This window comes from Cupressus sempervirens, chromosome 6, assembly GCF_028749045.1.
Source record: "Cupressus sempervirens isolate cs-2001-9-10 chromosome 6, ASM2874904v1, whole genome shotgun sequence".
NCBI classification, from domain to species: domain Eukaryota; kingdom Viridiplantae; phylum Streptophyta; class Pinopsida; order Cupressales; family Cupressaceae; genus Cupressus; species Cupressus sempervirens.
In genome coordinates, this window is record NC_143123.1 from 556,612,354 (window position 1) to 556,684,442 (window position 72,089).

The window sequence follows — 72,089 nt, forward strand, 5'->3', positions numbered from 1 at the left end:
TACAATATCACTATGGAAGGAGAATTGACCCAAGCTAAGCAACAATTAGAGAAGCTATATTCCAATAGTGTGAAAATTTATGAACAATTATTCTATTAGAGATCTTCTAACAATAAGATAGGTCTTGGATATTTTATTGGAGAAAAATACACAAATAAATTTGAAGCTAGAAAAGAACCAAATCTAGTTGTTGAAACTCCTAAACCTAAGAAAAATGATTAGAATAAAATTGAGTCAAGTAAATCTAAAGAAGTTTCTAAAGAAGTTGAGCAAGTAATTCAACTTGAGAAATGTGATGAACCCAAACAAACAGAGCAAGTTAAACCACCTAAAGAAGTAAGATATGGATTTAAAGGTAGATGCTTTATATGTGATGAAATTGATCACATGAAAAAGATTGTGTAGGTAAGTCTTTCAAACCTATTACTAATTTATATTGTTATTATTTTCATGGTTTTGGACATAAAATACTTGATTGTAGGAAACCTAAGTTTGATAGTAATAATGGAAATAGTAGAATTTTTAGGGATATCAACCCTGTAGGTAATGAAAGAAGGAGATCCTCAAGAAGATCTAATGAAGGAGAAAGAGATAATGAAACAAGGAGAAACATTGTGTTACAAGTATAACAACTTTGGACACATTGTTAGGAATTGCAAAGCACCAGTCAATCAGAATGGACCTAATCAAAGAATGAGTACACCTGTATGTCAACTATATAATAACTTTGGACACAACAAGGTTTTGCAAAATATGTATGAGGAACATAGATAGGAACCCAACTTTAGAAGGAGCAACATTAGAAATGACAAAAGGAATGAAAATAGCAATAGTAGTCAGAAAGAAGCACTCAAAGAGCATGTTGAAGAATTCAAGGAAGTATTTATGAAGGAAATTGATCCATCAAGTTCATATGTAGTATTAGAAGAACGGTATTTTGATGCACCTGATGAAAGATTAAATATTATGTTTAATTCATCTTATTTGAATTAAGCAAGTTTTCATTGAAGACATGGTACCATAAAATTACAACATAAGATAGAGATAGAATTAGAGATTGCACGATTGGGAGAAGAAACAACATATCATAAGAAATATTTGGTTAAGAGCCCAAGTCATTTGAAGATCAAATGAGGCCATATGAATTAAAATAAGTTAACCGAGTAATAAAGAGCAATTTTTACGGATTGAGTAGTTGTACAATTAATGTAGAGATCATTACAAAAAGATATAAGTCATGTGAGCATGATTGTGGGTGTCATTCAATCATATGAAGAGTTAAGGAGAAATCAAAAGTGATTTGAAAGTGAATTGAAGGAGGTTTATAGAGTTTACAAGTGCAAAGAATAGAAATCCCTAGTTACACATTTTGTCGAGGTATTTCTCTTTTAAATCTAATATTTGTGTCAAGAATTTAGTTGAAAAGATGGATAAATCTTTGATTCACAATGTGGAAGATGAAGCAAGACCCAAATTGAAGGTTAACCATGTTAAAAATGTAAGTGATGACCCTAGTTTCGTGTTGTCAAGAACACTAGAAAATGTCACATTTAGAGGATGTTAGTAGCTATTTGAAAAGAAATTTTGAGAATGTAGGTGAGTAATTCAACTTGAAAAATGTGATGAACCCAAACAAACAAAGCAAGCTAAAGCACCTAAAGAAGTAAGATATGGATTTAAAGGTAGATGCTTTATATGTGATGAAATTGGTCACATGAAAAGAGATTGTACAAGTAAGTCTTTCAAACCTATTACTAATTTATATTGTAATAATTGTCATGGTTTTGGAGATAAAACACTTGATTGTAGGAAACCTAAGTTTGATAGTAATAATGGAAATAGTAGAATTTTTAGGGATACTAACCCTATAGGTAATGAAAGAAGGAGATCCTCAAGAAGATCTAATGAAGGAGAAAGAGATAATGAAACAAGGAGAAATATTGTGTGTTACAAGCGTAACAACTTTGGACACATTGCAAGGAATCACAAAACACCAGTCAATCAAAATGGACTTAATCAAAGAAGGAGTACACCTACATGTCAGTTATGTAATAACTTTAGAAACATCAAGGTTTTACAAAATAGGTATGAGGTACTTAGATAGGAACCCAAACTTTAGAAGGAACAACAACAAAAATGACAGAAGGAATGACAATAGCAATAGCAGTCAGAAAGAAGCACTCAAAGAGCATGTTGAAGAATTCAAAGAAGTATTTGTGATGGAAATTGATCCATCAAGTTCACCTATGGTATTAGAAGAACAAGATTTTGATGCACCTGATGAAACATTAAAATCAACCATTATGTTTAATTCATCTTATTTGAATTAAGCACTTTTTCAATGAAGACAGAGTTTCATAAAATTACAACATAAGGTAGAGATCAAATCAGAAGTTGCACAGTTGGGAGAAGGAACAACATATCATAAGAAATCTTTGATTAAGAGCCCAAGTCATTTAGAGATCAAATGAGGCCATATGAATGAAACTAAGTTAACTGGTTAACAGAGAGTAGTTTTTATGGATTGAGTAGTTGCACAATTAATGGAGAGATCATTACAGAAAGATATAAGTCATGTGAGCATGATTGTGGGTATCAATCAACCATGTGAAGAGTTAAGGATAAATCAAAAGTGATTTTTAAAAAAAATTGAAGGAGATTTGTAGAGTTTACAAGTGTGAAGAACAAAAATCCCTAGTTACACATTTTAGCAAGGTATTTCTCTTTTAAATCTAATATTTGTATCAAGAATTTAGTTGAAAAGATCAATAAATATTTGATTCACAATATGGAAGATGAAGCAAGACCCAAATTGAAGGTTAACCATGTTAAAAAATAAGTGATGACCCTAGTTTTGTATTGTCAAGAATGTCAGAAAATGTCATACATTTAGAGGATGTTAGTAGCTATTTGAGAAGAAAGTTTGAGAATGTAGGTGAGGATCACATATCTAAGGAATTTGATAATATCTAAAATTAGCATATGAGCTACAAACAAGGATTTGAGTATTTAAGTGATAATGACCTAGTCAAGTTTCTTTTCTATTGTGAGTTTGATAATGAGGAATGGACAAGGATAATTTTAAGTAGAATTCATGATGGAAATTTTTTGTTAGGAGATAATGTGACAAAAGTATATGCTAACCTGATTCATGAGGTAACTAGATTGTGTAATGAGGGAAGCATACTATCTAATGAGAAGAATGTCAAGAAGTTAGTGATGGATAACACCATGTCAGTTTATAATGGCAAAGGAACTGACATAAGAAAAATTAAGCAAGATGATGTTAGATTCTTGAGCAGAATCATTTCCACAAGAATTTTTTATAGTTCTAGAGAGGATGACATGGAAGCTGGCTTTATACAAGTAGCCTATAAGATTTTTCTTAACAAGGAGAAGGTCAACTTGTGTGAAATTTTGAGAGCACAACTAGTAGAAAACTTGGAGAAACTAAAGTAAGTAAAGAACAATTAGTTTAGATTCCAATATTTAATCACACATATGTTCTTCCATTTGATCAAAAGATTTCTTTTTATAAAAAAGTGTATAATAGACACCTTATTGAGAAGATGAATGAGAGTGTGAATCTAATAATGAAAACCTATCAGACAGAGATGAGAGAAGGATTCATAATCCCACCTTCTATGTCAATAAAGTACAATTAGAACATTTGTTTTATGGTAGACACAGACTTCACATACATAGAAGCAATTGAACCAAGGATGTTGTATGTTGAACTCTTGGGATATGAAATAACAGAAATCGAAATAGAAGGATATGCCCAAGCTATCCTTGAAGTGGACAAAGATGAAGAATTTGATAGACTTGGAATGTATGAGGAGCTGATATAATCAGCTAGTCAAACACAATTGGAGAATTTTGACAAGAGGGTAGAAGCAGTCATGAAGAAGTCACTAGAGCAAGCTAGAATGATAGCTGAGGAAGCAAGCACAATGAGGCAGAATCTCACTGGAATGTAGCAAATTTTTCAACAAGGCATGATTTAAATTCCACCCTTGGTATCAGCAGGACCAAATGATGGAGTGATAGTGGTCCCACCTCCATTTGCAGCACCTAGTGCCCCCTATGAAACAATTTCACAACAACAAGCACCTATCAAACTTGTCATTCCACTCACCAAGGAGACAAAGGAGAAAGAGGTAGAATTTGTTGAGGTGAAGAGGAAATTAGTCAAATTTGTAGATGTGAATCAAGAATCAATTGACTCACCAAGGAAAAAAGAGGATGTAGGCTATGGCTATAGGACCAAGCAAGAGACAGAAGGAAATCATGCCAGTCCTACCAAGCAAGAAGATTTAAGGTTAGATAGAGCCTTAGAAGTCTACTGAGAAGGAACTAGAAAGTGTGCAAATAGGAAGGAAGGCTTGGAAGCCTAAAATAGAAAAGGTAAATTACACAATCATAAATTATGGAAGTTTTGTTCAATGAAACAAGTTTTATCATTTGTATAATGGTATTAATCGACTACAATTTGAAAATGCTATCATAAGACCCATCATTTTTTCAAATAAGAAACTTGAGGATGTGAAGGATGATATTCCTAAAGACCTCTATAGGAGGCTGACAAATAGGAGAAAGAGAGTTGTTGAAGAAGGAAAAAAATCAAACAAAATCAACTCAAAAAATTGTGTCAAATCAATAGTGATGAGCATATGGCTAGTATAATGAAAATTCTAGGGTCATATCTAAGGAAAAAGAAGAGAGCCATAGTGATAATGGGAGGCAATTATCAGGAAGTCAATGAGGAAGTAGAGAAGGGAATTGTGCAGATGATGGGAGATTTGAATAAAGCAGTAGCAACAACACCTTGGATCACAATTGGAACTAACACCATGCAGATTGGTGCCACCAAGGTTATAGTTGACACCACTGGAGATCCTTTCAAGGATCATGGGCCAAAAATTGTTGGCAATATGTCCAATGACTCCAACTTAGAAGAAGAAATAGACCAAGAGGAAGAGAAAAGAATAGAAAGAAAAGGAGGAAAAGAAGAAAAATGAAGAGAAAGATGACAAGAAAAAGAAAGAGGAAGAAGTGAGGAAGAGAAAAGAAGAGAAAGAAAAGGAGGAAGAGAAGAGAAATAAAAAGGAAGATGAGAAGAAGAAGGAAGAAGAAGAGAGAAAGTTGAAAGAAGCATAGGAACAAAAGAGTGAAGAGGATGAAGAAAATAAAAGGAAGAAGAAGAAAGGAAAAAAGAGGAAGAGGATAACAAGGCAAGTACACCTAGCACATCTCTCACCCTTGTAGCACTAATAGGTTTAGATGATAATGATCAAACATAATTGATATCATCTCTCAACAAGATAATCAGCAAGAACAAACAAGTAAAGAGTTTACAAAAGACTCTTATGGATGTAACTGATAAGTTATAGGGTATATTGATAGTGAAATCACCATATCTTGATCTAGAGGATAGATCTAAGGTTGTGATTCATGAATTTTATGTTGAATTCACAAACTTGTCAGAATTAACAACAACTTAGGTGCAAGGAAAGCATGATGCTCAAATGAATGACATTGTATGTCAGAACATTAGGAATGACTTGGGAGCTCTTGATGCTTGCATCAAGAATTTGAGAAGATACAATCTTGAAGGAAATAAATTATATGATAAATGCACCATGTCCTTCAATTTCACCAAGGAAATTAATGAGGAGCTAAAGAAAAAGCATGATGAAGTCAAGGCATTGGCAAATCAGCTCAGTCAACCTGATGTTAAGCTTGAAGAGATTGAAACATGGGGCAGAATGACTTATGATGAAATAAGCCTATTAGAAATTAGAAAAGAAAGGATTAATAAAATGTTCTCACTTTTGAGAGAGCACCTATCAATGAAAGTAAGCACAAATGAGCAACAGGTAGAGGAATGTCTAGCAGCAAAGACATCCTTTGATAAGTTCATCTACTCAGACTTGCAAGAAGTTGAAATTGCATCTTATGGGTTATCTGCTCTCCTTGGCATATCTGAGGGAGTGAAAGACACATGGAAAAAGAACTAGAAGACTCTAACAATAACTTTTTCAAAATGTATCTCTTGTTTAAGAACCTAGTGTAGAGGCATAGAACCAAATTTTGACATGACACCTTTGGCTTTGATGTCAAAGAGGGAGAATAATACATGAAAATTTTATAGAGTATAATTTAAGGGGGACTAAAAATAATATACTAATGCAGAGTAGTATTATATAGTATAAGGAGATATATGGAAAGATGGTTATAATTATATGATCCACAAATTTTGAATTTTGAAATTTTATAAAGGCCAATTTTGAAGAATGTTTTTTAACAACATTTTGGGACTTAGCCAAGTTTCTCATATGTTGCAATCAATGCCAAAGGGAAAGATTGTTGGCAATGTGACTAAGAGAAGTTCGAGTTGTCATTTATGGAAACATATATCTTCGAATGAGGAGGCATAATGTACAGATAAAGATCTCACAGTCAGATATAGAAAATTGTGTAAGTGTTTCATAGTTTAACTAGAAGCACAGGAACAATTTTGGTAATGTGCAATCTATAGAGATATTTGGCATGTGCACTGTTAAGGATGAGTAGTATAGAGTGTCCTGATGACTTGGCTTAGTGCTCAATATAGTATAGACAGTATGACATTAGATATACTAGTTTTATTAGTAAAGGTAGTGAATAGAGCATAGCATAGTGCAACAGTAAAAGGTAAATTTGTTGGTGTAAATAATTATTCACTATTTACACTTTACTTAAGTTTACTTAGGTCAATGCATTATTTTATTATTTCTCAGGTGAGACACTTAGGATTTTGCATACTCTTATGAGTTGTCACGTTGATAACACTAGAGTAAGAAACTCTAATTTAGCACATGTTGTCTACAACACTAGAGTTTGCATAATTAAATGAGTTGTCATGTAGGCAACATAGTTATTTGCACTCTTAATTCAGCACATGATGTCTACAACATAATTTTACATGCTACACCTTTGTAGGCTTATCCTCTCATCATTGCACTTACTTCTATGCTTAATAGAGGATAATCCACACTTGGTGGACATGTGCTTGGTTGTAAGACTTATCAATAGGTTGATTCCTAGGAATTCTAGAAGCATTCCAGAGGCCTTTATATACATGCACTCCTAGTGTACTTGTACATAGAACATTGAATGACAATAAATCAATTTTGAATATTGTTATTCTGATCATACTCTTTTGGTCTATTCTTGTGCTTGTGCTTGAGTTCCTTAATCTTGGGTGATTCTACCCTAAGGCAAATTCTTACAAAATTGAAGTTAAAGAATTATTTTGGGTACGAAATAATTACGTAACTAATTAAGGACAATATCGTAGATGTTAACCCTAAGAGGGAAAGAGTTATTTTTGTATTATGCTAAGTGTGTGAAAGCTTGAAGGTCAATAGGACAGATTTTTGTTAAAATATAAGATATAAAGGAAGATTATGATTTGTAAAGTAAGTTGTGTTGTTGCGAACTAAGTATGTGATATGAGAACTTATGTGAAGGATATGTGGTGTGAATTCTGATGTAAGATCAGAGATATGTGAAGTACAATAGACATTAGTAAAGAAGATTTTGTATTTGTCTCTTTTGTATAAAGGCATTACATTGTATAATTGCATGTTTGAGCATTGGGCTCTTCTTGCATACATTTGTATTTGTTTTACCAACTCCTAATAGGGTTAAGGCTTTTAATAGGGCCTAGTCCTCTAACAAAGATTGAGACACTATATGTAATTCATAGACTCCTAACAGGATCAATATCCTTAATAGGATTCTTTTGTTAAGTGGATCATTTTGTGGGTACCATCCTCACTAAGGTTTTCCCTTGGCCAAAGTTTCTCTAGTTAACAAAATATGGTGTTATGAGTTCTCTTGGTGTATGGATTTATTTACTATTCAGTATTGTTGGTTTAATTTCATATGCATGTTGTAAAGTAATTAACAATATTCAATTATGGGCAAAAGTTTGTAGAATACTGATTCACCCCACCCCCCATCCTTCTCAGTATAATCTATTTCTAACAATCATGATATAGAGAATTTTTGAAAACAACTAAAGACATTTGGGGCAAATAAAGTCCTTCAATGAAAGGCTCCCAAACTCAAGAAAGTTAGATAGAAAAACTCCACCAACCTTTCAATCTTAATTAAAATGAATAAGGTTTGGGTGAGATTATAGGGCACTCCTAACTAAAATACACATGTATGGCTAATTCAAAGTCCTTAGTACAAATATTATTCACATTGCACTACCATACTTAATAAGTAGTGGAGGTGACTAATTTTGACTCAATTATAGATAATGCTAAAGCATTTTGGATTTAAAAGATGCATAGGCAATGTCCAAATACAATAAGCATGGATAGCTCTCTATATGGTTGATTTTCTTATTATTGGATGTCTACAAATATAAGAGGATTTCCAATATTATTAGCAAAGACTTTATTTGCACAATTTATCATAACAAATACAAAAAAATTGTATTAACAAAACATTGGAACAGGAAAATAAGATATTATTCACAACTTAATGAATACAACTGCAACAAAAAAAAAATTACAAATCTATAAATTTGTCAATAAGCAAAGGGAAAGAGTTTAAAACACTAAATTTCTTAAGGTTTTCTTATTGCATTACATATAAAAGTAATGATTGAGCTTTTATTGTTCTTAGTAGATTTCCTAAAATATCACAATACATTGTGTATGTGAGAATTCATGATACCACCATTGTAAACTCTTTTTTTCAAATATTAGTATAATCTTGTGGACTAGCTCATTGTACAAAATCATATAGTAATTAAAACAATTACAAATTTGTGAGTAATTTTTGGATGATTTTTTGAAAGCTGGGCTTCATGTTATGTTTCAATTCAACATGCCAAATATGGTAAATGTAATCATTGACAAATTGTTTAAATGCTTAGTTATACACATATTCAAACAATGGGATTCCATGCTAGATCATGTTAACTTAAAATTCAATTAATTGAAGCAAAGAAATGATTCCTTTCTCAAATCTCAGACATGAATGTTTTCTATGGGATATATTTATGCTAAAAAATCTACAATGCCCTACTAGGGAACCCAAGAAAAACTGACCTATAATGTTACTTAGTTTCCTAAACAAATTTTCTTGAAAGATTAAAACATTATAGATAACAAAGTGGAATCAATAACTCAAATACTCATCACATACATACATAAGAAATACAATAATAGTTACATCTCTCAAGGTTTCCATAACATTGAATCAAATACATAATTTTTTATTAAGTTAATTTTGGTAAATAAACAAAGTCCATGACATAGAATAACCACATGTACAAAATCATGTGAAAGAATATACAAGGTACATAAGATGCCACAAGGCATAACCATATTGCATAATCATCCAGTGCACATGTTGTGGGGTATGAAATGCTAAAAGAATATACATTATGATATGATACAGCATCCCATAGGATCTCCATGTAACTCAAGTAAAAAATACAAGAATATGACCACATAACATAATCACAAGTCTCCACAAGATAAGAATAATAGAACATCAACAACAAGGTGCATCCAACATCAGTGTCCAACTGTCAGATCTCAATGGAAAAAGAATCACTATCACCCAACTTCGTGGAACCTAAATGGTCCACTCCCACCATGCTAAGGAGATAATCTCAAGTCCCAAACAGATAACAATTCACAAGTTACAACAAGAATCTAGGTAAAGGAATCCTAGTAGCAATATATCTCAAAGGTACCAAGTACAACAAAGTAAACATCTAATCCTAGAGGAAACCACCAAGATGTAGGAGCCTAGTATGCATATGGAAGAGTGTCATCACATGAGTTGGCTCTAAGGTTACCCTTGCAATCTCTCTGGACTCTAGCCCTCTAGTGATTGTATGCAGTATCAAAATCCCTTCCATACCTAGACAAGGAAAATCTAACAATGCAGGGCTACTACCAAGCATCTTCTTCTACTCCCATCCTAGTTTGTACTAGCACTCAAGGCATGGGAAAGGAACACTGTCTCTTTTTAATTCATTTTAACCCCCATTAATCTAAATGCTTGCACTTGTTAAGATATCTTACAATGAGTTACCTTAGCAGTGACTTTAGGGAACCATCCCCGAAGCCTTTTCCCAAAATACACATAGATAACCTATCCTAGGCTTATAAATAAAGTGCATCAAAAAGCCACAATAATGACACTTAGTCCTATACAAGAAACTAGAAATCACCAATGGTCAATATACATGAGCGGAACAATAACCATCTCTTCATCATGCCTTTTGAAATAGACATAATTATTAGCATTGCATCTATTAAAACCCAAAGTCATCATGAAGGAATCAATACCTCTTCTACCACCACCTTGGCACTTGTTTCACAACATACACTTCCAACATATAAACAAGATTATTCATGTCTCTTTACTTAAAACCCTTCTTTTCTACATAAATATCCTCAAAGATATCAGTGTATAGGAGGGTTATTTTAACATCTAAATGTTCTAACTTCAAATCAAGATTAACAACATGAGCTAAAAACAACTCTAATAGTAATTAATTGTAGAAGTGAAACTTATTCATAAAAATCAATACCAGAATTTTTTGTGTGCTCCTTGACCACCAACCAAGGTTTATATATCTCCAAATTATCATTTATATTCATCTTCAATTCGATCAATTTGTTCCAATTGATTTTCCTTACTAAAGGTTAGTCATAGGTGTTGCTTTGAGTGAATAATGAGAACTTGTAGCTTCTTTCAACAAGTTGAATGAGGCCAAGAGGTAGTAATCAATTTATTATCAAGAGATCTATGAAAATTATCCAAGCTTAAACGAATTGGAAATATCGATTTCTTTCAAAGGGCAATATTTTATGTATAGATCAATAGACATTAGAGGCTAAAAATCATCAAGGTTGAATCATTACCAAATGAAAAGAATTCAATTTATTCAGAGAAACTCAAGAATTTTGAAACATGGAAGTGTGAAATGTGTTACCTAGTTGTAGATGCATTTAGTAGAACAAATGTTGAGTTCTTCCATCCCTAATAAACTATATGAGGATAGACAACCTCGTTGTAGTACTATAGATTTGTCAAGGGGTTGAACATGTGAGAAGTGTTCTTGTAAAATATTGTAAAAGTGGTACCTTTAATAGATTGATCTATATCACATAAGCTAAAGAGTATGAGACTCATGTAGTTGCCTTATATTGTTTAGTCCACTTTTGTACTATGCTTTAACAATTACTTGATGTTGTCTTCCTAGATAATGATATAGAGAAAATTTGAAAATAACTAAAGCAATTTGGAAAAATAAAGTCCTTCAATGAAAGGCTCCCAAACTCAAGAAAGTTAGACAAAAGAGCTCCACCAACCTTTCAACCTTGGTTAAAAGAAATAAGGTTTGGATGTCATTATAGTGCACTCCTAACTAAAATTCATCTGTATGGTTGATTGAGAGTTTGTAAAAATATTATTCACATTGCACTGCCATAATTAATTAGTGGAGGTGACTAATTTTGATTCAATTATAGACAATGCTAAAACATTATGGATTTCAAATATGCATAGACAATGTCCAAATCCAATGAGCATGGATAGATCTCTATATGGTTGATTTTCTTATTATAAAATGGATGTGTACAAATACAAGAGATTTTTCAATATTATTAGCAAAGACTTTATTTGCACACTTTATCATAACACATACAAAATTTTGGTATTAACAAAACATTGGAACAAGGAAATGAGACATTATTAACAACTTAATGAATAAAAATGCAATAAAAAAATTTACAAGGCTGTAAATTTGTCAATAAGCAAAGCGAAAGAGTTAAAAACACTAAATTTTGTAAGGTTTTTTATTGCATTACATATAAATGTAATGATTTAGCTTTTATTGTTCTTAGTAGATTTCTTGAAATGTCACAATACATTGTGTATGTGAAAATTGATGATAGTACCACCATTGTAAACTTGTTTTTCAAATATTAGTCTTGTGGATTAGCTCATTTTACAATCAAATATAGAAATTAATACAATTACAAATTTGTGGGTCATTTTTGGATGATTTTGTGAAAGTTGGGCTCCAAGTCATGTTGCAACTCAACATGCCAAATATGGTAAATGTAATCCTTTGCAAATTGTTTAGATGCTTAGTTATAGACACATTCAAAAAATTGGATTCCATGTTAGGTCGTGTTAACTTACAATTCAATTAATTGAAGTCGAGAAAATATTCATTTCTCAACTCTCAAACATGAATGATTTTAGTGAGATATGTCAAAAAAAATCTATAATGCCCCACTAGGGAACTCAAGAGAAATTTACCTATAGCATTACCTAGTTTGCTAAAAAAATTATTTTTTAAAGATTAAAAGATCATGGAAAATAAAGTGGAAGCAATAACTCAAATATACATCATATTCATACATAAACAATACAATAACAATTACATCTCTCAAGGGTTCCATAATGTTGAATCAAACACATATATTTTGATTAAGTTAAGTTTCGTAAATAAACAAAGTCCCTGACATAAAATAACCACATATACAAAATCATGTGAAAGAATATACAAGGTACATAAGATGCCACAAGCCATAACTATATTGCATAATTATCTACTCCACATGTCGCATGGTATGAAATGCTAAAATAGTATACATCATGATATGATACATCCTGCATAATCTCCAAGTAACTCAAGTACAAAATACCAGAATATGACCATAGAATATAATCATAGGTCTCCATAAGATAAGAATGATAGAACATTTGCAATAAGGTCCATCTAGCATCGATGTCCAACTGTCGGAGCTCAATGGAAAAAAATCACTACTACCCAACCCCATAGAACCAAAAGAGTATCATCACATGAGCCAACTCTAAGGTTACCCTAGTAATCTTTATAGATTTTGAACCCCTAGTGACTATGTCGTATTAGAAATGTGTCAATACAAATAAAAAAAAACTAACTGTGCAAGGCTACTACCAAGCATCTTCTCCCACTCTCATCCTAATATGCACTAGCACTCAAGGCATGGGCAAAGAATGCTATCTCTTTTTAATTCATTTTAATCTTGATTATTGTAAATATTTACACTTGTTAAGATATATTACAATGAATTACCCTAGCAACCACTTTAGGGCTCTGACTCCCATTGCAAGTCACTTCCCAACATACACATAGATAACCTATCCAAAGCTCATAAATCAAGTGCATCAAAAAGCCACAATAATCACACTCAAGTCATATATAAGCAACTAGAAATCACCAATGGTTCATCGACCAAAACATCCACATAATATGTCAAGAGAATGAAAGACATGAGATTCACATAAGAGAACTGGTTTTCATAATAGAAAGCATGAAAAATCAAACATGACATGGATCATTGAAAATAAGCATTCACAATCTTGGCCTCTAGTGTACTTTCATAATTGGCCAACTATGCAGATTTCCCAAATTGAAATAAGATTAAAAAATATACAAACACATCAATTCATTTAAAACATAAGAATAATCAGCCACGAGTTCCAATTGATAGTCTTCTAGCTTCAGTTTGGTCATAATAGTATTTTCCATTTTTATAGCTATTAAAAGAATCCTTTATTTGTATTGTGCTTTAAAAGAATCCACTTCTTTCTTTAATAAATTGTGCTTTTATTAAATCACAATAATCATAATTAATATTTTAATTGATAATATAAAAGACACTCTTTTAAATCAAATATTTAACCTTTTTTTTAAAACCTAAACTTAATATAATTTAACATTTAAAGATGAAAATATTAAGTAATAATTAAATTTAAACAAATTTAATCATATCTATTAAAAGAATACACTATTTTCTTTAATAAAATGTGCTTTTATTAAACCGCAAGAATCAAAATTAATATTTTCTCTAAAATAATAGTATTCTAATTGATAATATAAAAGACACTCTTTTAAAAACAATATTTAATAATTTATTAAAAACCTAAAATTAGTACAGTTTAACATTTAAATATAATAATATTAAATAATAATTAAATTAAATTTATAAGTAGGAGATATTTCCACAACCAGTCAAATTGTGATATTGCTATTAGGATTTAAGTGTGGTTTTCATGTCAAACTCATTGACCCATGTTTCATGAGTAGTGATTCATACATGAATCGGTCTCTCATGAAAATAAATGCAACACTTAGCGCTCATTGAATCTAGGTGATGCTCATAGAGGTGAAGCATCGAGACTTCCCATGAGGTCACCCATCTTAGTACTACTCTAGTTCAAGCACGCTTAACTACAAAGTTCCTCCATGATTAAACCCACTCTACATGTAATCCCATTTGCAAAACCTTCACACCTTATGAACCATTCATTAGAAAGCTCATGAAATAAGGGTCAATGAGTTTGACTTGAAAACTATACAGTTAAACCTTGATAGCAATATCACAATTTGACTAGGTGTCGAAATATCTCCTACTTATAAATTGATGTGCTTTAGGGGCTTCCTAATGAATGGTTCATAAAGCATAACACTTGGTGAATGTTTCGCAAATGGGGTTGCAAGAAGATTGGGTTTAACCGTTGAGGGAACTTTATAGTTAAGTGCGCTCAAGCTGGAGTAGTACTAAGATGGTTGACCTCCCAAGAAGTCACAGTGCTTCACCTTTGTGAGCATCACCTAGATCCAATGACTGCTAAGTGTTCCATTTATTCTAATGAGAGATGGATTCATGCATGAATCACTACTCATGAAACATTGGTCAATGAATTTGACTCGAAAACTACACAATTAAATCCTGATAGAAATATCACAAAATTTAATTTAATTTAATTTACTCAAAAAATTAATTTAATAATATTAAATTTTAATCAAAATCTAAATTAAATTAAATTTTCATTTTTTATTTTTAAAAATTTAAAAATTAATAATAATAAAAATTTCAATGTTTTTTTTTTTTAATTCACAAACACCATGTGGGGGAAGTTGTTGCAATAGCCTTGCTAATCGTAGCAACAAGGTACTACCTACGACGATACTTACCACTACGACAACAAGGTATGGCATTCAACAAACCTTTAAAGGTCACCACCAAGTAAGGAAGAGGGGGTGGGGAGGTGGTGACCCTCGCCCCCATTAAATGTATCACATTTTTTTAAAAATACTTAATTTTTATAAACAACCCAATTAAATAAATACATAATACCAAAATAATGATTTTATATATATATATATATATATCACAATATGAAAATAGGAGAATTATTTTCAACAAATTGAATTCACATTTCATTTTTTAAATTCTCCAAACCCCAATGAGTTTATTTTCTTAAGCTTTTAAAATTCCTTCATTCAATTTCAAAGTTACTCCTCAAATGTGTGTGTAGAAATGTATTGGAATCTCCTAATAAAGACTCTAGCCCTACTTAGGATTTTGGGTTTACTATCATGCAAAAATGTTTTTAGAAAACAAAATTGTTATTTTAACTAATAATAGTATTTAAAACTCATTATTTTAAATGCAATTCTAAATTTATTATTATAATATTAAATAATTATAATTACACCAAATTTAGCCTTTTAAATTAAGTCTTTTAAATTTGACTCTTTTATTTAATTAATTACATATAATATAATTATCATTTCTATCCTAAAATTCTCATTTAATTAATTTTCTTGGCTAAATAATTTACACTCAAATCACAAAAATACACCACATACTTCAATAAGAAACAATTAAGAACGAAGTATGGAAATCTAACTCAAGGGTAAAGTTCTCAAATTCGAGGAGTAGAAAAAACATATACTTGCCCTTTATCTAGAGAACAAATATAAGCCCAGGTTTAGGATTTGGACTTGAAAACTATCTCCCTTTTTTAACTATTGAGATACTATGATAGGGCATGCTCATCTTGACAATTCAGGAAAATCAATGCCTGGTACTTGCAACCTAAACAAAAGAGGTGTGTGCATATGCATAAATATCTAACCTAAATAGGCAATGGGGAGTAGTACATCGTGTAGAGGTGACAACAACTCCATACCTCACCCACATTAGATACGCCAATCATAAAGTAAAACATTCATGTGCACCATACACATAAAAGTATGGGGTAAGTAACTAGAATCTATATAAATCATCATGAATCTGTCTGTTAATTTAAAACAACAACATTAGTTGAATAATCATGAACCACAATAATGCATGAAATATCTCAAGTATGAAGTAGCTCATCAAATATATGAATCCAATATGAAAATAGTATCAACCAACTAGGTAACCAAGTACCACTAAAACAAATCACATAAGCATGAAAACTGGCCTAAAAAAATTTGACAATAATACTAAAAGTAAATTGAGATAGGCACTAGAAAATCCCATTACCATTTTCTAATGTGACAACCAAGAAAAGGTTAGCAAAAAAAATTAAGTACTGGCCTAAAAGAGTTTGAAAATAATATTGAAATCAAATTGAGATAGGCACTACAAAATCCCATTACCATTTTCTAATGTGACAACCAAGAAAAGATTAACAAAAAAAATTAAGTGATTTTACATAAGAAAATTATTGAGTGTGTGTGTGTGTGTGTCTGTGTGTGTGCGCGCGCACGCACGTGCACGTGCACGTGTGCATGTGCATAATTTAAAAATATTCAAATGATTCTAGCCTTTTTATACACTTTGAAAAGCCTTAAAACTCATCCTTTCATTAAAAACTCCTCTATTGAATTAATGTCTAGGTAAGGTTGTATATATATCTTTAAAATAGAAAGATTTTTGAAATTACTTAAGAGTTCATAACAAATTAACAACTTCCTATTTTCAATATGATTTTAAAAATCCTTCCTTAATTAAAAGAAACATTTCTTAGTTGATGTGCACGTAAGTTGAATATATATTTAAAAAGACAATAAAATTTATTTTCAATACAATCATAACCCAATTCATTTATTTTAATTTTGACAATTTTGTTGCTTCTCATTTTTAAATATCCTAAAGTTCCAAACAATTTAACAACTTCCCATTGTGAAAATGATGGTAAACACATCCTTTATTAAAAACTCATGCATTTGAATTAATGTCTAGATAAGGATGTATATATAGCTTTAAAATAGCAAGATTTTTTTAATTACTTTAAAGTTCCTAACAAATTAACAACTTTCTATTTTCAATAAGACTTTAAAACTCTTTCCTTAATAATGAAAAAATCATTTCTCATGTTGATGTCGACGTAAAGTTGAATATATACCTAAACAGCAATAAAATTTGTTTTCGATGCAATCATAACCCAATTCATTTTTCATCTCAAACGAATTTTATTATTAAATTTGGCAATTTTGTTGCTTCTCATTTTCAAATATCCTAAAGTTCCAACCAATTTAACAACTTTTCATTTCTAAAAATAATATTTTCAAACTCCTTGTTGAAGGATAATAGCCGTTGCATAATTACTGTCCATCATTGGATCTTTAATCAGACAATTATAGTTAGCCACCGGCTTGATGAAGTAATTGTTGTCACTAAATTTTAAGGTTGCCAGTTGAAATTAGGAAGGTCATACACGTGTAAAGATTACAGTGTAAAAAGGAAGAAAACCAACATTTTTTTTAGCGCTGGAAAATGTTGTGTTGAAGCATCGATCAAAGTGGATACCATTGAAATTCACTTGATGAGGCGACTGTAGGAGATTGTCATGATAAATCACCCAGTTTGACGCTGCTGAGGTCAAAGGAAATCGAGCGACAAGAAGGAAAGAAGGAACAGATCTGAAGTTGAAGCCGTTGTTGAGTAGAAAGCTCTTTGTTTTTAATTTGTTCTCAGATTTATCATCAGAAAGCAAAGGATTTAAGAGGTAGCGGTGACAAGTTGAAGTTTTCTGTCTGAAGATTCAAAAGCCGAGTAGTCAGCCGCTAATGGTAAAGAATGCATATTCGCTTAAATAATGATTTGTTGTTTTGAATAGATGAGAAAAAGTTAAAAAAATGCATATTCGCTTAATTAATGATTTGTTGTTTAAATAGATGAGAGAAAGTGAAAGATAAAACTGCAGTTGTTAGAGACCCGATTACTGTAGTAAGACAAGAAACCTCAGAAGGTTGAAGGCATGCGAAGTCGTCCAAGTTAAAATTGCTGTTACGAAATTAAGTGAAAAAAGTCAAGATAGAAAATGAAAATTTCATTTGTGAAAGGAAGATTTTAAAAGAAGAATTAAGGGGTGAAAAAGTACAATTCAGAAATAATACAGTTATAAAAAAGAGCCCCAGAAAACTGATGATCTTAAAAGAGAATTAAAAGAGAGAGTTGAAAAAACTAAAGAGAAAAATGAATGTTATTTGATAATGATTTGATGAAATAAGGAAAAATAATAATGAGGTAAGGATGTCCCAGAAGGCGATAAGGTAAGGAAAAAGAACAATGATTTCAAAATAGTCTATACATGGAAGGAAATCTTAAATTTGAAAAAAATGGATATCAAGAGTGCAATGGCTGCTATGGCTGCTAGACGAAGTTAGTGGTGTGTGATGTTCAATGTGACACAAAAGATGTGTATTCTTCACTTGCTCGTATTGTTTGTAAACAAGGTGATAATTGTGCGTACAAATCTTTAAAAATGTGATAATATTGTATTTAATTATGCAAATATAGTCTAAAAATCATGAAAATAATGAGATATTAAAGTCTATTATTGGGAATTCAGAAACAGAGAATGAGAGAACCAATTGGGAAATCAAGAACAGAGAATGAGAGTGAAAGTTCGACATTAGGAATTCAGAAACAGAGAATGAGAGAACCAACAGAGGATGAGAGAGCCAATTAGGCCAAGAATGAGGCCTAAGGTATGTCATAAGAAGTTTCAGAAAATCAATTCAGGACATTCAGCATTCTCATTGTAACGAGAAAAGGCATACAAAGAACAATTTTTAGCTAACATATCTGTATTCATTGTAGATTGACAAATCATTTGTTAAAAGGCATATTGGAATAAGGAATTGAAGAGGGTATCTATGTCAAGTTGTATAGAAATGTATTGTGGATGGAATTATGGATCTACCATGTAGGATAAAAAATAATTTATCTTTTTCTATATGAAAAAGAAATTATCTTACCACATGTTTAAAAAAGTTAAGTTAGAGAAAGCAATTTCTATGATTTGTCTTTTTTAATGATGTTAATGTTGTTATTTGCAAAAGAGGTGTATTGATGTGAATAATTAATTCCAATGAAAATTTCACATAGACGGTCAATAATGGGATTGTTAATCCAAGATTTTGTATAAGTATTTGGTGATAGCTTTGGACATTGTTTATTCTTCGAAATTGCAGATTTATGGGATGCAGAATTTGAGATTAGAGGGAGTTTTGGGAATCACAGATAGAGAAGATGGCCATGAATGATCCTAACTGGAATAAGTACTAGTACTAACAACAGTCAATTGTAGGTTGATCATCTCTGATTGCAGTTATTGCAACAATGAATGGAAAATGCAAATTCACTCTTTTTTTTGAGGTGACAAGAGAGAGGCCCTAAGTCAAGATAATGCCACCTCACATAATTTTGAAGGTTTTCTTCAAATGTTCATCATGGAGAAGAAATGATGGAATAATTTCCATTTTTTAATCAATGTTCATTATCACTGTTCATGGAATAGTAAGCATTGAATTATAATTTCATCAGATATTAATCCAAGTGTTGTATTTGATTGGATATTAGCTGTAAATAGTTTCATAATTCAGTTTATCATCTGTATGTATAAAATTATAAATAAACTCTTCTCATCAATATTAGTGATACCTTTTTCCTGGTGCATTGATAGAATTGATTATCTGTAGATCATCTTAGTAGCACTTCTTGGAACATACCAAAAATGAAGGAACAGCACTAAAGGTTAATAATTGTCGCAAAGGTAGTTTTGGTGTGCTACCACACAAATTCCATTTTTTTTGGACCAGGACTAGACTGTATAATGTTCTCTTTTGTGCGACACTTTGGATGCACTGAATGCTATAAATTAGTAGTGATCATAAAAGGCTGTTGCAATGAAAGTCTAGGATTACACATAAAAGGATTTAACTTAATTTACCAAGAGCCTTAGCAACTGGTTGAAACCAAAAGATGCATGGGGTTCTCTTGTTCCCACAAGTGGGCCAACAGCTTGTGGTGCAGAGGATGTGTTACTTTGCCTTAATATGAAACTAAAGAAATAAAATATAGCATCCACTTGAAGGACTCCGTCAGAAATTGTCCAACCTATTATTGTAATTTACCAATCTTATAATACAGAAGCTTATTCTATCTGAATTTCCACATCACAACCTATGACAAGTTCTTGATCATCCTCAATCATATTAAAATATGTGTACATTAAACAAGTTTTTGATTTAGAACATAACAAAAGAAGTTGAGTGTTATATAAGACTTCAACTCTTCGTTCTACCCATGCCCCATTATATTTCACCGATGCCATTCGACCACCTCACCCATCCCCCACTTCCCTCTTAAATCTAGAGTGCTCTCATTAAAGCAAATGTTGCAATACTTCTACGTAGATTCACCGCCGATGCATTGTTGTTCCCACCATTAAATTATCTCTCTGTAGTGTTTGGCTACCTACTCACTACCTACCAAGGAGCTTTTACTAAGACATAAGCTAAAAGTTTGCGTAGCACATGCATTCCTTTGAACAAAATATTACACATACACTACATACAACTTAACATGTCCAAGAACATTTGGAAGCAGTCTGCCACAACTATGGCATGGAGGCACTGAACATGAACATAAAGATTACCTTGGAGTGCTTGCTCCTGAGCAGCGAACTCCTGAGTCGCCAATTATAGCTACACAAAATTTTAAAAAGACCGCTTAGTCTTTCTATCTATGCTCCTAAATACATCTGGTATTATTTTGAGAACCATTCTTTGAGTTCAAACTTCAAACAATACATTTTCCAACTCCACTGTGCCAATAATGAGAACAATTGAGTACTTGTGAAGAAGAATACAAGATATCAGGCAAAACTTAGTCTTAAGGAATGCTGTTTAGAGTCTTCTGAAAAAAGGAAAAAGTTGCATGGATTTAATAAATGCAGATGCTAATGACATCTGAAGCTAACAAATGCATAACAATCTAATAAGCATAAATTACTGCTGCTGGAATGCAAACGTCAATAAGAATTTTTCCTAGTATAAATATGCTGAAAAGTTCTCGACGAACACTCTTGGAAACCATTTCCTAAATCAACCCATTCTAAGTTCCTCATTTCATCATTTTCTAGTTGTTGGTAGAGAAGTTTGTAAGTAAATGTCCGGTGGGTCGATTACAAAAATGTCCCATACAACAGATTTAGGTGCAAAGAGTAAAAAAATGTCTTGTTACAACAATATCTCTTTCTTGTGGAAAGGTTTAAACTATATATATATATATATATATATATATATATATATTATTGTTTTGATGCACAAGATGCTGAAACCCATTTAACAAACCCAAGGTTCAAAACGGTGAATACATTAGATCACCAAAGGAAGAAACCCACAAACCCAATGGTGGTGATTTTGTAGCTTGAAAGCTGATCATGTTTCTTGAAAGTTGTTAGCATGTTGAATCTTTGTATGCACGAGGAAGTTTGAACTTCAATTCACTTTTCTCTAAGTTTAGGTGGAACCCATAGTTCCTTTCTAGTAGGCATAGTTCATGCAAAACGTTTAAACATAGAATTGCTGTCTAGTTATAGGAGCTAACATGTGTTCTTAGAGTCAAAACTTACAAATGGAGTCCATGGGTTGAGGCTAGGATATAGTTTTTTAGTAGCAGCAGTTGGTGATTAGTGAGAGTGAGTGTTTGGGCAGAAAAAGAGGATTGTGAGGCTGAATTTATCTATGTATAATTTTTATGGCAATCTTGTAATCTTCTGTTATGAATTCTTGCTCCTGAAGTTGCATTAACATGTGTTTGTAGGTTATCCACACACTAAGGTTTCCTTGGTATATCGAATTCATTATTGGTTACATATGAATATGCTTACATTGTTTATTGTTCATTGTTGTTAAATTATCCAAAATATTGGCTGTCACATATTCAATAAATTTAAAATATCTTTCTCTTCTAAGAAATTTGTTGAGTACTTAATCTGCAACTAGGATATAGAAATTAACATGGTATCAAATCTCTAAACTCTAAATACAAACCCAAGTTTTGTGTCACCAATTTCAAAGAAAATAAATCAGGTTTGAGTTTTCAGTTTCTTTTAGGGTTTCATTTGACAATAGTAGCTAGTGTTCGATATAAGGATAGGCTTGAGGGCACCCTCAAACTACTTGTAGTGGAAGGTTTGGGTTACATCAGTTCTCAACAAGACTACATTGTAGGCTTATGCTAGTACTAGTGAATGCACCAATCAATGATCCCATTGCCCTAGATGCACATGAAATCATGGAGGCCAAGGCACAACATGATTTGAGAATGAGTTTTCACTCAATGTCTATCTCTCAAGTTTAGTTGCCAACAATGTATGGTATATTGATAGTGGAGCTTCTCGCCATATGATGGGAGTCGGAGTGTTTCACTAAGTTAGAGGAGTTGGACCTCTCTATTGATCTTGGAGATAATGTCAAATACCATGCTGTCGATGTTGGCATAGTCAATTTTCAAAGGGAATCTGCCGAAATTCTATTGGTGGAGGATGTGTTGTATGTCCCAAGCATGACATAAAATTTGATATTTGCATCTACATTTGAGGACGAGGGTTACACTATGTTCTATGTTCTTTGAGGGGGCCAAAATCTACATCTATCCCAAGGATTCCAAGGTAGCAAAAGTAATTGGTGTCAAGCATGACAACTTATTTCAATTACAATTTGAGTTAGCACATTCATTGGTAAGCAGTGGTACAAGGCTAGGAGACGTGCCATAAGAGGATGGCTCACTTTTACCATGAAGCACCCAACATGCTCAAGGAAATAGTTATGGTGCTACCTAAGATTAAGATCGAGAAGCATAAGGTGTGCAAGGGTTGCCCGCAAGGCAAATATGCCAAGACCAATTTTCCAAGCAATGACACTCGGTCCAAAGGCATTTTGGATCTAGTACACTCTAATGTGTGTGGACCCACGTCAAAAGGTATCTTGAATGGTTATTATGTTACCTTCATTGATGATTTTTCCAAGAAGATGTGGTTATATTTTCTGAAAAATAAACACGAGGTCTTCCATAGGTTCAAAGAGTTTAAGACTCATGCGAAGAACCAAACAAGGAGAAAGATCAAGACAATGAGATCGCACAATGGAGGCAAGTATACCTCAAAAGACTTCCAAGATTATTTTCCTCGAGAAGATATCAAGAAAGAGTTGACAATTCCATACATCCCTTAGCAGAATAGGGCTGCTAAATGGGAAAATCAAGCTATAGTTGGAGCGACCAAGGCCATGCTCCATGATCAAGATCTACCTTGGTTTTTATGGGAAGAGGATTGCAATATTATCATACACTTGCAAAATAGGATCCTGTAAGTTGACACTGGAGGAGGCACATTTGTATATTTGGATGCCTTCTGTATTGTCATGTTTCCATGGAGAAGTAAACCAAGTTAAGACCAACTACAACAAAGGGTAGGTTTGTTGAGTATAGAGAAAATTTTGAGGCCTATCGAGTTTAAAGTCCTACCCCTCAAGAACACAATTGTATGTAGGAATGTGAAGTTCAAGAAGAGGGATCTTCTGAAGTCTAATAGCTTCGATGCAGGAGGGAAAGCACCCAAAGATGAGGCAACTTAGATTCCTTAGAATTTAGTCAAGCAAGCTAGAGAACATAGTAGGTAGGCAGAGAAAGTGGATCAAAAGGAGGAACTAAGGATTCCTCAACTTCAGTCTCCTATCATAGGGAGGAGGGGCATAGCAACTAAGTAGACATTGAACGAGGCCCAAAAGTATGTTTGTGCTCCACAAGATTCAATCCAATAAAAAAAGGCTCTTACACTATACTGAAAATATGACACTTATGAATGAAATGATAGAGGTGGAGCCTTTCATCTTTCAAGAGGTGTCCAAGCACCAAGTATAGAGGGATGTCATGGTAGAAAGTTATTCTTCCATTATGAAGAATAGAATGTGGAAGGTAGTTCCATAGCCTAAAGGCAAATCAACAGTGGGCTCAAGATGGTTGTATAAGATTAAGCATTCAGCAAATGGTGGCATGAAAAGGTTCAAAGCTCAATCGTAGCTAAGGGGTTCTATAGAAGAAATAGATCACCTATAATAAGACCTTTTCTCTAGTAGCCAAATACTCATCCACCAAAGCTATCATTTCTATAGCAGTGCAAATAGGTTAGAGGATTCACCAGATGGATGTAAAAACAACCTTCCTCAATAGAGTAATTGAGGAAAAAATTTATATAGGGAAGCCAAAGGGTTTTGACGTCCATGGGAGGGATTCCCACGTATGTTGGTTGAGAAGAGCATTGTATGGGCTTAGGTAGGCTCCCTAGGAATGGCATGCACATATTAACAATCTCTCGCAGAGCTTGAGCTTCACCAAGAGTGAGGTAGATTTGAACATGTATTACGTCCAAGTGAAGAAAGAGCCTCTCATATTAGTGTTGTATGTTGATGACCTATTTCTCACAGGATTCGAGGAGCTCATAGCACCCTACAAGCAAGATCTTGCAGGAGAGATTCACAATGGACTTTGTCTTGATGCATTACGTTTTAGGGTTGTTAGTTGTGGTAGAAAGATCTTCCTTGGCCAAGAGTGAGGTAGATTTAAACATGTATAAACATCCAAGTGAAGGAAGAGCCTCTCATATTAGTGTTGTATGTTGATGACCTATTTCTCACAGGATCCGAGGAGCTCAAAGCACCCTACAAGCAAGATCTTGCAGGAGAGTTCACGATGGACTTTGTCTTGATGCATTACTTTTTGGGGTTGTTAGTTGTGGTAGAAAGATATTCCTTGGCCTAAGAAAGTACACAGTTGAGATCTTAAACCAATTCAGGATGGAGGATTGTAAGGCCATCTCCACACCACTTGTGACCAAATGGAAGATTGATGCTTCTAATGATGTACTCGACTTTATATAGACAATTGATTGGATCTCTTATATGTCTAGTCAACACCAGACTAGATATTTATTTCGCAATGACCTCACTCAATCAATTGATGGTAGAGCTGTGTTACATCCCAATTATTGACCCAATTTAAAATGTTCATATAATCGTTGAGGTTTCACATGAAGTAGGTTGACAGTTGAAATTTGTTATAATCATGTGAAATGGCAAGATGGTTAATTGTTATAATTTCATACCAAGATGACATGCTAGTTAACCATTATGATGATATTTTAAAGCTATTGCGGATGGTTATTTATCATGAATTCATAGGAATTGAAAAGGCAGTTAGCCGTTATAATCATTTATGATTAATAACTTGTTATGGTAATATGATTTAACTGTGGAGAATTTCCTCGTATGGAGCACATCAAAGGGTGGAAGCATTGTCAAAAAAGAATTGGGCACAAGGGCATCACCATCACTGGGAAAATGGGTATGAATCATGAATCACCATGGTTGAGGACCTAGTCACTGCATAATAGGATATACACATTGGACACGCATGAGCTAGTTGGACAATCAATAAAACATTAAATGTTTAAACATAATCAAAATACATACCTTTAAATGGTTTATGTTGGCATTCTCATCATTTCATTATATATATAAATGCACATAAATTAAAGTATGGTGTCACCATAGTATTAAATTATTCAAGCTCATCTCTATTAACATACGTATATATAAATATGCTCATACATTGAGAGGATATGAAGATAAAATAATCTCCCAAGTATACACGTATTTAGACGTATATCCTAATAGCTATAACCTTGGACACAATAATAATATGATCTCACCATTTGAAAATTATACATACATATATACGTGTGTGTGTGTGTGTGCAAATATATATATAATTATAAATTATTCTTTTGATTAGGAGACGTTTGAATTCTTCCTCATAAATATAAATCTCTATGAGAGACGAGGAATACACTTGGCATCATTCTTTTAAAAACTGGTGAACCAAGAACCCAATTATCCTTTCTATAACTACTACCAAGAGCTATGGCTTCCTTAAGCAGCCTTCATTATTCAGTGTGTTATATATGTTCGAACATACGTTGGAGAGTAGACATCTCGATTTTGGATTTTACTTTCATTTCCTCTTCTTATTTTCTTTCATTTTCCCTGCGATTGATATTGAAGTAGAACTGAGCTTCTATTTCTGATATTTGTATGGTATTCAAACCAAATTTCATATTTAAGGAGCCGATTTTGAGAGATGGCCTTTCAAAGTCAAGCAAGGACCCATTCTCTTCCCTCGATCAGGTTATGTGATCAGTCCTAAACTTAATTTGATATACGTTCTGCATTCGAAAGGATAGATGCAAGAATAACTTCCATGATTTCCAAATAATGGTGCTCGGCCTTGATGTAATTTAAGACTATCAAATAGTACATTCGATCAAGCACACCAAGATATTTCACCATGTTAAGTCTGAACCACATACACATGTCGTGCTATGGTTTCCTCTTTACTTCAGTTGTTCTTTCAGATTTGATTTATATCCTCTTTAAGTTTCTTGAGTTTTAAGGACTGTATTGCATCCATACTGAAATATTATTTCCATCAGTTGAGTTTCAGCAAATGAATTGATATCCTCTATGATTAGACACCCAAGACTCACCCGGCTGGTTGGCCAAGAAAAAGGGTGAAGAGGTGGAAAGAAATTTCTGCAAGAACATGAAAACAGAATCAAATTTGATATGATTATATTATTACTTTTAAATAAACTATTAAATAGGTCACATTGTCCAATTCATACACTATTGTCAAGTCAAGTGGTGGAATTAAGTACCAGGATGCTCAGTGGTTGGACAAGGTGTTCCATGTCTATTTCGGGTAGAGAGGGCCTTTCTAGTTAGAGAAAGTGTGGGGATAAGTTTAAAGTCCGTGGTGGGAGGTTAAGCCCTTAACAATGTTTCCCAACGATTCAGTTATTTCCTTTAATGAAAGTAACTTTTCTCGTCAATGTAATTAGTAACGAGTTAGATCGATTGACCTTCCAAATGAATATGGAATATATCTATATGCAAGAGATAGGTTTATTTGATGGATTGTTATTTTAGGCTTCCCTTTATTTGAATAATGAATATGAGCGTATTTTTCTAACTGAATGTTATTGCCATAGTTAGCAAAGGAAGGAGAAGGGATGATACAGTGGTCTTTGATGCCCTAAATGATACAATGGTATTTGACGCCCTAAATGATACAGTGGTATTTGACGCCTTAAATGATGCAGTGGTATTTGATGTCCTAAATGATACAGTGGCATTTGATGCCCTAATATACAATGGTATTTGATGCCCTAAATGATATAATGGTAGTTGATGGTAATGGTGTTTCAATAAAGTGGTATAGCTATTTGTTCCTAAACAACATATATATTAACTTGGGTCCCTAATTGATACAATGGTATTTGATGCCCTAAATGATATAGTGGTATTTGATGGTAATGGTGTTTCGATAAAGTGGTATAGCTATTTGTTCCTAAGCGGCATATATATATTAACCTGGGTTTTCCAGAAGCATCCCTAGACGGATTTTAGTTTTGAATTCTACGGTATGTAGATTTTTGCCTTGTTAAAATAATTGATGGTGTTTTCAAATTGTTAGTTATAAAATTTTCCATTTAACCATTTTGTAACTATTAATCTCATTCACATGAACATAACTGTTATAACCATCTTCCTATGAATATAAAGTATTAACTATATTTCTTTGATATGACATGATGTTAGTTAAGACCCGAGAAAAATAGTTGTTACATATGGTATCAGAGCTCTAAGTTCAACGCTGAACCTTGTGCCCAACACTATTTTAGAAAAATTAATAATGTAATGTTGAAAAGAGATTTTATTTTACATAACTAAATACTTTACAATCAAGCTGGAAAAATCAAACCGAGGAATCCTCCAGAATAGCCGAGAAGGGCTGACATGATGGTGTGGTCCATATGAAATGGACAAATGGATAAACTGAAAAATCATAAAGATGAATTAGAACTAAGGAAAATGACATGATTGGCAAATCGAACGGTGGTGATCAGGCTGTTCATTTGCCCATTTAAATCCTTGGCCAAGGTAGATTAAAAGCATACTTGCCTAAATGGATCACTAAGAGGTCGGTAGTGCCAGCTGACAGGGAGAAGGTTGTTAGACGTGTATCCTCAACCTTGTTTGTTGTTGAGCAAACACTCTAACACCAAGATGCTCGGATGGCAGGACCAAAATGGTACATGTGCCTTATCCCAAGAGAGAGGGCCATTCTCAATAGAGAATGAGAAGATTAAACTAGGTCTCAATGCCGAGGCTTGCACAATACAAACCAATTGCTATAACCTTGATGCAATGTTATCTAAACCTTGAGGGTTACTAGATATTTTTTTTTAGTTGCGTGTTTCCAGCATTATACTTTATGCAATTATATTCTTGTTCATATGAAATGGTAGTAATATTTTGTAATCAATTTTGGACTTGAACTGAAGGAAAAATAAAATAAAATTGTGAGCTGTGATTTTGAGAACTCTTTTAAATTAACAATGATAATCCTTTCTGATGTTGACTAAATGACAAGAAGGCCTTTTTGTGCGTCAGTATGGAGTAAGCACACTTGCATAACTAAAACTATCAATGCTTATTTATAGATGTAACTTTTGTTTGGCTTAAGTTTTTCCTTGAAACATTACACTGACAAGATGGGCATGAAAGCCTAGGTCACACAAATGGAAAAGATAAACTTCCAAATATTTACAGGCGAATGATGAGCATGCTCAGATGAGCTACTCAATAAGAACCCTATGTGAATTTGTTTCAGATGCTTATGATCATTCCATGACCCAAGGATGGGTTGAACTAAGAAATTTCAGCATGAAAGGTAGAGTTCCAAGGAAATGTAAGAGTTTTGTGGACTCAGAGTTTAAGCCACAATCGGAATATGGTAGACAGAACATACAAGCATCAAGTTGCACGCCATCTCAAGAATTGTGTGTGGGCATGTAGTCCAAGTGCTAAGAAATTGGGATACCTATAGTGTGGTACCATGTTAAACTTAACCTCTATGATTTTGATTGTTTATACCTTTTGACACACTATTATACATGTATAATACACATGCAATATTGATTTTATCTAATGGAATATCAAGACATATTGGGTTGTTTTATAGATGAAGTATATTTCTATCATGAGATGATTATCCTAATGAAAATGTTATTGTGATAAGATGGGCATGAAGGCCGAGGTTACATAAATGGAAAACAGGGACACTAACTTTTTTTCAGGTGATCTGTGAGTTTACAAGGATGATCTAGTCATTAATGAATACCATATGTCAGATGGTATGTATGAGTGATTTAAAATATGTGATGAAGTTATGAACTAGAACATATTAGTTGAGGAATTACAATTTTAAATGTTTTTCATACTCTAAATTATTGAACATTGGAAAATTCTCTTATATGAGATATTAATATGAGAATTGAACTAAAGATATTGTGAGTGTCTACATGAGTATGACAGGAATATAAAATAGAATATCCTACAATATGATAAACTCAAGTGATGCTGAGGTGACCACAAGTATAGTAAAGTAAAACTCAAGTGAGTGTGTGTTTAATTTTATGATATCATGCAAGCATCTTTCTAAAAACATTGAAGTAAAGGTATAATAGACCTTGATTTTTGGTCATGACTTAGAGTTTGACTCAAATTTGAAAAGAAATGATATCATGATGCTATGTATACATCTTGTATTTGGAATATTATTTTTAGTGTCTAAAATTGCAGAGATCTTCGAGGACAATGAGACACAAAGGGAAATGGTACATTACATCCCAAATTTTGGCCCAATTTTAAATGCTCCTTTATAATGTTTGTTACAATTTCAAGTTCATCGAGGATGATGAAACACAAGGGGAATTGTATGTTAAATCCCAATTTTTTACCCAATTTAAAATGTTCATATAACCGTTGAGATTTCACGTGAAGTTAGTTGACAGCTGAAATTTGTTATAATCATGTGAAATGGTAAGATGGTTAATCCTTATAATTTCATATGTAGATGACATGCTAGTTAACCGTTATGATGATATTTTAAAACTATTGCAAATAGTTGGTTATTTATCATGAATTCATGGGAATTGAAAAGGTGGTTAATCGTTATGATCATTTATGATTAATAACTTGTTATGGTAATATGATTTAACTGTGGAGAATATCCTTCTACGGAGCACATCAAAGGGGTGGAAGCATTGTCAGAAAATAATTGGGCATAGGGACATCACCACCACTGGGAAAATGGGTATGAATCTTGAATCACCATAGTTGAGGACCTAGTGACTGAATAACAAGATACACACATTGGACACGCATGAACTAGTTGGACAATCAATAAAACATTAAACATTTAAACATAATCAAAATACGTACCTTTAAATGGTTTATGTTGGCATTCTCATCATTTCATTATATATATATATATACAAATGCACATAAGTATAAAAGTATGCTGCCACCATAGTATTAAATTATTCACGCTCATCTCTATTAACATACGTATATATAAATATGTGTATACATTGAGAGGATATGAAGATAAAATAATCTCCCAAGTATACACGTATTTAGACATGCGTATCCTAATAGGTATAACCTTTGACACAATAATAATATGATGTCACCATTCGAAAATAAAATAAATAAATATATATATATATATATATATATATATATATATATATATATATATATATATATATATATATATATATATATAATTCTTTTGATTAAGAGACCTTCAAATTCTTCCTCGTAAATATAAATCTCTATGAGAGACAAAGAATACACTTGGCATCATTCTTTTAAAAATCGGTGAACCAATAAGCCAATTATCCTTTCTATAACCGCTACCAAGAGCCGTGGCTTCCTTAAGCCTTCTTCATTATTCTGTATGTTATATATGTTTGAACATACGTTGGAGAGCAGACATTCTAATTTTGGATTTTACTTCCATTTCCTCTTCTTATTTTCTTTCCTTTTCCCTACAATTGACACTAAAGTTGAATCGAGCTTTTGTTTCTGAAATTTGTATGGTATTCGAACCAAAATTTCATATTTAAGGAGCCGATTTCAAGAGATGGCCTTTCAAAGTCAAGCAAGGACCCATTCTCTTCCATTGATCAGGTTATGTGATCAGTCCTTCTAAACTTATTTGATATATGTTTTGCATTCGAAAGTATAGATGCAAGTATAACTTCCATTATTTCCAAATAATGATGCTCGGCCTTGATGTAATTTAAGACTATCAAATAGTACATTCGATCAAGCACACCAAGATATTTCACCATGTTAAGTCTGAACCACATACACATGTCGTGCTATGGTTTCCACTTTACTTCAATTGTTCTTTCAGATTTGAGTTATATCCTCTAAAGTTTCTTGAGTGTTAAGGAATGTATTGTACCAGTACTGAAATATTATTTCCATCGGCTAAGTTTCAACAAATGAATTGATATCCTCTATGATTAGACACTTAGGACTCACCCGGCTGATTGGCCAAGAAAAAGGGTGAAGAGGTGGAAAGAAAGTTCTACAAGAACAAGAAAACAGAATCAGATTTGATATGATAATTTTATTACTTTTAAAGAAATTATTCAAGAGCTCGTGTTGTCCAATTCATATACTTTTTTGTCAAGTCGAGTGGTGGAATTAAGTACCAGGATGCTCAGTGGCTAGACAAGGTGTTCCATGTCTATTATGGGTAGGGAGGGTCTTTCTAGTTAGAGGAAGTGTGGGGATAAGCTTAAGATCCGTGGTTGGGAGGTTAAGCCCCTAACAATGTTTCCTCTCTCCACAAGATATTAGGACGTGCATTAAACAAAGATAAGTTAAGCATTCAAACATTTATTAGTAACAGGTATTTTACTTTTATGATGTTTATACAAGTAGAAGGTATGATGGATTGATTTATATCAGCGATTCAATTATTTCCTTTAATGAAAGTAACTTTTTCATCAGTGTAATTAATAACCAGTTAGAGCAATTGATCTTCCAACTGAATATAGAATATATCTATATGCAAGAGATAGGTTTATCTGATGGATTGTTATTTCAGGCTTCCATTTATGTGAATAATGAATATGAGCGTATTTTTCTAATTGAATGTTATTGCCATAGTTAGCAAAGGAAGGAGAAAGGATGATATAGTGATATTTGATGCCCTAAATGATACAATGGTATTTGACTCCCTAAATGATACAGTTGTATTTGATGTCCTAAACGATATAGTAGTATTTGATGCCCTAATTGATACAATGGTATTTGATGCCCTAAATGATATAATGGTATTTGATGGTAATGGTGTTTATATAAAGTAGTATAGCTATTTGTTCCTAAGCGGCATATATATATTAACCAAAGTTTTGCAGAAGCATCCCTAGACGGATTTCAGTTTTGAATTCTACGGTATGTAGATTTTTCCCTTGTTAAAATCATTGATGGTGTTTTCAAATTGTTAGTTATCAAATTTTCCGTTTAACTATTTTGTAACCATTAATCTCATTCACATGAACATAACTATTATAACTATCTTCTTATGAATATTAAGTATTAACTGTATTTCGTTAATATGACATGATGTTAGTTAAGACTCGGGAAAAGTGGATGTTACACTAAGCACGTGCTTTAGGTAGCTCTAAAACATGTTTCTTTGTAGTAGGCATAATTCATGCAAGATTTGTAAATATAAAACTGTTGTCCAAATATAGAACTGTTGTCTAAAAATGGAGTTAAACTAAACAAGTGCTCTTGGATTCTTAACTTATAAATGGAGCCTAGGACATGGTTTTTGATTAGCCGGAGTTGGTCATTCAATAAGCACGAGTTTTTGGGTAAAGAAAAAAGATAGTGAGGCTAAAATCATCTCTGTAAAATTGTTGTGGAGATCTTGTTATCTTCTTTATTAATTCTTGGTCCTAAAGCTTGAGTAAGCATGTGTTTTTATGTTTCCCCACACTAGGGTTTCCAAGGTGTATTTGTGTTTTCATTATTGGCTTGATGTGAATTTTCTGCCATTCTTCTTTTTTGTTAATTAACCCAAGGTAGCTATTACAAATCAGATAGATTAAAATTATTCAAATCTGAGAAATTTGTTGAGCAGTTAATCTACAACTAGGTTATAGAAATTAAGCTGGGGTTTGAACCTTGGCGGGCAGATCAACAACACTGCCACTTAACCAACACACTAAGTGGTGAATCCATAACCCCCACATGTGTTGTTGAAAAGGATATAAATGATTTCTTTTATGAGTTGATGCATGATTCCATTTCTATTGTTAAAAGGTTTGGGTTATGTTGATGTATTTGTTGTATTCCTCCAAGTTTCCTTTAAGAAGCCTCACTCATGATAGTGTAAAATCCTTCCTTTAGCGAGCTTTTTCTCCTTGCCCCAGCTTTGAAACTACCCTTCAAATACTCACCACACTCATGGTAGTACAAAATCTTACCTCTAGGAAGCTATTCTCCTTCAGCATCAACTTTCAAAATAACCCACTTCCTAGAACCTTCATTGAACTTACTTTGCATCAGCCAACTCCCACAGATGTATTTTTCCAGGATTGGCCAACCTTCCAATTCAGAAGTTGTCATGTTTATGTTCAACTTTACCCACAATTTTGACCAAACTATGGCGATTATTGTAACAACTTGTCAATTTGATCAACCAGAGAGGTGTCAACATAGGCATGAGGAAAGTCTTAAAGCAATTCTTGGCTCCACTTGATATTCATTGAGCAGTAAGAAGTCCTTTAATAGGCTTTTCATTTCCACATGAGAAGGATGATATTTTCCCATTTTTGCATCATATGTCACTGGAGATTTATCTGGATCTTTTGCATTTGAGAGAGGCAATAGAGGTGCTTTCAATCCAAATGGCACTTCTATGAGACAATGGCAGTTCTTCCCATTCCTTCTTGAGCCTTGCTTGCAGCTAGAGATGACTATTCGCATTCAAATCATCAGAAGAGATAATTTTCCATTTTCTGTTCTAAAATCTTCCAAAGTCAAAATTGCCTTCAATTTAGTTTTCCCATCAAAGACAAGTTTTTTCAAGTTGTACATGGCTTCCATTCCTTCAGATATGACAGTACTTAAAAATTGTGCCATTTACTTTGATTGTCAAAAATAATGATTTCCTTTGCCTTGTCATACACAAGATTTTCCAAACTTGTCTGCGTCCCGGTTCACCTCTCTGTAATAGTGCTGAATTGAGTAGTTTTCCAATCTGTGTTCCTCAACTTCCAATTCAAAATGGTTTTCCATCATATGGCATTGATACGCATCATTGAGACTCTCTCTATATCTATCCAGTCTGCCAACAAGGAGTGCTTGCAGTTTTACTTAATCAGTACCCTCACCATCATTCCTGATTATGCATCTGGCACCAAAGATCCTCAAATCGCCCTAAGCAGCAGCATTAATATTTAGCTCGAGTCCACCACTATGGAGCAGGAACCATTTAATATTTGCCTTATGACTCCGATGGGCATATTATTATTTAAATAAATATAATATCAGAAATAAGAATGCTAACCTATTTCCTTTTATTTATAATATATATTATGAGAATGACAAAATCCAACAAGCATATTGCTTTACCCGTTTTCAATGCCAAACTTGTTTTTCTCTATATGAGAATGTCAAGAAGAACCAAAGGCAACTATGTGTATTATCATCTACACTACCTAGGATAAGAAGCATTTTGATGAAGACAATATAGAGGATGAAAAGAGTTGGTCTTAATTTTGCCCAACTAATTCTTCATCAAAGACATGGGTCTTCAACACATGGATTTTTCCTTCACAAATTTTCACAAATCCTGGTTCCTCACTCTCAAAGCTCATGGGAAAATATTAAATGGAGGGGCATGTTAAATGACAGAGAGACAGCACAAGTTGAGAAGCCATAATTGTTAGACTAACTTGCCCAAACATGCATATACATATGGTGAATAGTGAACAAAGAATGAGTATAGCTATATGTGCATACCAGCATATATTGTTAGTATGATATTGAAAACCAGTTCATACAGAAATAAGACAGTATACACATTAACATTAATAGAGCTCAGGTTTAGAAAAAAGATTTAAAGAGATTATTTTGGTAAAATGGAATATGACTATATATGTACCATTTTGCATTCATCATTAGCACCTTGATGGAAATAAATGGGATCAAACAGTGGCTTCAATTAACCAACTTGTATTTGTAGATATCACAACCACAATAAGTAAGCTTTAAATCAATTACCTTCCATAAGCCTCAAAAGCAATTGTAACAGTAGATCAAGCATGCATATATTCAGTAGCTTTGAAAACACACATTCCACTTTGCCAACATTAAGGCTAATGATAAAATGGAATACAATATCGTACCAAGCAATTTATTATCATACTCATGAGACAGGGATACCGAACTGTGACATACACAGGTAGTAATTGGTTAGAGATGGAAAAAATGTCAAGTTTAGAGAAAAGGATGATTCTGGAAGATCCAAAGGAAGAAACAAAAATAATTATGGTGGTATCTAATAGAACAATTATGATATTGCTTTAGATGATGCTCAAGTCCAAATCCATCACTGAATAAGAAACCTGTCGAAATGAACTACTAGAAATAAGACATAGAAAACCTGAACTCTTTATGCATAATAATTGTCGTAGCCAACTCTTAAATCTTCAAAACTGAAACAGTGCATGAGCAAGAAGACATTGACAATGACAATAATCATCACCTTAGTTATCCAGAAAAAAATGTATCAGACAATGACCAGCACCAAGAATGTATAAAGCAATATAGCAAAAATCATCAAATACTCGCAAAACTCGCCATACTTGCAAGTAAATCTGCTAGACCAGTTAGTCGCCAAACAATGTGCCAATGAGTTTTTGTTGAACTTGCCGCAACTTTCCCCTGGAAAAACTCACGAGTAAATGCATAAAATCAAGATTTTGTGTTAAAACTTAAAAACTTGTCTGTATTCATATAATTTATTTTTCCTTTCTTGTGTGCTGCCTCTTGACCCACAAGAGCCACTACCCCATGACCCCACTAGAGGCATTTCTCCCAGAACCACATAAAGAGTATTTCCCCTCAATCTCACTAGAGTCCCCACTCCTAATCCCCATTAGTAATTTGGATTTGTTGAATAAGAAACTTGTTTACGATGACGGAGTGATTAGGAGCTATATACACATCTTTTGAGTGTGCTTACTTAGATATTATCACACAACTTGCCAAAAATCTTTTTAGATGAGGCAATTCTACAGATGAAATGGCTCGGGAAAGTGGCATTCTAATTAAAATCTAATTCCAATTTATATAAGATGGAGATTTCAAATTAGTAATATTGCGATGTCCCCTTCCTAATTTGCTTCAAATTTTCCCTAAAATTGCAGCTGTACCAAATCAGGTTTAGTGTTACGTCTTACAAAATAAATCTCTCTTGAAATAGTGCAATCTTGGATTTAAATCCTGCAATCATAACATAAGAAACATACACAAGTATACTATCTAGGTCATCCCAAAGCCATCCCACACTTAGCCCCAAAGCAAAGCTTTGGCCCTCTTCGCTCCAATGGTAGGCAACATGGACATCCACCCAAGGTCTATACCTAGTGGGGTGCTTGTACCTGCTTTCTCTATCCATGCTTGATCTCCTAACAATTAGTAGCCACCTTTATAGAGTTAGAGAGGAGGTTTTAATGGAGGTTCCTTGATTGACTCCCTAGGCCCAAGAGTGTGGCAAGCAACATGGTCCTTATGAATCCTCTTTATTACACCTTCCTTCTACAATGATGGACGTTTATATATATATATATATACACATGACTAACAAATAATGCATAGACAATGATAATATGGCAAATAAGTATTATTAAATCATTAAATGCTGGAATAACAGTACTAAATTATCTGTCATGTTCGATATGATTATTCCTATGATTGCTTTTGTTCTAGCAATGGAATTGGTACTGCTGCTGAAGAATGCCAATAATCTTTTCTCCCCTTTGATATTGCTGGGTGTACTCTGATTATTGTGAAGACAACTCTTATTGATATTTCCTTTTCTTCCTTCTGTTCAAAGAACTTTTGTCTTTTTTGACACTGTAATATATATGTTAGAACATTGTAAGGTAATTGTAAGAATTGCTTTGATGCAATGTAAGAGCTTGCCTAATGCAATGTGACAAGATCTAGAGCCCAATTAATAGCACAAAATAGAGACAGAGTGATATGATAAGAATAAGATGTATTCTCACAGAGAATGCAATACAAAATGATCAATTAACGATGCACTAATTGAATCCAATTAATGAATCAACTGTTATAATTTACAATATAGAAGTGTCTACGTATACAAGCAAGGCAATAAGAGATTATGATGAACCAAAGATAAGCTATCACACACAGAAGGTGGAATTCCATGTTCAACACAGGTGGATCATCCTCCATTGTGCAATGAAGTATGTGCAACATGTGGAGGATGATAATGTGTTAAAGCACTAAAGGTGGGTCTCACACATAAAGTGGAATGTGATAAAATCTATCACTACCTAATGTGTAATTTCTCCTACACCAAGTGTAAATAAAATTGTGAATTCCTAAGTGGCTCATATGCAAACTACTATATATGCATTATCCTAAGTTAACTTAAGTGAAGTGTAATTAAAAATATTTAATTACCACAACACCCCCTTTAAATGCAACTTGGGGGAACGCACTTAAACACACAACGCAAGATGGGTCTTGACTACTAGACCATGTTAACTATCACTACCTAATGTGTAATTTCTCCTACACAAAGTGTAAATAAAATTGTGAACTCCTAAGTGTCTCATATGCAAACTACTGTGTATGCATTATCCTAAGTAAACTTAAGTGAGGTGTAATTAAAAATAATTAATTACCCCAACACCCCCTTTAAATGCAACTTGAGGGAACACACTTAAACACACAATGCAAGATAGGTCTTGACTACTAGGCCATGTTAGGTACCCATGTACAATGTGCAATGCAATCTCTCATAAAGTAGAGGAAGAAAAAAAGCCTCATGGTGTAAAACTCCCTTACAAAAAGAGAAATGAAAACAAACAAGATACATGACTGGAAGGACTCAAGACCCCACAAGGACTACATGCATCATGTATGTACAATCGAGTAACCCCTCATAGGAAGGAAAGGGGACAACTAACCCCACACCCCCCACCCACAACCCCATAATGAACAATCTCCTAAAAATATGGTAAGTGTTTGATGGAAAAACATAGTCCAATTCCTACAAACAACATTTATCCCTTTGGGAAGAAGATAAACCAAGTATAAATGCGGAATGCTTCCCATTCCATTGTAGATGGGAACTAGGAAGTGGAATCCAAATGTAGCATGATGATGATGTGTCTGAAATCTGCTCATGTTCACCATTTCCTTCGATGATAATGTAATGAACCAATGAAAATTGATTGCAAACAAGAGCCAAAGGCAAAGATGAGGTGAAAACATTGTATCTGAAATGTGAGACTCCACAAATAATGAACCAATATCTAACAAGTAGAAATCCCAAGTTGGAAGAAAAATAGAGCTCTTGCAATGACTCATTGAAATCACCAACAAGAGATGAATATATGATCTCAACTAGAGAATTAAGAGCTTCTCTTAGAGGCTCTAGATCATAAATCCACCTAGATATCTTTCCTTAAGGTAGCATCATAAAGGGAATATTATCTACATCATCAGATGGAATAAGAAAACCTACAACAGGATTATTTGGAGATGGAGGAACGTAAGGATCTCCAAAAAACTCCCAAATAATGGTCCAAATTGTGTGTGGGCACTTTCTATGGCTAAACTTGGTATAAATTTCATAGAAGAGAACTGAGTTGATGTTGTCACGAATCAAAAATCTAATATGATCATTCTGATTTGCCCAAATGCCTTGATTCCACTATAACCTTGGCTTGGGAACAAGGCCATAAAGATGAGACAAGATATTAAGTCATCTACAATATGTGATAATTTCCTTTTGTCCATGATGCACAATTACCCCCAGAAAAAGTTATTACAACAAGATGTGTTACAATGCTCATGATTACATCAATGATGCACTTCTTACATTACAAAATGAGATCAACAAATAGTTACACCCCCACAATGCACTCAATCAAAGCACCCTTTCCCCACCCCCTAAAAGGATGATTTTGGTAATTTATATATAATGTGTTTACAATTGCCACCTATCAAATAAGAGCTAAATGGTCTTCTGAGTTTGATGATTATAATTGCCTTATTGAGGCCAAATCAGACTCAAATCAGTATTGCTAAGGATTGGCCTCAAATCCTAGCATTACAATGATCATAAATGTCCCAAAAAACAAATCTCTACTCACAATGGCTACAAATTGATAGCAGGTCTAAAAAGTAGATTAAAATTATGCACTTTCAAAAAAATGATGCCTGAAAAATGTGTTTGTATGTGCTTGAACGAAGCCTCCGATGTTGCAAAGTCAAGGATCTGATATAGGTACAATCACCAAAAATGGAGATTTAAAAAAAAATCTTTCAATCAAAACTATAAAATAACATCACCACTGAAAAGTTTATGAAATTCAACCCAAAATCACAAAAATTGCAATAAAAAAAGAGCAAGTATGACCAAGTTATGAGCCTCCAAAGTCGAACTAAAAATTTGAATACGCAAATGATTAGGGGGAAAAATAATTGATGACATTGAAAAAACATTGCATTAAAAGAGACAATCAAACCATTGTCATGGAAAAGCGATGAACCTGAATTTGATAGCTAAATGGTTGTTGAGGGGAAAAAAAACCCTTGGATTTGATTTGATAATTGAATGGGTGTCAAAATTAATCAAACGAAAAGGTGCTAGAGATGCCATGTGAGCTTTTTATCGGTTCCTAGTGTTGACTTTGTCACCTGTATTATCGCATGTATAGGATGTTTGGCTGGCATTGATGGGGCGTTGGAGGACGGGCAATAACGAGTGGTAAGCAATGATCTTGGGACTATGGGTTAGTTCAACACGTAGAGAAAGAAGATAGTTTCCCCTATTTTATATACCAACACACAATATTCAAACAAAATATGTAGATTATATTGCATGATGACTCTAATGTATCGTTTATTAGTAGAATGCAGTCTAAAGATTCCATTTAGGATGCTAGCCTTCTTCATTATGAAATGCAAGTATTTATCCCACATTCATGGGATATAGATGAACTCTGCTATGTATATTATGCGAGTCACAGAAAGAATGACTAGTGTTGTGGTTATCGTTGGGGCTAATGTTACAAAACTGATAGAAAAGTGCTCTGTCAGGCATGGATGACATTCACCAAGAATTTTCTCTACCAGGCAGGTTGAGTTCACCAAGAATGCCCTCTATGGTTGGCATTCATCAAGAATGCCATTTGCTAAGCATGGCCAACATTCACCAAGGACGATCTCTATCAAGCATGGCAATGTTCACCAAGAATGCCCTATACCAAGCATGGTGGCATTCACCAAGAATGCCCTCTCCCAAGCATGGCAATGTTCACCATGAACACCCTCTACCAAGCACAGTGACATTCACTAAGAATACCCTCTACCAAGCATGGTGACATTCAATAAGAACACCATCTATCAATCCTTTGGGAGAATTCAAATTTGGCTTTCTAGCCCTCTAATTGAACATCCTTTAGGTCCTAAAAGATCGGTAATCCTTGACAATTCTGTCATCTTGTTTATTGAAATCCCTCATGCAACCTTGGATATCATCTCTATCCAACTGTCTTTTCTCTTTCATATGAATTTGTCTATCTACTACCGATATGTACAGTATGTAAAGATTATAATGATTCTTTCTTTGGTTTCAACTATGAAACACTATTTATTCAGAATGCCCTTTGCCAAGCATGGCTTGGACTAGAACTCCTTAGGGACCTTTGTTTTTTCCAAGTTTTGAACAAATCTTTGTAATAAATTCAATCTTAGGATGCTAGCCTTCTTCATCATGCACTTTATATGAAATGCAAGTATTTATCCCACATTCATGGGATATAGATAAACTCTGCTATGTATATTATGTGAGTCACAAAAAGAATGACTAATGTTGTGGTTGTCGTTGGGGCTAATGTTAGAAAATTGATAGAAAAGTGCTCTGTCAGGCATGGATGACATTCACCAAGAATGTCCTCTACCAAGCAGGTTGAGTTCACCAAGAATGCCCTCTATGGCTGGCATTCATCAAGAATGCCATCTGCTAAGCATGGCCAACATTCACCAAGGATGATCTCTACCAAGCATAGCAATGTTCACCAAGAATGCCCTATACCAAGCATGGTGGCATTCACCAAGAATGCCCTCTCCCCAGCATGGTAATGTTCACCATGAACACCCTCTACCAAGCACAATGACATTCACTAAGAATACCCTCTACCGAGCATGGTGACATTCAATAAGAATGCCATCTATCAATCCTTTGGGAGAATTCAAATTTGGCTTTCTAGCCCTCTAATTGAACACCCTTTAGGTCCTAAAAGATCGGTAATCCTTGACAATTCTATCATCTTGTTTATTGAAATCCCTCATGCAACCTTGGATATCATCTCTATCCAAGTTTCTTTTCTCTTTCATATGAATTTGTCTAACCACTACCGATATGTATAGTATGTAAAGATTATAATGATTCTTTCTTTGGTTTCAACTATGAAACACAATATTCATTCAGAATGCCCTTTGCCAAGCATGGCTTGGACTAGAACTCCTTAGGGACCTTTGTTTTTTCCAAGTTTTGAACAAATCTTTGTAATAGTTGTTATTGAAGAGACATCTCCATAATCATTAACAATTCATAATTGTCCTCTATTATACGTAATCATACTCATGTGAGTCTAAGTTTATATTAATCTTGCCTTTAACCATATAGATTAGTAACGTCTTTACTTTCATTATTGATGCCTTTTATTTCAAATTGTATTCTTTTCATTGTTGATTGTTTTAATTGCTTTGATTATCTTTGTTCACTCTTTCTGTGTTGCAATGAGGATCCCTTTTTTACTATTTATGCACACTCTTCTCCATTTGTACCATATATCTCTTGATTCTGAAGAGTGAATGATCTATATTTTTATTTCCAATTTGATGCCCTTATTTCATCCTTTACCCTACTGGATGGCATGATTGTGCTCTGATCATGCTCTAATACCATTGTGATATCACTACTTCCAATATATCACCACTTCTAATGTTGGAGAAATTTCTTGGTCCTTGACAAATAAAACTTGGCTACTAACGACGATTCTGCGTTCGAATTTGTAGAAGGATGATATCACCCTCGGATTGAATAGGCCCCCTGATAGGTTGTTGGCCATGGGGTCTTTCACTTTGATCAAGTTTTAAAGGCGAAAATTGATTCTCGATCAGAACTAGTGTTTACTGCATACTAGCTTAATATACAAATAAGCCTATCTATTTATCATGTCCAAGCACCTACAAGTGACCTTAATCCTTAATATTGACCTACTCCCACACACCAGAGTAAAGGCCGACTTCCACAATTATGATCAAAACTTTCCTCTAGTCTTGAATACATTCAATTACAGCTTAAGCATGTATGCATTTGTACCCTAATGATCTTCATGTATTCAACAATTTCAACTATTCAAGGAATTGTACTAGAAGAAAATGGTTTGATTTGATGATGACTTGTGCAATTACATATAGGGATGTAATGCATGTATATGGAGACCAACTAGAGTTTTTTTGGACTCTCGACAAGGGAGTATTTTATTCTATCTTTTTTTTGGGAACGATTGTATAAGTTTTTTTTATCATCAACGTTTCAAATCACACTACATGATCCATCAGCCGACCATTAATCAAACTACATGATCCATCATAAGGAGTATTTGGCCGACCCAAAAATAGCGACGACTTTGAGCAAAACTTCCACCATGATAATGCTTATTGCCTTGATGATAATTTGTCAATGAATTCACATATGCAAGTGTCAAGCCGGAGTACTGAAGTCACATGAAGAATGCTTGTTTTGGCATAGTGTTAAAGTTTCCTAGTAGCAAATGATCATCCTCTTCATTACAAGTTAAAATTCCTCAAATAGCATCCCAAAACAACTCTCCTAAGATCTTCCCTTTGAACATTTTCCTTTAATGAGATGTCCCACAACTTCACCAAATTCTATGTAAGTTGGTCTTCTTGTTCCTCGTTAGCTTGCACAGGTTCTTCTATAGGCTATCAAATTACATCACCATGATTAATGCTTACGAGTCATACTTTACCACATTTTGAATCAGCAAGAATGCCAAATGTTTACTCAACAATTCTACTTGAATGGTTACCAAAGAGTAAACGAAATTTAAAAAATACAAAATATAACAACAATTACTCACAACAATGGTCCAAGATAATTTCCTTTTATTATACATTCCTATGTTAGATGTGTAAAAGATGCAAGAACTTCATAATACATGCAATTCCCAACTAAGTATGCAATAAGACATATACAGCAAAACTGATGTTGATTGTGAATGTCAATGATCGATAGCTAACAACAACCAAACTGCCAATGACTATATTACAAAGTAATTTATTTTATTCATGAGGATCAAGGAGCATATCTAAAATACAATCAAGAACTTCTGACTGGTTTATTTTAACCATTTCAAATTCGTACGAAACCCTCCTTGAAAATTCTATAGGAAGGACAATCATCTATAAGATCACATTAGATCTCTACATTTGAATTCAAATGACATGTCAAGTTTTTGAAGAAAAAATTATATGGACATCTTGTCTACATGTATGTAGGTACATAGTGAAGCTTCTAAAATATATTGATTCTGTTTTTATGCAATCTTGAATTTGCCAACAATAGCTAAAAACATTTTATAAGTAATGCTAATTTATAAAGGACGATCAGCATACCATGAATTTTCTCGATTTATGATAAATATTATGTTAGAATTTATGGTTTAGACTTTAGAATTGAAAGAAACAAATTATGAAGAGTCAAATAAGCCATATTATAAGTAGTGTGAAGGATGTTGATCCACTATTAATGCATGTTAATTGACAAATATAGATTTTATTTCTTGGAATCATGTTCTCGCTTACGGGACATTTACCATTTACAACTAATGTTAGAACAACAAGACGTTGTATCAAATGCTTCTGACAATCTGAGTTTGCAGATGAATGATGTCCATCTTGGTTTTGTCAGTCAGACACACATGTCTGAGACTTCCACGATGGATTAATTTTTTATTATATTCTCTAATATCTCCAGCTGAGAATCTTTAAAAGACTATGCATCCACTCCTAATTCTGGGCCCATCTTCAGATGACATTTATTCTGATGTTTTCTCTAACACTTGCATGTTCTCTCTAGTCACCAGTTACGTAGACTAGCATGCCATACCTGACTCCGAGTTTAGAATACTATGACATTGGCCAACAATCTATGTAAACCTAGTCCTTTGAGAGAATATGATGAATGCTGAGATTCAATTTTCTTACAATTGGATGAATGATGTACAAACTAGCCCACACAATCAATCACTCTAAAGTATGTCATCCAATTTGAAATAATTCCAAACACTAATGTAATGCACTTGCACACTTTGTGTTTGTCTATTGCAAATCCAAACAACAATAGGTATATGCCATATGGTTTATATAAGCAAAAGTATCTCTAGTCATATTGCCTATAGACGTAAAAATAGATGCAAACAGCATACAAGATGAGAGATGCAAATGACGAAATATAAAAAAGAAAAGAAAAAGATTGCTTCGTACACAAAAGTTTGATTGGATGTAAACAGAAAGCAAGAGCTGTAATATAAATGAACTCTCAAAGGAAGAAACTCATTATGTGCACGTTGATCTGAAGAAAAAATGCAAAGAGGTATTGTAAAGATGATGATTTCAAAGAAAATTAATATAAATAAGTGATGACGATAATTTCAAAGAAAATTAACATAACTTAAATAATTGATGTTAATCAATTGTAAGGATGAAATGGATGTAAAATCTCCATTGGAGTGAAAAAATAAACAAAGCAATTAAAGAGGCATTGTATTGAAGATGATTTCAAAGAAAACTAACATAAATAACTGATGAAGATAATTTTATAGAAAATTAAAATAACTTAAATTAATTGATGTTAATCAATTGTAAGGATGAAATGGAATGGAGTGTTAAAATTAACAAAGCAGTGTGTGTGTGTGTCTGTGTGTGTGTGTGTGACATAACTTAAATAATTGATGTTAATCAATTGTAAGGATGAAATGGATGTAAAATCTCCAATGGAGTGAAAAAATTAATAAAGCAATTAAAGAGGCATTGTATAGATGATTTCAAAGAAAATTAACATAAATAATTGATGATGATAATTTTATAGAAGATTAACATACCTTAAATAATTGATGTTAATCAATTGTAAGGATGAGATGGATGTAAAATCTCCAATGGAGTGTTAAAATTAACAAAGCAAAATATATAGAGAGAGAGAGAATTGAAGAAGAACTTATATAGAGAGAGAGAGAGAGAATTGAAGAAGAAAGTTCTGAAGAGTTACAAGCTTACAACCAGATCTCTTTCTTGCATGTATATGTATAAATAGTATGCATGCTCTTATTGAGAAGGAAAATTACTCCCAAGGAATCCTTCAGTATGTAATGCGAGAACCCGCACATGTAGGGAAATGAAAGCATTTTCTTAAATCACAAGGATTTGAGAAAATTGCTATTAGTTGTCCTTGTAACTGCATTATTATCAGTTGACAAAATTGCTGGTTCAGCTGCAGGTTGGTTATGGTTGTTTAAATTTTTTTTATCAGCTGGGTATTGACAAAACAATATGATAAAGGTTGTGCTAGAAGTTGTTAATACCTACAGCTGATATAATATTCGATATTTTTGACAGCATTGTACCAATAGCAGTGACTTTAAAGCTGTTTTTGCTAATGATGACTACCCATAATTCAATGAAATGTGTCCTACATTCTAAAAAGCACTAGTATAGGGGCCCCGAATGCACTATGATTAGTCTCACTCTTTTTTGGGCTGTTTTTGACAATTTCTTAAAAAACATGCTGATGTTACATCATATTTGATGATGTGGTCTTGAAACCTTAGTTACAAGTAGAAGATTCACCAAGTAAGCTAGTGTAAAAAAATGAGAGTGAGTTGAAATTTTCCCAAGGTACCCTTAGAACACAGCCAATAGCTGATATGTTAATCTAAAATGTAGAGAAATGTCGAAGAGATACAAACTTGGCTTCAAGAAAAACCAAAGCAGCTTCTAAAATTCAAAGTAGAAGCAATAGTCAGCGGTCATATGTGCAACTACACATGCAAACAATATAAATCATCAAATTACTCTTTCATCAAATTACTCTTTCGGCCCTGAGCAAGAGGGGGCAATTGAGTTTTCGGTGAATGACAAATGAAAGGTAAAAAGTTGTTTTCTTTTGTTTTTGTATAGTTTGAACTTTGTGTTAATTAGTGTATTTGAGTAGGTATTTCTAAGGCAAGTTTAGACTATTTTTTTAACTTTTTCCATTATTTTAATTTTTTAAAATGGAAGTACTTGAAAATGTTTTTTACTGGGCCCAAGTATGACCAGGGTACCATCCTGGACTGTGGGTCATGTGCAACATACCTGAGATGTTTCCAGGCAGGACCAACAGCCCAGAACCTCACCCTGATCGTTAACAGGAATGACCAACGGCCTAGAGCCTTACCCTGATTGTCAACAGGCAGGATCTGTAGGCAGTACATGTGCCGTTTTTACATGGACTACGGTGCATGCAGTACTCACTTATATACAAAGCTGTTATCTAACAGTAGGTGAAATCCCACATAAAAAAGCAAATTGATTTTCAGAAAATACTGCCACCAGTCCATCTGGCATAATCTTACTATAATTTAGGGCATAGCAACGAAGACAATTTAAATTTTCTTCTGATCTAAGGAAATGCATGTGAAAATACCAAAGAAATTGAGATGTAGTGCATGTATAAATTGTTTTTTATGATGACAACAATTTTTTTAACAGTTTTTTTTATGTAGACTTAAAATATTTATAATCACAATAACCAGCCAAGAAATGCTATGTATGGACCCTCAAGTGAGCTCAAGGGAAATTTGTTAAAAAAAAAAAAGCATGGCTGTATTCAATTGGGAATTCAAATTATTATTGTTTGATTATGCCAATGTATCCTGAACTAAGCATCTCAAAAAGTGCATGCTATATTTTTAACAAACAATGTATTGTTTGTATAATCGATCCTTCAACACGTATTGCTCCCTATTTTCTAGAATAAAGAAAAGAATGTGTCAGGGAACTAGTGTCAATTACTTTGACAGTTCTGACTGAAATAGTGTGCTTTGTTGCTGATAAGAGCCTTCACGGTATCTAGCCCCATTGGATCTGCCTCCTCGATAACCTTTAGAACCGTACCACCTCCAGTGAACAAATAATATTTAACATTGTCCAGTGCAGCTTGATACAGGACAGGATGAAGACTGTCAATAATGAAAACAATGTTAGTCTTTCTGATTCTTTGAAAGACAAAATCAAGAAATTCAAATTTAAACATTCAAATACAAACATCGATAATAGCAAAGCAGATAAATAGAAATAGCTTGCAGAAAGCTCATGAACAAACCACAAGCCAGGAAAAGGTCTGCTCGGAGCCTCCCCGAAAAAATGTATGAATTCTACTACATAAATACCCCAGAGAAGGTACTAAGATATCATTACCTTTTAAAGGTCTGAAGTGTGTCACCACCTCCAAAGAACTTTTGTGCTGACCGATTTTTATCAATGACCTCATCCATTTTGCTTGTACCATGCCAGAAATGGGGCATGAGTCCCATCACAGCATTTACAAAAATTGTCTTTGCTGAGTTCATTGCTTGTGCAACCTCATCTGACTCAAATGAAGCAGGATCAACATCAACTACATAATTGTAGGTCTGGCCAGGAGCAAAGTCCTGCGAAATATCACAAAGAGAAGTATTTATGACCATACCATAGTAGAAGCTTAAATAATTAAGTTCCAAACTCTCACACTTCTAGGGATCAGACTAACAAAATTTATATTATTTACCTTAAGACAGATTGTCCTGTATTTCCCTTCAAATCTACCCTCCAATGTATCAGTTTCCACTAGCCACTGGACCTCCACAATCTTTTTCTCTGTTTTATCCTGTTCAACTAGTTCTTTTGCAAGTTCAATGTCGGACTCCTGCAAACAAAGATTGATATGACTTAATACGAACCAGTAAACCTGCAAGTCAAATCTACACTGGCATATCTGATTGCAATTGAAGATAGGGGTATACCTCTACACCAGCAATTTTAACTCCATATTTGGCACATAGATATGTGTTATAAATAAGCCCACCCAAAACTAACTTATCAACTTTCTTGTATATCTGGTTCAACGGACCAATCTTAGTATCATACTTGGCACCAGCAACAATGGCAACAAATGGCCTGATTGGACTCAGAAGTGCTTGCACATGGTAAAGCTCATCCTGTAAACAGTTTGCCAATGATAATCAATATCTTTAGTAGACATCTTCCACTCTAAGGGTTCATAGACAGATCAAACATAACATAGTTATTGAAAGCGTCCAACTCAAACTATCACCAGAAGAAAACACGTACCTGCATACATAAACCTGCATAGGAGGGCAGATATTTAGCAACATGGAATGTTGAACCATGAGCTTGCCATGACCCAAATGCATCATTTACATAGACATCAGCCAGAGCAGAAAGCTGAATGACAAATCTTTGAAGCTTTTCTCCTTTATCTTCTTCTCCCTGATGCATCAAAAACCTCACATGAAATAGATGCCAAACCATAGATCTTTCAAGTCCAAACTAGAGGAAAAATTGTATATCAAAAGACTAAGACATTGAGGAGCCCAATTCTTGCCCGAAACAGGCAATCCTAACAATTCCAGAGCTCATTCCTAAATGATGATTGGTAAAATCGAAATACCTCAGCTCTGTGTAGCCAGAAAGATTAGTGCGGGCCTTGGGTACCATCTAACAATGCAAGGGGTTTCAGCTTCCCATAAATATGGAATGAAAGGTCCCCTGATATGAGGAGAGAACTGGTAAAGGATAAACTATAATCTTATCGAGGAGAACAAGAACCTGAACTGTTTAGCTCTCATTTTTTCAGCCGGTGCCTGTGGGATGGGTTAGAAATTACCCTGCTATTCTAGGGAATTTTTGTTCCACGTGGCATCATGAGAAGGCTCATGAAATTGCTTTTGTTTCAACTTAAAAGAATTTAGCATTATAAATCTAATAACCAGTGTGATTCACACGGTCTATAGCCCAAGATTCAGAAGTTATGATATTTGTTCAACATTTCTGGAGACACCAATTCAACATTTCTGGAGACACCAATTCTTACACCTTAGCCAAAAAGAGGAATCAAGATAAAGAACTAACCGCAAACCACCGAGTGTTGGGCAGGTAGATCCCACCAATCTTTCTAGCCTTGAGGTCATGGATCAGCCAATTGATGGAGGTATCAATGTCCAAAATTCCATCTTTCTCAGTAGCATTGAACTTGGGAACTGCAAACTTGATGCGCAGCTTGCGCTGCAAATATGCAACAATAGCATCCACAGATTCGTCCTGTCGTATCGAGATGGCTTTGGTCTTCTTATCATATGGTCGTCCAATATGGGTCATGATAATGGGCCTGAAAGTGCAGTTTCAGTCAGATAAAATCATTCCAAACAAGATCAAGGCATTTCAGTAAAGCTATATAACACAAAAAGAAAAGAGCCAAACCTACCTTCCTCCACGCTCCACTATGTTGTACATAGTTGGTAGAGTTACATCAATCCTGTACTGATCTAGTATTTTTCCTGCACCAACCATCAAGGAGTACCTTTCAATCAGTCCACTGATAATAAAGGGCCAAAACCATCGTGTTCTTTGAGATACTAAATAATATTGTGAATCACTCAAAATGGAAAAACAATTGAAATTTTATATACTAGAATAGAATTTTTTAATTTATCTATAAAGTTATAAACCAATATGATTTACATCATTTCTGTAGACATTTTTGCTGCTCTTCACATATGTATCTCTCCAATCGTTGAATGGGAAAATTAAAGCCCCCAATACTTCAACTCTTTTTTATAATCTAAAAGATTTGCCACATAGTTCATTACTTGTTTAATGGGCAAATCCGATATACTCAATTGTTTTAAATACTCTTTATAAAAATCAGAACTTCTGGCTTAAGGCACTAGGACCATCAGTAATTATGTTCAAGAGAGAAAACCAGACATCATGAAATAAACTAATCAATTCAAATTTAATTAATTCATCAATTTTTGAGACAAAAATTGAAAAATGTCTCCGAGAATCATCCCAAACATATGCCAAATAAAACTGAAAAAGCAAAATAAACTGTTCTCAGTAACCCTGTCAAACCATGTAATAAGAACACTGTGCCATAATAATAAGCTCGAGGTTGGACAGGGCTTATTGCTTCAAATCCCATTCGTAGGATAAATAACCTGGTTGTCTTTCCTTTCAACAAGCTAGGTGCATTGAGGGTGCAAAGGAAATTAAATATGTTTATAATTAGTAGATGTAATGTTCGACCACCAGTTTCGATGTTATTCCCTCAATGAACATAAATGAATGGGATACAACTGTGATTTAACTGAAACAAACAATTCTAGCTGCCCCAAAACTGAGACTTAGCTTCGGAGCTTTGGATTATAAGATTGATCCAAAAAGTAGAAATCATTATATTGCTCAGAGAACCAACCAGATATAGAAAATTTAAAAGAGATGCATAATCCCTCGTTACAAAAACCTCAAACATGCGATGTGATCAAACTAACATGCATAAAGATGATGGTATGGGGCCTTAGGAAAACGCTCACCTAAAGAGTTTATGAAGGTCAGGAGGACTGCATGACTAATGGAACATATATTCATTTTAGAATTCTAGAATATAAATATTTTGTACTCATCTGATTATATTAGTAGTGAGCTGACTACAGTTAATTGATGTATGCTACGATTATTAAGTGTTCGGAATATGATGTCAAACATTGCAACTGAAACGTCTCAAAATACTTGTCTGGAAGCAACTGTTCCATATCCTCTTTGTTTCCAATATTTGAATGTAAGGGATATGAGACGTGCGTAAGCAAACAGGAATATCATCGTGTGCGCGCTTAATCTAAATCATTGATCCGACTAAAATCAAAATGTAGAGAATTACGAAACATGACACTATTGTTGCACAATAAATCAATCTTCTCTAAAGCCTGGAAATATATTTTTTACAGTAAATTTTGAGCTACTCGCCTGTATTGACCTAACTAGCAATGTAAAATTCAAAGCCTCCGAAAGCAAATAAAAGAAAATGTACTATTATTGCGCCTGATTGTATAATAGATTGAAATTACAGAACAGAACAGAAAAATCGCGCAAACAGATATTTGAGAACTTGGTGATGGAAAAAGGGATTGAAAACACAAATAATAATTACAAAAACTCCAAAAGCAAGATAGAGAAATGAGCAATGCACTTGGGGGTTGATTAGGCCAATTGATCCAACCACCAATAAAACGTTAGTAAAATAAACATTTCAAAGAAAAGAAAATATACATAAAACGGTTCCTGCTGAATGTTCTTCACAATTAATCACAGAAAACTCGTCCTCCTCGATATATTTCAAACGATCAAAAGCACAAACAATGTTAATTCCAGGTAAATGTTGCATTACATTACTGAGTATTTCTTACCTTTTTTGACGACATTGTGATCAACTCTAAGGAGAACGATCTTGTCTCTAAGATCGGCCTCCTGCAAGAGAGGCAACCGCTCATCCGTCTTCACCTGATCCATCCCATCATCCACACTGTAACCAACACGCATGCCGTTGTCTGGACTGTATTTTGCCATCGTTAAACCCTTGACGATTCTCAGCTTCCCAGGGAGGACATTTATATATCAATGGTTTCCTTGTTCCACACGCTTTATATTTCCCTTGGATTTAAGTCGTGGATCTCATTCAGCTCCTGGTCTTCTAAAACCACGTTCTGGAAGATTAAATTAGTCAATGGACTTCCGGCCGTTTCGAAGAACATAGCAGAGCACTTTGTATCTCGGTGTCAACTTTGCTTTCTAGAATGCTTGCTGGGGACACGTGTCCTTGGAGTCTGCCCGTTTATGGAAAACGACAAACAGGGGCGCCGCCGTTGTTGGGCGGTTTTTGTTTCCCAGCTGTAAAGATTTATGCCACGTGTAGACCACGTGGTTAGGGAATTTCGATGGTAGTGCCGAGTCACTGTACAAAGGTGAAATTTTTGTTTTTTTATTAGTTCTTGCTTATATACTATTGCCTATGTTGGATTGCATCCGTTGGGTGCAATTAAAACTTTATAAACAAACCAATCACATGAAAGAATTTTTCAGCTGACATGTATTTACTATAGTTCATATATTTATCTATGATTTTAAAATATGAAAAAAGTTAATTATCTTTATTGCGATTGATTAGGAGTAAAAATAGTAAGGAGTAAAATTAATTTTCATTACAGATAAATATAGATTTTTAAACACTTTGCAAATAGATAAGTATACTATTGCATTTATTGGGTGCAATTAAAACTTTATAAACAACCAATCACATGAAAGAATTTTTTCAGTTGACATGTATTTACTATAGTTCATACATTTATCTATGATTTTAAAATAAGAAAAAAGTTAATTATCTTTATTACGATTGGTTGGGAGTAAAAATAGTAAGGAGTAAAATTAATTTTAAAATAGTTTATTACTATAGTTCATACATTTATCTATGATTTTAAAATAAGAAAAAAGTTAATTATCTTTATTACGATTGGTTGGGAGTAAAAATAGTAAGGAGTAAAATTAATTTTCATTACATATAAATATAAATATAGAGTTTTCAAACACTTTGCAAATACATTCATTTATAAGAATCTATCAATGCATTAATTACATCATTAATTACATCTTGACAAATGGATTAACTTTTTTTTAAACAATCATTTTTATCTTCCACCTCACAAATGAATGTCTAATCAAAAATAAATTATCATTATCTATTTTTCTTCCCAAATTCAAATATACATATTTTAATCAAATATAAAATTAAATATTATATTTTGTATTTAAATTTCTAATTTTTTAAAAAATTGATTTTTTAATAAAAATAGTTAAATTATTACTATTATTTTACTTTTATAAAAATAAATTAAACAATATTATTTTTAAATTATATTTTATAATACTGTATAATATAAGTTTTACAATTTAAAATTTATATCATTTATTAGTATTGTTATTATTATTTTTTATTTAAACAATTTATCATATATTTAAATACATTTAAAACTTAAATATATTTTTTAATATTAAATTAATAATTATATTTTAAATCAAAAAAGCATACTAAAGGAAATAACCACAAAAAAAAAATCAATTTTAAAAGATATATTTCACAAAAAAGAAATAATTCAATTCTAAAAGATATATAAATTATTATTAAGTTTTTATAAACTATGTATTAAAATTCAATAGTTATATTCTATTTTTATTTACTACATCGTATTTATTCATTAACATCGAATTTATATATATTACCTCTATTTATTATTTACAAATGTATATATTAAATTATATAGATATTTTTTCATAATTAAAAATTACTTTATTTTATGGAAAAAATAGAAATATAAAACATTAAATAGTAAACCTTCTTTAATTGTGTAAAATTAAACAATTATTAGTTTTACTAATTAATTTTTTTTATATTTCAATACATTTCATTTTTTTTCAAATGTGAGTTTTCATATAAAAATTAAATTCTTAGTTTCATTAATTAAAATATAATATATTTTGATTTTTTATTATAACCATGATTTTATTTTGACTATTTGTTTTATTAAGAAAAATAATTGTATTTAATTCTCTCACACACACACACAACTTATGTTGGTATCACTCTATCTAACTGTTTTATCTCTTCTTCTTCTTCCTCCTCTATATTATCTATCATTTTTTCCTCTGCATACATGTTTATGTTGTTATTGCTCTATACAACTATTTGTCTCTATCTATATCTATATCCTAGTTTTTGTCCAGTGCTAATGATAGGTGCAAATTTGTCTAAAGCATATATATTGATCGTAGTATGATATTAAGTACTTAGTGCCATATTAGGGACTTTGGCCTCTTATTCTTGGGCTTAAATGCCCAAAGATATAATAATATAAGACGGGAACTTAACAACAAAATATGACCCATCCTATCAGATCACAAGTGTATTTCTAAGCAAAAATTAATGCATTCACAGTGCTAATTTAGAATTATTTAACCTTGTTCTCACTCATCTACACCTTTACAACCATAATGCATTAGGCATGAACTATGATGTATTGCAGGAAAATCTAAATATGGCATTCTGCATTCATTAATTTGACATTTGTTTGCAAATATAAAATTGGAATTAGAATTCGTCTATCTTAATTTGACCCCAAAGGTTGTTGGGTCCATGACTTTGTCGTTTTATTTTATTTTGTCACTCAAATGCATTTTTAAACTATTTTCTTTGTTCATCATAAGATATAAGCTAGGTCAACATTATTTAATGTTTAATATGTGTTGTTTTTTAAATGACAAAAAAGATTAATATCATATTTGATATTTTTTTTAAACTTTCATAATATTATCTTTACAAATAAATATTGTGTTTAGTCTTATAATTAAAACTATGTTGAAAGATCATTTAAATATCATATTAATGCTCTTGACTTACTTGTATTTTTTATTTTCTTTAATATATTTAAAAATAAAATGATTTTAGTTTTGATCTTATAGTCATTAAAATAATTTGATTTAATTAATAAATTTATAATATACAATATAATATGTCCTTTGAATTGGGAGCTCTGTGATGCATTTTCGCTCCTTGCGAGGCTAGGGCCTGCGTGCCCTTGCATGTTGGTCTCTGGCGCCTGGTTTTGGGTCGTGTTCGCTCTCTTTGCTTTGGGATTGCATGTGGGGACGAGGGTTTGAGTAGGAGGAGGGAGGAAGCTGCGCTTTGACTATTGGATGATTGTGTGGAGGTGTAGCCAGCCAGGTGTTGATGTTCTGCGGGTGTTTTCCTTCTACAGTGGTGGGGGAGGCACAACAGTGAATGGCTAGGTCTGATTTTTGACTTGGCTTGGTGCTATTGTCTTTAAATCTGGGCATGGGGCAATCGGATGCCCCTAAGGCTCAGATTTTGTCTGAAGATTTGGAAATGACTGATACCTCTTGTCAAATGTGAGGGGAGGCTAAAGGTCAAATGGAAATATACCTTCTGGCGAGAATGTGACATCTTCAAAAGGTTCTATCCGAATTAAGAAGACGAATGGGTGTTTGGAAAGATCTGATGATCGACCAGTGTTGATTATTCAACTAGAGCAAATCTTAGAAGATGTGGAATATTGGGGTAAGCATGCACTCATATGCAAGTTTTTGGGTCTCCGACTCCCTCTCCATGTGTTGGAATTGTGGGCACACCGTATGTGGAATCCGAAAGGGGATATGGAAATTCTTCTGGCAGCTAACAACTATTTTATGGTTATTTTTTCATGCATGTCGGACAGGAACAAAGTATTCGAAGGAGGCCCATACTTTTTTAACCAAGTTGGGTTGTTTATCAAGCCCTGGCACACTGGATTCAACTTCGCTGAAGAAATCCCATCTCGAGTCCTTGTGTGGATCCGGCTGCCACGTTTGCCACTGGAATTTTGAAGAGAGGATATTCTTCATTCGATTGCTCTTCTACCTGGGAAACCAATTGGATCGGCCTCCCAAACCCAAGATCGAAAGGTAATTTCATATGCACGAATCTATGTGGAGGTTGATCTTGTTAATCCATTGCCTGATTCTATGGAAATTTGCTTAGGTCCTTCCTCATGGACTCAGCAGTTAGACTATGAAACACTACCCTTCAGATGCAGGATTTGCCGTGAGTATGGGCACTTGCAACGCAAATGCCCTCAAAATAAATTTTCTCAATCATCAACAACCACTTTGCCGAACCCTAAGGATGACAAGGGTAAAGCCCCTATGGCAGCCGGTCCCTCTACAGATAAGGAGGGTTTTATCCCAGTGAAGCCATGTAATAAAGGTAAGGGGCAAAAGAGAATGTGGACAAATAGACAAAATGATGATACCTTCAACAGGTTTAATGTGTTGGAGAACTTGATACAGGAGGAAGGTATACCTATTGAGATATCCCCGGGTGAGGGTTCTCTTTTGGAACCCCAGCTAGAGGAAGTTGGAAATCTAGTCCAGATTCCTAAAGAAGTACAAGGCCAGCCAATTGGTCCAGATGAATTGGTTCAGGAGTTATGTTATGACATTCCTGGTGAGTCACATCCCCGTGACGGTCCAAATATCATAGCCTCCACCCATCCTGGCAAGAAAGGAGTGACCGACAACACAAAAGGCTCTAAAGCTGCATCCACATTGGGCTTATAGCAAAAGCCCTTTAAAAAGGGGATTTCAGAGAAGTCTGCTAAGAGTGGAAGGAAGACAGATCAGGAGAAAGTTAAGATGATAGGTGAGACTTTAGTTGAGGTGGGGTTTGTGAAGCCCATTAACTCCCATTTCTCGCAATCTTCTAAATGATTGTTATCTCTTGGAATGTTAGGGGGTTGAACAGCATCCCTAGACAAAAGGTTGTTCGTAGATTGATAGATTCTCACTCTCCAAATATTAATTTCATTCAAGAAACTAAACTCTCAGTTGATGAATTGAATAGTTGCAGGCCGAAGTTATGGCCCTATGGTAGCTGGCATGCAGTAGGTGCTCAAGGAAACTTAGGTGGTCTTGCTTGTCTCTGGAATCCCAAGAAGGTGACTCCCTTGTGGTGGATTGCGAGTAGGTCTTCCATCTCTTTTATGGCTTCTCACTTTGAGACAGGTGAAAGGTGCTTGTTCTCCAATATTTATGCTCCTAGTGATTTGGTAGGCAAATCTTTTTTGTGGTCACATATTATATTTGTTCGATCTTTAGATCCTTTCCTTCCTTGGATTGTTGCCGGAGATTTTAATGTTGTTACTAGTCTTGAGGAAAAGAGAGGCGGGTCTTCTCGATTGGGTCCTTCTTCTAGTATGCTTAGAGATAATATTAGCTCTTTGAATCTTATTGATGTTAAGCCTGGTTATGGCATATTCACCTGGAATAATAGAAGGAGTGGGATGGAGGCTATCTCAAAAAGGCTTGATAGGTTCCTGGTATCTTGTTTTGGATGAATATTAGATGGTCTACCAATTCAGATATTCTTGACTGGAGAGGCTCTGACCACTGGCCTATCAGGTTCTTTGTCACTCCTTTTAAGACTGCTAAGAATCCCTCCTTCAAGTTTCAGCTGATGTGGTTGAGAGATCCTTCCCTTCATAATCTTATGATAGCCTGGTGGCATGAGGGCAGGCCTCCTCATGGTACTTCCATGTTCACCTTTGAGAAGTGCCTTCAACATGTGAAATTCAGGCTGCAACAGTGGAATAATCAATGCTTTGGAAACCTTCAAGAGCATTTAAAAGATGCCCAGGCCAGGCTAGATGGTATCACTCATTAGATCAGGGACCATGGGATGACTCCAGATTTAGTATCTGAAGAATCCTCAACTTTAAAAGAGGTTGAAGAATGGGAGCTTTGAGAGGAAATATTTTGGAAGCAAAAATCCCGGGTGGATTGGCTGCAGGAGGGAGATAGAAACACTGCTTTCTTCCACAACACTGTTAAAGCTCGCAGGTTTGGAAACTCCATTACTTCTCTTGTTTCTTCTTTCGGAGATCATCTCTTTTCCAAGGAGGCAATTTCTTTAGAAGCCACTAATTACTTCTCTCAACTCTTCTCAAAGGAGGAACTTGTTTCCTTGGTTGAGAGAAGGACTATTTTAGAATGTATTCCCCATCTTGTGTCTGGCAGTATGAACAGAGGTCTGTTTAAACCTGTTACGCTTGAAGAGCTAGAAAAGGTGGTATTTACTATGAAGAAAAGTAAAGCCCCGGTCCCAGATGGATTTCCCAGTGAATTTTTTCAAGAGTTTTGGGAAATTATTAAATTTGATCTTCTAGATGTTGTTCAGGAATCATATCAAAATAAACAAATGCTCAAGTCTTTGAATGCTACTTTCCCGACTCTCATCCCCAAGATTGATGGGGCTAATAGGTTGGATCAATTCAGACCTATTGCTTTATGTAATGTCACATACAAAATTATCACTAAATTAATTGCTGAAAGGCTTAGGCCTTTCCTGGCCTCTTTGATATCCGAGGAGCAGGGAGGCTATGTTAGTGGTAGACAGATTCTGGATGGAGTGGTTATTGCTTCAGAGGCTATTCATTCTATGGCTACATCCAAGGAAAAAGCTATGTTTATTAAGTTGGATTTAGCTAAAGCTTACGACCGAGTTAGTTGGGAGTTCCTGAAACAGGTGCTTCTTGCTTTTGGATTTGACAGGGAATGGGTGGATTGTGTTCTCGGCTGCGTGACTTCCACATCCTTTTTTGTTCTTATTAATGGAGAACCGACTGATCTATTCTCTGCTTCTCGAGGGCTTCGACAGGGAGATCCTATCTCTCCATATCTATTTATCATTATGGCGGAGGCTTTGGGCATATTTATAAAATCTCAAGCTGAGCAGGGACTTGTCCAGGGGTGGAAGTGCCACAATAATATTCCAGCATATATGCACCTCTAGTTTGTGGATGATACTGGATTGATGGGTTTGGCTACCATTAATGAAGCAAGGAACTTCAGAACGATTTTGGATACTTATTTGAAAGCCTCTAGACATCAAATTAACGAAGGTAAATCATCTATTTATTTTTTTAATACTCCTCAGGCGATTCAGGTCAGGATTGCTAGAATTCTCAAGTTTTAGGTTGGATCCCTTCCATTGATTTATCTAGGAGTTCCTCTAACCCTTAGGGCTCAACTGAAAGAGTATTGGCAAGGTCTGTTAGACAAATTTCGTAGCAAGGTGAGTCACTAGACTCATAGATGGCTCTCTTCTGCTGGTAGGGTCATCCTTCTCAAGATTGTGATTCAGGCTCTTCCTATTTATAGGTGTCTAGTGCAAACTCCTCCCATTGGAGTTATGAAAGACTTTGATGCTCTGTCATGAGAATTCCTTTGGATAGGAAATCTCCTCTCTTCTAAATGGTGCTTGGTCAAATGGGACACTATTTGCCTGCCTAAATTTGCTGGAGGATTAGGCATTAAATGTATGGCTCTTGGCATCAAGGCTTTGCCAGCAAAGTTATATTGGTGGTGGTGCAACAATCAAGATCGAGATTGGGCTAAGATTTTGGCTCATAAGTACTTCCGAGGAGCAGAACTTCAGGATATTCCTAGACTGGAGCTGGATGGTAAGGGATCCTTTATTTGGGACACTCTTAAAAGAGGAGCTCCTCTCATCAAAGACGGCCTCTTCTGGATATGTAATAAAGGATCATGTGTGCTTTTCTGGCTAGACTCCTGGGATGACTATCCTCCCATTCTCTCCAACTATCCACACCTTCAACCTCTATATCAGATTTTTTTAGCTACAGGATGGACCAAAGTAGTTCACTTCAAAACTTTGAGGAGGTGTGGCTCGATGGTTGTGGCTAATTGGAAGGATCCTCAGGATTGGCCCCCGGAGGGCTCTTCAAAAATTCGGGCGAAACTGGCCAATCTTCTCTCAATTAGGTTGTGCAGCTCTTCTATGGACAAAGACATCCTGGCTTGGGGTCCCAGCCCTAAAGGTACTTTCAGTGTGGCCCAAGGATATGCTCGACTGGATAGTCAATGCAATGAATTTCAGGAAATTTCCTGGTGGAGGAAAGTTTGGAATAGGTTCTCATGGCCTAAATGTAATTTTTTCCTATGGCTAGTTGCTCAAAAAAAATGTCTTACTTGGGATAACCTCCAGAAAAGAGGGTTTCAAGGTCCTTCTTTCTGTCCCCTCTGTAGGTTGCACGGAGAGGATGTTTCTCATTTATTCTTCTTATGCCCTCTCTCTAGAGAAATTTGGCATAAGTGGTGGGAGGCATGGTGTCATGGATGCATTCATGCTAAATCTCTTATTGAGTTTTGGGATAGCCTTGGTAGACCCCCTGCGAGAACTTCATTCCTCCAGGTGGCCTGGGATGTTGGACCTTCTTTCATTCTTTGGAATCTTTGGCTGGAGCGTAATCGCCGGATCTTCTGTAACTCCAGCTTGGGAGTCACTAAACTATGGCAGTTGATCTTAAGCAGGCTTCAGGAGACCATCTATGCTAAATGTGATATGACGGAGCCAGTGGATCTTGTTGATTCCAGGATAGTTAGGAATTTGGGATTGGTGGACAAAGGTTTGGGAAGTAGAAGCAGTAAGAAACCTCAGCCGCTAAAAAGAAAAGTGTGTAGGATGGGTAGATGGAGACCTCCACCAGATAATGTCCTAAAGATTAACACTAATGGCTCCTCCCGAGGTAATCCTGGACAAGCGGGTGTAGGAGGAATTGGGAGAGATGTGGATGGAAAGGTTGCTTTCATTTTCTCTGTTCATAAAGGAGTTCATTCCAATAACGTGATGGAAGCCTTGACCATTAAGATGGCTTTGGTGTGGGCTTATTCTCTTGGATGGAGGAGAATTGTGTGCGAATCAGACTCTCAGATTGTTGTGGACATGATTAGTAACCAAAGAATAGATGACTGTAACTGGCATATTGCCTCTCTTGTTAGAGATATTATTCACTTGAGTAGCTTTGTGGATGAGATCTCCTTTTGTCATATTCCCAGGGAATGGAATGGAGTTGCTGATGTCTTGGCTAAATGGGCTTCGGAGAAGGGAGCAGGTTGGGATATTTCCGATAGAGATGATCTTCCTGCTGATTATGTGGGGATTTTCAAGCTTTTAGTGGAGAAGGATAGATCTTAATGGCTTTTGAGTGTGGTTTGGTAGATTGGGCCTGAGGCCTTTGTAATTGGTCTTTTCTGAATAAATTTTTACCCCTTTTTCAAAAAAAAAAAAAAAAATGTCCTTTGAATTTCGATGAGTGTTAAAGGTTGTGTATATCTTTCACTTATAAAGTCGATTTAAAAAATAAAATAAAGGCCAATTAAAATAATTTGACTTTTAAAAAATTAATTCAAAAACTATTTTTATAAATTAAAAATCTTGTGTATTTAAAATATTACCAAACTAAAAAAAAAATTATTAAGATTTTAAAACAAAACTTATTCCAATTCTTATTTCAATTGTTGCAATCAAACATAGAATATGCATCTTTCAACTCCTCTTCTAAATCAACCAAATAGGTCCAAATGATATTCCAGAGCTTATTTTAAGAATGCACGAATACCAAAAGACACCTTAATCAAGCATAGATGAATGTTGCATTCAACAGTTCTTAGAGCAAAACAAAAGTTAGTTCATTCATTAATTTTTTTAGGACATGAATTAATTATTATTTGAAAAAAAAAATTTACATTCTTGTACTATGGAGATTTATTCGTCATTGATGTTTATGATCAAAGGGAATGATAGATCTATTATTAGGAGAAATAGGTAGAGAAACAAAAGCTTCTATTGCAATTAGGAGATGTCCAGAATCCATGAATTATGTAGTTGTTTTTTTGGGTTAGATTATGTAGAAAGTTTTTAATCATCAATGTTTCGGATCATACTCCACGATCCATCATCAAGATGAGATAGTGTAAGAATGTCAAAATCTAGCCCAGAAAAATAGTTGCATAAAAGCTTCTATTATTTAATTTGTAAGTAATTTTTTTTTATCAAATGTTTATTATTATTTTCAGTAAGACTTATGTTTTCTTTTAAAAGAGTGCATTCAAAAATATTAAACGACATGTTTAATTTTTGATACTTTCTTTAATTTTATATTTGAATTTATATGTGAATATTTCTATTTTCTATTAGATCTTTGAGATTTTTATTATAACTATTTTGATTTATATAGAAAAGTGTTGATTACTAAGATACAAAATAATTGTTGATTAACTTTCTAATGTTTTAAAAAGCTAATTTTTCTTGTTCTAAATTTCTACCAATTTCTTATATTATATTAAATGCATAATCTAATCAAATATTTAACTTATATTATATGAATTAATACTAATCTTACATTTAAAGTGTTTTATTTGAAATTAAACTTAAGTTTTCTTATAATCATTGTTACAATTTTTAATTCAGAATTGACTTTAGTGATATTTGAATTCTAATGTTCTAATTTCATTTTACATTTTGGAGTTTAATTTACAAGCTAGATTTTTGAGTAACGAAGGGAGAATAAAAGGAATCTAGGAGCATATACTTCATAATGCTTCATCTTAAGTCTATTACAAACTTGTTGTCTACAAACCTTTGCTTACAGTCATAAAGTCAACTCATCTAAGACTTCAAGGGAAATTGACCCTTTCAATTGAATAAATCTCAAAGTTGTTTGTAGATTTTGTTGGTCTTTGAAGCATTCAAAGATGACAAAAAATTGTGGAAAATTATATTGTAAACCATACTATTATATAATATCAAATACATGTGAGCTACAAGATCATTTCTATCCAATAGTTTCATGGGCACAATATGAGCTAAATTAATAAATATAAACTTAATGAATGAAAAAAAGACATTTGAGTCATCTAAAAAAAAACAAAGAATTAGCAAATCACATCCTATAACATATATATTGTTGTATATATCCATCATTTGAATCAAACTAAGTGTTATCTTCAATGTAGTTTAGTTCCTCGTGTATTTACAATTGTGTCAATTATCAACTCTAGCTTCTAATTTATCTAACTTGATTAGTGTTTAATTGGATGGTTTTAATTAATTGACCTATTTATTTATGTATAAAAATATTTATATCCTTGAGTTTTTTGTGAACCTAATTTATTTCACACCCTCTTGGGTTTTAGGCCTTCTCAAATTAGAGTTTTTTTTCCAATTTGACCTTTATGATATATATTTTTTTCATTTTTTCATTTTTCCTTTCTTGCTTTTGTATCATAGTATCTAGTGTTAGGGTTCAAGTTGTTCATTGTATATTCTTCTCTTGCACCTTCCATTTTCACAAATAAATATTCAAATGATTTTCTAACTTATATCATGCATTCCCCCATTCTTGTATTATTTATCCATTTTCATTTTGGTTTGAACCTTTGTTTTATTATTATTTTATCCTCCTTTCTCCACCTATCCATGGCTTGTGCATATTGCTATATCTTTCTCATGATGTATTTTCCCCTTCAAAAGATTGCTTCCTATATCCTTATGCTTTATGATAATACATTGTGTATCCCCTATGATAGTGACTTAACTGTACTAGTTCATCTCTATATGAACTCGTTACATCTAGAGATGGATTCATATGATTTTGTTACACCCAAAAGGGTACCCTTTTAAAATTTATGATGCCTCTCCTATGTTACCTATCTTAATTCATCCTTCATTTAGGATCCCAATGTTTTGGGCTCAAGATTAATACATGTGTTTCAGCTTCACTTTACATATGATTAAAAAGATGAAAATTTTCCCATGTATAGTGACACACTTGTTGATTTAGGATAGTTGGTGATTTGCATTATGGGTCCCAAATCTCCCAAGTGATATGGATGAAACTAAGAAGAGTATCCCAAATAACATATTCAGGTTGGGAAATTTCTAACCAATTATTATCTTGATTAATACTTCATTCACTTTTGGTTTTGTAAGGCCCCATGAAGAGGTTCCCTAAGTTGATAAATTATATTATATTACAAGGATTTAAAAACCTCCTTGATGCAAACTATATACACCTAAAAATCGTCAAGTCAATTAATTAAATATTTCAGTATTTAATTAATAAAACCTCTTCTATATATTTTTTATCATGATACTCTTTCCATAATCTAACATGGGCGCTCTTTTAGAATTTGAATTAGCTAGTTCGTTTGCAGGTGGGAAACTAGTTGGGGAGAATCTGGCTAGAGGTACAGACCTGGAGGAAAGGTAGGGGATGCTAAGAAGTTTGCGAGGTCAGAATATTTGGTCGATGTGGAAAATGGAAAGTCTTTGGGCGATTCTGAACCTTTGTGTGGGGTTCGTATCCCACCATTGGTTTCCCTGTTTACTTTTCATGTGTCGGGACAGGATCTTGAGAAGGAGAAAGATAACATTGATTCTTCCAAGGAAAAGTCCTCTGAAGGGCTGAAGCAAGGGGTCTTAGAATGAAAAACTTGGTCATCTCTATTCGGCAAGAAACCCACTGGAAAATCTCTTTTCCCGTCGATGACTGCTAGGACCTACTAGGAGAAAGGTGAGTTTCAAGTTTTTATTCCAGATCCTTTAGTTGATTTTTCTGTGTCTTCCATGGATTTCACCCTAGTGGGTAAATTTTTAGGCACAAGACCAGATCTTGAATCTCTTAGAAAATGGTTAAAAGGAAATGGGTTATTAGAGGAGAGGTAGATATTGCTCCCATGTTGAGTGGATTCTTTTTGTTTATCTTCAACTATAAAGAAGACATGGATAGGGTTCTTTGTGGAGGATCGTGGTCTTTTGGTAAAAGCTCTCTTACCATCAAAAAATGGGAACCTAACATGGATCTTTCAAACTCTTTTTTCTTAACCACTCTCATCTGGGCCAAACTTCTTGGATTCCCTTTAGAATTCTGGCATGAAGACATTTTTAAAGGTATTGCTAGTTCCTTTGGTGAACTTGTGGCATTGGATAATGCTACGGCTTCTAGAACCAAACTTCATTGTGCTAGACTTTTTGTTAAAGTGGCAAACTTGAATCATCTCCTAGCTAAGGTGGATCTGATTTCCAAGTTGGGTAAAAAAACTCAAGAAATCTTTTTTGAAGATCTGCCTAATTCCTGCTATGCTTGTAAGAAGCAGGGGCATTTGGTTAAAAAATGTCCTTCCAAAAGTAAAAATCAGTCTAGTAGTGGTTTGGATCCTAGGAAAAAGAACAAGGTTCAGCAAAAGAAAGTATGGAAACCCAAAGAAGGCCATCGCCAAGAACAAAAGATTAATGAAGAACTTCAAGCTCCACAGGCTGAGATAGATAAAGAGCTTTCTTCTAAGGAAGCTAACTCTGAGAAAGAAGGTCTTGGTTTACATTCTAAAACTAGTTTACCTGAACAAAGATTAGAAGATCGTGCAGATTCATCAAAACAAATCATTATTTATCAAAGGATAAGAGAACAATGGAGAGATTTTGATGACAAAATTGTGCTTGAGGAAGTTGAAATCTTGGCCGATACCGAAAATTTACTTGAGGAGGGAGATCCTCTTTTTTCTCAGTCCAGGGAGATCCAGGTGCTATCCCAGATTGATAATGACCTTTCTATGGATGAGCCTCCTCCCCTAGATGATGTGAAAGAAAATGGCTCAACTCATAAACCAAACCAAAGAAAAAGGGCTGAAAAAAAAGAACAATACTAAGGGGGTAGAGACTAGAAGCAACAAAATAGATCATCATATCAAGGCGAAACCTCTTGCTTCTAATCCGGATAAAACTAGGAAAAGAACAAAACAACACTCTAAGGTGAAACAGGATGTTGGTTCCCCGGACAAACCTGGAAGAAGATCTACTAAGAAAACTAAAGAGTTAGAAAGTCTGCAGAATATTGTTGATGGTAGGCAAGCAGCTATTTTGGATTTTACTCCTAAAAAATAGATGTGAAGATCATAACTTGGAATATTAGAGGGTTGAATAGTACTCATAAACTGGACATTGTTAGGAATTTTGTTAGAGAACAAAAGCCTGATTTTCTCTTGCTTCAAGAAATTAAGATGAATAAAGAGAAAGCAGAATAGATTAAAGCTTTTTAAAATTATTCAATAAATGCCAGTAGTTCAGAAGGGGCATCAGGGGGAACTCTGGTGTTATGGAAGAAGAACTATTACTCTGGAACAATTTTGATTGCTAGTAAACATCTTATGATAGCCAAAATTACTAGTATAGACCCGAAGGAGGGTTGGTATATTGTGAATATTTATGCTCCAAACATAAAGCATCTAAGGAAAAAGGTTTGGGATTTTGTTTCTAATTTTAAAAGTAAAGACTATTCTGGATGATGGATTATAATGGGAGATTTTAATGTCCCTCTTTATGATCATGAGAAAATGGGAGGCAATGCTACTCAGTTGGAAGGAAGATTGGATTTAATGGAATTTATAAATAAAGAGGGCTTAATGGATATGGACCTCTATGGAATTCAGTTCACTTGGAGTAACAAGAGAGTTGTTAATGAATGTATTCAGGCTAGGCTTGACCATGCTCTTATTTCTCTTGATTGGACTAAAGACTTCATTTGTAAGCTGGAAGCCAGTCAAAAAATTGGATCAGATCATTTCCCCCTTATCTTCACTACTACGAAGATTAACCTTAAGAAGAATTTTCCTTTTAGATTTGAGAAGATGTGGATGCAGCACCCACAGTTTGAAAGTAAATTGAAAGAATGGTGGAATATTGATTTTGAAGGCACAACCCTCTTTAGAGTTGCTTCCAAGCTTAAAAATGTTAAAAGGGAAGTCAAAAGATGGAACAAGAATAGCTTTGGGAACATTTTTTAGAACAAAATAGCTATTAAGGAGGATATTCTAAAAATTTAGGAAAAAATCCAAAAGGAAGGATATACTTTTGACCTCCTCCTTGAAGAAAATGAAAAGCTTGCTCAATACCATGAAATCATCACTAAAGAAGAAATCTACTGGAGACAAAGATCTAGTTTGATATGGTTGAGGGAAGGAGATAAAAATACAAAGTTTTTCCATCTCTCCACTCTGAAGCATAGGGCCAAAACTCGCATATCATACCTAAAAAAGGGAGATGTGAAGATTGTTGAGGACAAGGCCATCATGGATGAGATGGTGACTTTTTTCTCTTCTCTAATGACGGTTGATCCCAACATCAATGTGGATAGTCAAGCTAAATTCCTCAGAGTGATTCCTTCACTTATTTCAAAGGAACAAAATAAAATGTTATGGTCAATTCCTAAGGATGATGAGATCTTCAAAGCTGTTTGCTCTCTGGGAGGAGATAAAGCTCCTGGTCCTGATGGTTTCCCCATGTTTTTCTTCCAAAAGATTTGGAAAGTTATGGGGAAAGATGTTTGTGATGTTGTTAAGGAATTCTATGGGGCAAAAAAAATGCTCAAGGAAGTCAATTCCACCTTTCTGTGCCTTATTCCTAAGAAAATTGGTGCTGACTCTCTGGATCAGTTTCGATCGATCAGCCTCTGTAACGCTTTCTACAAAATTATTTCCAAAGTTCTCACCTCTAGACTTATTCAGGTGATTCCATTGATTATTGTTGATCAACAGAATGGATCCGTCCCAAGTAGACAAATCCTTAATTCTATCATCTCTGCTCATGAGAATATCCATTCCTTGTCTTGTTCTAACAATTAGAGTTTCATTGTGAAAGTGGACATTGCAAAGGCCTATGATAGAGTGGATTGGTCTTTCCTCTGTAATATTTTTCTTGCTTTTGGCTTTGACCATAAGGTTGTTGGTCTGATCCGTTAATTGATTTCTACCTCTTCTATCATTGTCTTGGTTAATGCTAGCTCGTCTCATTTCTATTTTCCCTATTGTGGGCTAAGACAAGGTGATCCTTTATCGTCGATCCTTTTTGTTATTATGGTTGACTGCTTAGGGAGGTTTATTGGGGACTTGGTCCAAAGAGGTTTGATTAAGGGCTTACAACCATCTTCCCATCCTTTAATTTGTTCTCATGAACAATTTGTTGATGATACCATCTTCATGGGTAAGGCTGAAGTGAAGGAAGCTAGAATTTTAAAGCAAGCTATTAACTTATATTCTTCTGCATTAGGACAATTGGTTAACTGGAGTAAAAGTGATGTGTTCTTTATTAACACCCCTATCCACAGACAATTTAAAATTGCTAAAATCCTAGGATGTTCTAAAGGATCTCTCCCATCCTCTTACTCGAGGCTTTTCCTAGGCTTGAAGGTCCCTAATGCTTTCTGGGAAGATCTTATAAACAAATTTAGCAAGAAACTGGTGGGATGGAAAGGTAATCTTTTAAGTCATGTTGGTAAGTTAACTCTACTCAAAGCCTGTCTCCAAAGCATACCTACTTATGCTCTTTTCAGAATTCCTTTTAAATTTGCTGAGTCAATTGATAAAATTCAAAGAAATTTCTTATGGACTGGCTCTGAGGAAAAAAGGAGAATGTCTTTAATTGCTTGGGATCAAGTTTGTAAACCTCGAAGTGAAGGGGGATTGGGAATACAAAAAAATCAGAAGTATGAATAAAGCCCTTTTAGCCAAATAGGGATGGAGAGTTTACCATGACAACAAAGAGTGGAGTACCATATGTAAACATAAGTATCTCTTCAATGTTGAATCCCTTCCTGATTTCTTCACCTCTCTTGATGTTATCCATTCTTCCTCCATATGGACAGCTATTCAGGGACCAAGAAAACTTTAGAAAAAGGATGCTCCTAGAAAATTGGTAATGGGCTAAAGGTGAAATTTTGGGAGGATATTTGGCTTAAGGACCATCCTTTCATTGGAGATTTTCATGACAAGGCTTTAGTTGACTAATGCAAGTAGAGATTTGGCTTTCTAGTAAGTCATTATTGGTAGAATGATTCTTGGGTGAATTTAACTGATGTTGATCAAGGTTTCAATAATATCCAACTATCCCTAAATGTTGTCTCTCTTTACCCTTATCTTGAGGATGAGATTATCTAGAATGCTGATCTTAGTGGTCAATTTAAAGTCTCTTATATCTTTGCTTCAAAGGATAAGGGTAACCCACCTTTCTGGTCACATGCTTGGATTAGGGGTCGCATACCCAAAATTAACATATTCTTTTGGATTCTTCTCCAAAACAAAATTTTGACCCTTGACAACTTGCAAAAAAGAGGTATAAATGTGGTTAATAGGTGTACTTTATGCAAAAATGGACTTGAAGATAGAGATCATATGTTTTTTAGTTGTTCCTATACCCAAGAAGTTTGGACTGAGATTTTGAATTTTTGGGGTATGACATGGGTCCATCAAAACAATGTGGATCTTTCTTTCAAAAGTTGGAGTTGCCCTTTAAAGGACCCTGATGCTTAGTTTCTTTGAAAATTAACCCTCCCTCACCTTTCGTGGGGCATCTGGAAAGAAAGAAATAATAGGATACTCAGAAATAAAGATCTTCTAGGATGGGTGCTAGGTCAGAATATCATCAGAGCCTTCAAGGAGAATTTTAAATCCCAAAGGAAGTCTGGTCAAACCTTCCAACTTCATAACCCTTTACAATCTCAAGGATCTAAGTTGAAAATTGATAATCCTAGATCGATCATAAAATGGTTTGTTCCTCCTAATGGATGGATCAAAGGGAACTTTGATGGAGCTGCTAAGGGAAACCCGGGAAGAGCAAGATGTGGAGGTGTTCTTAGAGATCATGTGGGAAATGTTATTAATGCTATAGAAATCCCTATTGGTCACTCAAATAGCCATATTGCTGAAGCTACTGCAACCCTCTATACCATTAAATTAGCTGTTGATTTGGGGTTTTCCAAATTATGGTTGGAAGGTGATTCTTTGAATATAATTAATACCCTTACTAATAAAAATTATATCTCATGGTCTATAGAGGCTATAGTTATGGAAATCAAAACCTTATTTCAAAAATTTGAAAAAGTGTTCATTTCCCATACATATAGAGAAGCCAACAGGGTCACTGATTGGATAGCCAATCATGCAGTTCAAACGGGTCATAAGGTGAGATGGCTTGATGAATTAAACAAGCATGTGGATCTTTAAAAAATTATTAATTATGATGCTATTCACTCCAAAGTGGGAAAGATTTTCTTGGATTAGAAATTTAATGATTTGTGAGAGTGGCCTTACGACTGTCAGATTACCTTCCCCGAGGAGGTACATTCATGTGAAGGTTATGTGCTCTCTGCATGTATCATCAAAAAGGCGACCTCGATCTCAAGTCGCAAAAAACTAGTCTCATTTCAACCTCTCTGCTATCAGTATCTGGGTGTCTCTAGTTTTTTTCTTGCTCTGTAAAATAGAGGGTTGAATTGAGGAAGTAGGAGCCCAAAAAATGTGATGACTGGAAGGCTAGGCAAGACATTTGGAAGATTCTCTAGAAAGGGAAGGTGGTCAGTTTTCTGGAGCAGTTGCATGGATTCAAACCCCATGTCACCACTGCCTTCTTCAAAAATTGGGTCGATGACAAAGTTACTCTCCACAGAGTCACTGTGAAGCTTACTGAGGAATTCATAGCTGAGGTTACTGGGCTCCCCATGAAAGGTATTAAATTCTCAAAATAGACCAGTATTTCCAATGCGGCCTACGAAAAATTCCCAAATACAGATGAAGAGGAGATGCAATTGGAGAAGAATGGAGACTTCTTTGATGTGCAACAAATTAAAGGTATTTGGCATGATGTGCTTGGCTGTATTCATGAGTACTTTATCCTTGATGGTAGGAATTAAAGGGTGCACAAATTCCACTTTGTCTTTCTTAACCATTTTAGGTATAAGGACATAATTTCCTTCCCTTTCTATTTGTATTTCTCTTTGCTTCAAAGCTTGCATGCCCATATAAAGAAAGAGTCACGACCCATTTTACATGAAGGTCTGATATTTCTCATAGAGGGTTTTTGTAAAAATAAATCCATTGCTTCGTCCCCCTCCACTAGCAAACATAAGGATTCTCAGTCCATAAAATGTAAAATTGACGAGAATGTTAAAGGCAAAGATAACGAAAAACTGAATCCCTCTAGCTCTCGAAGACAAATTGTTGAAGAGGATATTGAGGTGGAGAGTACTGAAGGCTTAGATAAGGATGTCCCAGAGGAAGAGGAAGAGATGGATGTTGGGGAGTTTAGCTCTAACCTGGAAGGTTATCTAGAAACAAAAGGCAAAAATGAGAAAGGGAGAGAGGAAGAAACAACTAAGGATAACTCAGAACAGAGCAAGTCTGATAATGAGGGTACTCAGACTGTGTCCGAGGGAGGTGATAAAGATAAAGATAATTTAATTGATGGTCTAGCCATTGTGAGTGAGGAGTAAAACATGGGGAAGGCTTTCACTCCTATAAAGGAGACTGAGGGACAAGATAAGGAGGTCCCTAGTCAACATGACCCTGTAGAGACTAGAGAGGAGGAGTCATTGGATGGGGAGGAACAAATTGATAAAGTTGGGTCCTCGCCACATACCACTGCTGAAGATGTGAGTGACTCCTCGGAGAGGGAAACCAAGCTCTCCTTCCTGCATTCCTCCAAACTTAAAGCTGATTCTTTCCTCCAAGTCAATTCTTTGATTTATAATGAAATAATGGGGTTGAAGAAGAAAGTGGAAACCTTGCAACATAACTAGGAGGTTGACCAGGCTATTATGAAACACTTGGAGGTGCAAATGGGAGATATCCCAAAAAAACTTAAGGATTATGAGCAGAATCTTAAAATGCTTATCAAGGAAAATGGAAAAAAAATGGAGCAAGTAACTTCAAGCATCTGTGTTGCTGCGGTGAGCCTAGGAAAAAGAGAAAATGAAGGAACCATATCTTCGGAGGGCCCTAGTGAGAGGACAAGATAGAGTTCGAGGAAGAAAGCCTTGACTGTTCTACTTCTTCGGCTGCTAACTCCATCCAGGATATAGATAAGATTGGTAAGGAGGCAATTAAGATGATCATGAAACTACAATAGTTTCTTTGGGTCTTCTTTTCTGGTTGGGTTCTTGTTCAGGTCCTTTTTGCTAGTTGTTACTTCTAGTTCCTGTATTTGGTCATATTTTTTGGTTTTTAGTTTTAAACTGTATTGGAGGTTCCAGGTCCT

The 72,089-nt window shown here is 34.2% G+C and overlaps 1 protein-coding gene and 1 long non-coding RNA gene across 4 annotated transcripts; one reads left to right on the forward strand and one right to left on the reverse strand.

Moving 5' to 3' along the window:
* Window positions 1–17,364: 17,364 nt before the first annotated feature.
* Window positions 17,365–19,692, forward strand: LOC149553467 (uncharacterized). The gene is made up of 2 exons (XR_016353077.1): window positions 17,365–17,932; window positions 19,340–19,692. It is a non-coding gene; the product is annotated as an uncharacterized LOC149553467 (long non-coding RNA).
* Window positions 19,693–20,331: 639 nt separating this feature from the next.
* Window positions 20,332–52,186, reverse strand: LOC149553468 (uncharacterized). 3 transcript variants are annotated; one of them, XM_089788916.1, is made up of 9 exons: window positions 52,012–52,186; window positions 50,031–50,103; window positions 49,679–49,934; window positions 48,878–49,036; window positions 48,550–48,744; window positions 48,315–48,452; window positions 47,966–48,198; window positions 47,561–47,727; window positions 20,332–20,854 (listed from the first exon to the last, which is right to left on the reverse strand). In XM_089788916.1, the coding sequence occupies exons 1-9, from the start codon at window positions 52,169–52,171 to the stop codon at window positions 20,802–20,804; spliced, it is 1,434 nt and encodes a 477-aa protein (XP_089645042.1). In that variant the 5' UTR covers window positions 52,172–52,186; the 3' UTR covers window positions 20,332–20,801. The 3 variants fall into 3 exon arrangements, 2 of the variants coding, with proteins under 2 accessions (XP_089645042.1, XP_089645043.1); XR_016353078.1 differs by lacking the exon at window positions 20,332–20,854 and adding an exon at window positions 47,371–47,469 and having other exon boundaries at window positions 47,500–47,727; XM_089788917.1 differs by lacking the exon at window positions 20,332–20,854 and having other exon boundaries at window positions 47,371–47,727.
* Between the last annotated feature and the right edge of the window lie 19,903 nt (window positions 52,187–72,089).

Excerpts from the sequence above, each read along its gene's own strand:
- LOC149553468 (XM_089788916.1), bottom strand. The coding sequence starts at position 52,171 with ATGGCAAAATACAGTCCAGACAACGGCATGCGTGTTGGTTACAGTGTG. Across the intron at positions 47,728-47,965 it reads ACACTTCAGACCTTTAAAAG|TCTTCATCCTGTCCTGTATC; the intron begins GTAATGATATCT and ends CATTATTGACAG. Across the intron at positions 20,855-47,560 it reads TTTCAGTCAGAACTGTCAAA|CTATAATTGGCGACTCAGGA; the intron begins GTAATTGACACT and ends AATTTTGTGTAG.